This window comes from Schistocerca gregaria, chromosome 4 (assembly GCF_023897955.1).
Source record: "Schistocerca gregaria isolate iqSchGreg1 chromosome 4, iqSchGreg1.2, whole genome shotgun sequence".
Lineage (NCBI taxonomy): Eukaryota > Metazoa > Arthropoda > Insecta > Orthoptera > Acrididae > Schistocerca > Schistocerca gregaria.
In genome coordinates, this window is record NC_064923.1 from 395463668 (window position 1) to 395535756 (window position 72089).

General features: G+C 39.9%; 1 protein-coding gene across 2 annotated transcripts; it reads right to left on the reverse strand.

Annotated features, from left to right (window-relative positions):
* Positions 1-915: 915 nt before the first annotated feature.
* LOC126267105 (polyisoprenoid diphosphate/phosphate phosphohydrolase PLPP6) lies at positions 916-54944 on the reverse strand. Of its 2 annotated transcripts, none has more exons than XM_049972002.1 (4): positions 54757-54944; positions 34209-34357; positions 11720-11819; positions 916-2573 (listed from the first exon to the last, which is right to left on the reverse strand). In XM_049972002.1, the coding sequence occupies exons 2-4, from the start codon at positions 34344-34346 to the stop codon at positions 2170-2172; spliced, it is 642 nt and encodes a 213-aa protein (XP_049827959.1). In that variant the 5' UTR covers positions 34347-34357; positions 54757-54944; the 3' UTR covers positions 916-2169. The 2 variants fall into 2 exon arrangements, with proteins under 2 accessions (XP_049827959.1, XP_049827960.1); XM_049972003.1 differs by having other exon boundaries at positions 54741-54901.
* Between the last annotated feature and the right edge of the window lie 17145 nt (positions 54945-72089).

A 72089-nucleotide genomic window follows, 5' to 3' on the forward strand; every position in this document is an offset into this window, starting at 1 on the left:
CATCTGTTATCACGTAAATTCAAATCATATTACTCCCTCCCATTGGGTTTTGCTACTGCCAAGTAGTCATTTCTTCGCAGTAGTAATTTGATTTTAATTACATTTTAATTTCCGTAGGCAGCAATTTAAATTTACATAAAATCAAACCTTTTCTAACTTGGAATGTTATTATTTCTTTGTAAGTTAGAATCATTTCTGTGCAAGCAAAGATGTCAATAGCATCTACATTATAGTTGATTAATGCTAGAGAGATGAAATGTCTGCAGCTGCCCTAAGCAGTGGGGAAGATCATCCAACAAAGAAACTTGGCCAACTGTTACTAAAAGTTGCAACAACATTTAGACTGTTTATATCATTTTGTAAGATTATGAAGTACGTGACAAAAATATTTACACAATTTTCTGAAATACACGCAATCCTAGCACTAGCTATTTTACATTTTGTTAAAAAAAGAGCTTTTTCATATCAAAATGTAAATACCTAATAAATTATGAGACAAAATAGCTGACCAGTACTTGCTTTCAGGTGATGAAATGTTTAGTGCTGAAAATAAGAGACATGACACTATCTTAGGGTCTGGAACTAAGAGTTTTTTCCTTCAGGAGGAGAGAGGGTTATGTTGGGGAAGGTTGAAAGTGAAAGGCAAGTCACTCAGACCCCAGGATGAGAGGGGCCGCTTTGTACTGAGGACATGGGTGGAGTGTACATGTCATCTAAATACATTCCTCATACATAGATCAGTTGCAATAAAAATGATTTGTTCTGAAAATCTGCATGTGTAAAATTCTCTTTTTACTACTGATCATTTCATTTCTGTCTGTTGGAACAGATGAAAAGACAAATTAAATTTTAAAAACTTAAATTTGAATGCTGTTGTTTTAAGCAAATTTCTCCTCTGTAATTGATGAGCTCATATGATAATAGCTGTAATTATTTATTAGGAACTGGTTTAAGCGTATTACACTGAAACATCACAGCACTTTCTTTTGAACATTTTTACATTGTTGCAAAAGTTCCACATTCTTTCATTTTAGTGACTACAGTACATAACAAAAGTATGTAACATATTATCATTTCTGTTGTTCTGTGTAGATAAATTATTGAAACACTTTGGTACTTGATTGCAAACCTGGTTTTCAAGTGTCAGTTTTATAATGAGATGACTTTTACAGTCTTATATTAAATATATATACATGCATTCATTGACAAAACCTTATTTACATCACACAATTAAAAAAAAATGCTATTTCTATCTACAAGAAGGGATGTTAATTGTAATTTGACAAAATATGCACGACCATTCATGTAATATATGAAACAATATCACATTATACGTTCAAGATTTTGGAAGATGACTTCTTTTCACCATATTTATACATACATACTTTGCTTTTATGACAAAGCAACTTTATAGTAAAATATCAACTCTGTCCAGGCAATCCTTGTTAGCTGCAGAACCTGAATTGGTACAAAGTGGACAGCACCTTATTATTAACTCTGAAAACTATATATTCCTTAATAATAAATGCAGTGCACCAACCCACCCACCCCCCATCCCCCCTCACACACACACATTTTTTTTATAGTTTTGCTATTTTTAGTTGTTTCTAACAAACAAAACTTGGTTATTGTGAAACTCATGCCTCAAACAACAACTGTTTTATCACTGTCTTGCTCAGTAGCTCCTACTTTTATAAACAATGAGCAGATGCTCCATTTTATCCCTGTCAACACAGAATATATGAGGAGCAGCAACTCCCATTTAACAATTATATGACATTGGTTGCAGTTTTTTGGAGTAATTTAACCTAATGGATTCAAGTATTTGTACCAAGCCACCTCTCACGGAAGCCCCTCATTAAAATAATGCATATAAAACAATGAGCGTGAGCAAATTATTTAAAAGTATACTGTCCACCTTTACTTAACCAATCAAATAAGAAAAATTGAAGCTCTCTAAAACAAGAATATACTAGCAATGCTCCTGATGTAATAAAAATAGATTTTCCATACAATTACTTAAATTATACCCTTTGTGTATTTCTGAAGTCAGTGTTGCTTATTACCTTCTAATAACAGAACGAGCTAATAGTTTAGATGCTAAATTCAGGACTGCACGCACTTACACACGCATATCCAGGCTCACGGACAGAAATTAGTAGCACCTGGCTAGACATGGTAGCTGCCTCCATCTGTTCGCTCATCTGAAAGCCACGAGACTGCCCAAGTGGCAGACTCCTGTGACAACCAGACAATATTGTAAATGAACCAAGTCTCAAACACACCCAGCAGCACACCAGCTGTTACATCCAAAATGTGATGTCGCTGCAACAGCAACCTTGACAGGCAGACACTGCCTGCCCATGCTAGAATAGGTCCCTGGAAAAGGAAATGCACAGGCCACACCCACAGGAAGAAACACGCAACCATTGTAGCTCGGGATGCATGTCCAGATGGAAATGAAAATTTATCTGGTCCAACTACTCCAAACATGTCCGATTTATTGGCCACAGGACGTCTTCGGCGTGTCACAGCTTTTAACACAGCTACCAACACTATGTCCAACAGCAGTCCTACAAAATTAAACAACAAATTAGTGATAAACTAGGAAATAACTTTTCAAATCAGCATATTTGAACTACAATACTTTCTCCCCAGACACACAGAGTAACAAAATGCTACTGAGTCTTTTTATTAATGTCTAAAGCTGTACTGTCAAGACAGCATATCTGTTCAACATTGTCACTTTGAAATGATAAGTGATACATTCTGTATGAAGAACTGTCACCATATGCATGTGGTTATTTACAGAAACTGAATGCATAATAGAGAAAATGTATCCCATCGAGGACCATCACAGGTAGAATGGCCACCTGTTTTGCGAAGCAACTATTTACTTGGGACTGTTGGAAACAATAGAGTATGATATTACTATGGATTGTGTTAACATTGTCTGTCATTTATTTGTGAAAACTATACAACATTACTTTAGTTGTGATGTTGCCACCAGGCTAAGATGACAGTAATAAAGTCTGTTTAGTAAGACAATCTGCTATATGGGAATGATTAGTGACTGGAAATTTGAAGGCAGTTTATTTTGGCTCAAACTATATAAATTTCTGAAGATCATCAAAGCAAAATGGAATATGGTAATCTCCAGGGAACAACAAAACAACAGGATGAGCTGCCCAGATGTTGGATGGAAGGGAAAGTAACCAAATCATGGAACAGGAAGACTAATTTAGAAACTGTATATGAAGCAGCCAAGGATTCTCAATTGAACTGTATATAAGTCACTTCAGTGCACAAAGAATGAAATATACAATAAGACAGGACAATAGTATAGTGGGTCAACTGTTATCCTTAAGGATGCCTGTCCTTGTTTATATATAGTTTTCAAGTGGCAAAAGTAGGTATGGAACATGTGGTACAACTTTTCAAGATAAACAACCACAGACAAACTGTTACATCTGCATTACTTGCCCTTTTACTGGTCATACAACAATATAACAACAGAGACCTGGGTCTTCCTTCATCTCATTCTGAACATCTCTTCTGAACTTCAGTGGCAGGCATTGGATTTCAAACAAAACTACTTGTTACACTTAACATTCATTAAAATAATTTTCGCCTTTGCTCTTTTCCATCTCTGTGATAGTCTTCTGGTCCCCTCTTTCCTATTTGAAGTTCTGCACCAATTCTTCATTTTCCCTTGCATTTGTGTGGTTCCTTCCACTTTACATACAAACTTTTAGTTTTGCCCTCATCTGTGACCTATTAATTACCTATGGGTAACTAGCAAGCTTACTGCCAGTTCTGTGTATGACCAAGTTCTGGTATACAGTTTCAAGCCAAAGATACATGTGATAGCAATGTCTAGTATGTGTTATTTTCAGTTTCAACAATGAGAGTAATGATGCCCAGTTTCCACCAACACTGTGCACTATTATTCACAGTATGATGGAAGAGATTTGCTAGGTATCAGGGTATTGAATTTTTGCCATCTAGGATAACAATAACACACTGATAACTAAGTGCATTAAAACATTCATTCCATGACACTAGGTCCTAGACCTAATTCCCCTTGAGGATTAATGATGGAGGATGGTTTGCCGCGCAGCCTGGATGTTGCTTCTAGTAAGTTTTACACGTCCATGCCTCAGCAACACAATGTGTAAACATTCTGAGAAAAAGATGATGTATTTGACCATGCAGATACACTACATGCAGACAGAAGGGGGTACACAGATTACTTCCACCCAGGGGAATAGTTGGCAGAAGCTTTAAAATATCTATGGGAGTGGCAACCTAATGATGATAATAGCCTGTATATGGGTATGGTTGATTTTCTGTGAAATTGGAGGAACATTATAGCAGTTCTGACCCAGCATTAGATGGATAAGAGCATCAGAAAGGAAGGAAGTGGTACCAACAATTCACATTATCACCTGAAAATATGAGAGGGGCTCTGTTATAAAATACTGTGAAGTTTCAGTTCCACCATTCAGTGCAACATTGTTAAGCCTTAGTGACATTTAATATCTTGTTTAGTGATACTTAATATGTTGTTTAAAGTGTTGTGTATGGGAAGAGCATAATTCTGCTGTAGTAAAATACTGTATGAAGCTATGAAATAAAGTGTGTTTTGCAAAACTTTAGTGAACTGGTGCTCTCAATTTGATCAAAACACAAAGACTGAACAACAGTCACATCTGATGACACACTTGCAAAACTTTATGTAATGGGCCCATGGGTGGGCACTCTTACACCATTGATTACAGTAATATCAAATGGCATGCACAACCAGACCCAACTAATGACATGCCAAATGATATTGTGCTGTCAAAAATGTACAAAATGTAGCATGTAATAACAGTTGACCTCTGCTGCAGCAGATAAACTTAACTTCAATTATGCCACCAATAAGAATTAGCTAATGGCCCAACTCTGCAAATTAAAAGAGTACTATAACGGTCAGATATTTACATTAGAAGATACATTTTTTTATATGGTGTTTTACAAATTCTTTTACTAAGATGCACAGATTTAGTCTTCTGGCCAGTAGTATAGTTTGCTGATCACTGGATTCTGGCAACTACTGAGTATGATAAAATATCTACATGAATAGGTTACTATTTTACCAAACAGAGAAAAGGATGAGCAATGGACAGGAACATCATCCATCAACTCCAACTGTTGTACTTGTAATGACAAGTTCACATGGTCAAAATTATTGTGGCACAAAGTACCAGAGATATCACTCACTGATGTTTTTTCTGTACGCTATGCTCATTAAATGTTGATAGTAAATATCTTGTTATATGAGCCAACACTATTTTGTTCGTATTAATCCTAATGTCCTCCTATCATATCCCCAGCGGCCCTACAGAAATGCTATCCACATCCTCTGTGTATACCTACATGGTACTCCACGCCACAGTCTCATCTGTCACCCTATCCTCTGCTTTTGTTAATTAAACTACTCTGCCATGTCCCAGCCAATCATCATCACCACCACCACCACCACCAAATGAAGACAATGAACATAGGCACTGTTTAAGTAATCTGAAGTTTCACTGTCAACATGTAAAGCAACAGCTGGTATTCTTGGCAACATTTGCTTCATCAGTAAAGGCTTAAGCAACAAAATTCAGTCTTCATAAACAGTGCATATTACATTTGTCTCTTTGTTCATTTACAAATGCCAAAAATCAACCACAGCTGCTATTTTAGGTGTATTGAAGAAGCCAACAATGGTTTCATTTTACACAAATATCCTTAGGTGATAAAGGTGATGTCCTGTACCCAATGCATAATGCTGGCTGTGTTTATACGAAGTACAATCAACGAATTCACATTGTACTTTTATTCCAACAAGTATCTTTGAATGTTTCACTGGGCGATTGTGCATATTAAATCATGGCAATGGTACATTCTGCCATTTTGTCACCTGAAGAGTTTCATATAGAATGAAATCTGCTATGGAAGCACAACATGATCAAGATTATTTCGGCCATTTACATTTTATCATTGGCTTTACATGCTACTTTGATTTCATTTACACAATGATTTTGAAGAATGACAACCTTTGAACGTATAATGGCACAAATATAGTGTTAAAATTAAAATACATTCAACACTATTCATGCTTACATATTTCTTTTAAGCATTAATTGCACTGTATCACCTAAAATCCTTATTTAGGTAGTACAAATGTTTCATTTTTATAAGCACTTTCTATGCCCTAGTTGGTAAACACAAAGTATATGCCAGAAGTGGTGTAGGTGATACAAATAAAGTAAACATACAAAATTTAAGCTTTTTAAAAATCAGAAATGAGTGGTGTTGTACTGGTTATTTATTATGTGGGTGATTTTCAAAAGAAAGTGAACTTTCAAATCGAAAACATTACCACAAATGTAGATAACAATCATACATACCAGCCCTTTTGCCTAAAAACCACATTTAAGTGCTCCACACTGGAAAATACAGGGTGATTCAAAAGGATACCACAAATTTAAAAATGTGTATTTAATGAAAGAAACATAATATAACCTTCTGTTATACATCATTACAAAGAGTATTTAAAAACTTTTTTTTTCACTCAAAAACAAGTTCAGAGATGTTCAATATGGCCCCCTCCAGACACTCGAGCAATATCAACCCGATACTCCAACTCGTTCCACACACTCTGTAGCATATCAGGCATAACAGTTTGGATAGCTGCTGTTATTTCTCGTTTCAAATCATAAATGGTGGCTGGGAGAGGTGGCCGAAACACCATATCCATAACATACCCCCATAAGAAAAAATCGCAGGGGGTAAGATCAGGGCTTCTTGGAGGCCAGTGATGAAGTGCTCTGTCACAGGCTGCCTGGCGGCCGATCCATCGCTCGGGTAGTTGACGTTCAGGTAGTTACGGACAGATAAGTGCCAATGTGGTGGCGCTACATCCTGCTGAAATATGAATTGTTGTGCTTCTTGTTCGAGCTGAGGGAACAGCCAATTCTCTAACATCTCCAGATACTGTAGTCCAGTTACAGTAGCACCTTCGAAGAAAAAGGGACCAAAAACTTTATTGGCTGAAATGGCACAGAAAACTTTCACCTCAGGCGAGTCACGTTCATACTGAGTTGTTTCCCGCGGATTCTCAGTGCCCCATATACAGACATTGTGACGGTTGACTTTCCCGTTAGTGTGGAAAGTTGCTTCATTACTAAACACAATCTTTGAAACGAAAGATTCATCTGTTTCCATTTGAGCAAGGATAAAATCACAGAAATCGATTCTTTTAATCTTATCAGCTGCAGACAGTGCTTGAACCAATTTCAGACGATAAGGTTTCATAACTAACCTTTTTCGTAGGACTCTCCATACAGTTGATTGTGGAATTTGCAGCTCTCTGCTAGCTCTGCGAGTCGATTTTCCTGGACTGCGAACAAATGCTTGCTGGATGCGTGCTACATTTTCATCACTCGTTCTCGGCCGTCCAGAACTTTTCTCTTTGCACAAACATCCATTCTCTGTAAACTGTTTATACCAACGTTTAATACACCACCTATCAGGAGGTTTAACACCATACTTCGTTCGAAATGCACGCTGAACAACTGTCGTCGATTCATTTCTGCCATACTCAATAACACAAAAAGCTTTCTGTTGAGTGGTCGCCATCTTAGCATCAACTGACGCTGACGCCTAGTCAACAGCGCCTCAAGCAAACAAATGTACAACTAAATGAAACTTTATAGCTCCCTTAATTCGCCGACAGATAGTGCTTAGCTCTGCCTTTTGTCGTTGCAGAGTTTTAAATTTCTAAAGTTGTGGTATTCTTTTTGAATCAACCTGTATATTTTATAAAAGGAAAGTGTTATTAACCTGATGAGTCTTTTATCACAGAGTGAGAAGCATGGTGGTGACTGACATAGAAATCCTACTGCAACAGAGACTGAAGAATTGTTTATACATCTTACATCAAAACATGGCTGGGAATGGCTGAAAAATTGGTGTACCCTTCAGTTACTTTTGAATCACCAGTATAGGGTGAGCAAAATAAAACTGGCCCCAAAAATATTTACAATAAGATTGACAAGGGATTGACCCTTGATGAACATCACAGAAAATGCTGGAAATGGCCACAATTGACATTAATGCAATGCTTTGCTTGATTTATCAAACTACGAGAAATGTAGCAGCTCTTCCTGAAGGATAGCAGCAATAACATTTTCGATGTTGTTCTACAGCTCTTCCAGTGTGTGTGGGGTATTTGAGTACAGCTGATCCTTCAACTCACCATGTCGAAAAGTGACAAGTTTAAACAGTTTCTGTGCATACAGGTTAGCGTTAACAGTTTGGTGGAAGAATCATGCCATAATGTGGACAACAGATATTGTGCACCAAACACAAATCTTAAGATTATGCAATGGCTCTTCAGAGTACTAATGGGTATTTTCTGATGCACAATGGCACATGTTCATTGAGTCTTCATACCATAACAAACTGAACCAAGGCTCCTCTGAAGAAATAAAAAACTTGGGATCCAAAAGCCCTGGACCCAATTAAGACAAAAACTGCCAGCAGAATACAACATGTGATAGTTCATCTGGATGTGATCAGGAAATGTACATGATGGACAGTTCTCCTGTGCATTAACAAGTGTCAATTCTGCATCAGTCTTATAAATATTTTCCAGACAAATTTTATTTTGCCCACCCTATGCAAATGTATTACTTACTAATAAGCCTAATTCAGCAACATACAAGGTCTTAATTGGGGCAGTACATTGTAATTGTAGGGCATGGTACAGAGCCCAGTTAATACTGTATTCGATTGCCAGAAGCTCTTATCAACTTTTCCACTGATGTAGAGCTAGGTAGTTAAATGGTAGTATAAAATAAATAAATAAATAAATAAATAAATAATAATAATAATAATAATAATAATAATAATAATAATAATAATATCCTAGCTACACTATGGTTTTACACCTAAGATACTTAACTACCACATTTCAGACTAACCATTAACCCCTCAACATAATGATTATATTAGGTTACCCCACATCAAGTAACCCAGGGGCCCCATCTCTATCATCATCAGTTTCAGTGAAATTGGTGTAGAATGAACATAAAAGCAAAATACATGAACTTCAGCTTCATTTGTAGCTTTGCGTGGGTACTAGAACTGTTTGCACAAGAGCACATTCTCAGAACCGGTTTCATGCATAAAAAAATCCAAGTGTTGGAAGCCATTGTTCCTGACCTAATAAAGTTAGGATCCTGCAACTTGGCATCCTGACAGCTTTGTGTGTACAACAATAAAACAACAAATTATAATTGCACATCAATGCTTATAGCACAATCTCTCTTTAACCTTGATGAACAATTTTGTCATGGCAATTTTTTTCCTAATTTAACAAGGAATAGGGAACTGATAAAAGGCACTGTGAACCCAAGTAATTTGTCCGTCAGAAAATTAGTGAATTATGAACTTTCCTAGAAATGAATTCACTTTGCTAGCAGCCCCTGAAATTACTGAATTTTGCCCATTTTTTTTATGCAATCTATCTTAAAATGACATAAGACTTTATACTTATTTACACCACCAAAAGGAGCACATTTAAGCAAAGTCTGTCAGGGGTAAGTATCTTTAGTGCAATTTCCTAAGCCTAAATATGGATATATTAGAGTTGCCTAGTACCTATTGGGTTTCCATCTTATTTCCAAGCCATGGATTTACCACTTGCTTTCAATTTTTTTAGCAATTTGATATACATGGAATCAAGACAGAGCATAAGGTGCTATTTAATGATCATTGCAACACCACCTTGATCCTCTTTTCCTTTTTCTACCTTTGGTATGGAACTCAATTACTCTACACATAAATCCTTATTGAAGTTGTATCTTTGTGTAGATGCAAACTGCCTCTGGTTGCTGAGTCCTCAGCAGTCAGAAACAATGGCCATGCGGGTGAGAGTTGTGCTTGCATGAAGGCCTTTTTGCTGAAAGCTAAAATGTATAAAAGTCTTTCTGTTGTGTGTCTGCCTCTCAGTGTCTCCTCTACATAGTGAGTAGCAGTCTATCCTTTTCATAATACTCTCATCGTAACAGCAATAAACTGTGTAATTTGTTGCTGATCATGTCGCTCCAATGAGAAAATGTTTGTTTTTAGCGTAACTGCTTGCTAGTCTCTTTGACAATGTCTCAATGAATATCATCAATGGACTGATTGACATATTTATTGTTGACTAATTAGTTGCCAGAACATGACCCATTAAGATAAAAAAATCTGATTTGTACTGAATTCATATTTTTAATGCATCAAAATTGACGAAGGCTATGTTAAACTCCCACAGATCCTTTTTATCAGTGCTTGTTTTTCAACAGAACAAATAAATGCATTCCACAAAGCAAGTCAGACAAGAAAGAAATATATTTTCTTTTAATATATGTTTTTCCCTCTTTAGTAAATTTATGGGCAGTTTGCTAGCTGTTTACCTACTTTGTCCATACCACTCATAGCATCACAATATGTCACAACTGCCCTAATTTTAAAAGCTCTCCACATCATCTACTCACAATTATCATTCAGAGTTTGTGAATAGTGGTCAAATATATCTTTCCTACATTTTCTTTGAATTGATGTAATACACTTTTTAGTTCAGCTTCTTTACAATGCTTTGAAGTAACACAACAGCAATAAACAATGGAATACACATTATGGAATAACTACAATATTATGAAAAGAATAGATTGTTACTTGCCACATGGAGGAGACACCGAGTCCCAGACAAGCACAACAAAAAGACTGTTATACATTTAAGCTTTGAGACAAAAGATCTCCTTCTAAAGTAGGAAACACACACACACACACACACACACACACACACACACACACACACGGAGAGAGTGTCTCTAGTTGCTGAGCCCTCGCCAGTCACAGACAGTGGTCATGCAAGTGAGAGTTGTGCTTGTGCGAAAGCCTTCTTGTTGAAAGCTAAAATGTATAACAGTCTTTTTGTTGTGCATGTCTGTGATATAATATCCCCTCTACATAGTGAACAGCCACCTATCCTTTTCCTAATACTGTCATTATACCAGCAATAAATTTTATAATATGTTACTGATCATGTCTTTACAATGAGAAAATGTTTGTTTTTTTGTGCAACTGCTTGCTAGTCTCTTTGACAATATCTCAATGAATATCATCAATAAACTGATTAACGTATTTAATCAGATAATCTTCATAGTTGAACATATTATTTAGAAGGGGAAGCTTGGAAGGACTGACAGTAATACAGCAGATATACCTATTTCATACAAATGGAGAGCATTTTCCACGCAGTCTTATGATGAACACTCATAATTTTCACTCTCCAAAGATGGTACACTTCATAAACCACTAAATTCAAAATTAACCTCTTCCTCACTATCCATTCTTGAACACACTATGTAATCAACAGTACAAGACTGAGAAACTACTTTTTACTGTTGACTTCCAAAGGGTGATGGTTAGTAGCAACAACCGAAACGTAGCAAACAAGCAAGTGAAGTACAAACATGGTTTCTTGCCTAAATTCTCATCTAAATGCATTCAATAAGTGGAGTTTTAGTTTTAAGGGGTCTTTTTACATGAGTGAGACTGTGATATTAAATCTTGGTTAAATAAGAAACAGGAGGTAACTCATGACACCATGATAAAAACTTAAAATACAACAACATACCAATGAGAAAGTTCATCTGCATTTGGTAGAGTGATGGATGATCCCACAGCCAAATAAAGGCTAGCCATGCTGCTATCCATGGTACACCATGGCACGATACCTGCAAATCATATATACCGTATATCTTCTGTAGTTGGCAGGGAATGTGAAATGTATAATTTTATGACGTCAGTACAACATGTGAAAAATGAGGCACAAAGCTGTGACCTTTTTGTGTAGGTTCTCTCCCTCACTAGTTAATTGTAATAGTAGCTTACATGTAGTCATTGCATGTCTGCATATTTAGGACCACATATACTCAATATGAAACTGAAATATAACAACAAATAATATAAAATTGTGGGTCTTACTTGTAAGGAAAGCAGCAACTCCAATGAAAACATCAAACAAAAATCTTTAAATCAGCTGACTAATTTTTGAAATAACACAAAAAGAAACACAGGGAAAGATGGGGGCAACTATGACTCAAGAGGTCATAGAAGTTACCCAAAAATTTGCTGAACATAATGTAAAGACAACAGAGGAATCTTAAAAAATTTATTGTCAAGACTGTCAGGAAATTTTGTTGTATTTGCTTTGTACCTAGCATGTGAAGAGTTATTTCTGCTTTTCACAAATTTATTCCTTTTGTTTCAATTGCTGCTCATTGTATATTCACTAAAGATGTGAGTAGTTTTAGTATCACTGATATGTTCCAAATTATTTAAAGTAAGACACTCCTGAATCATCTTTCCAATATCTAATCACTGAAGTAAGTTTTGTAGTACCTCCTGTAATCAAATAATTCAGCTTTAATTTCTTTACAACATTTCAGATACAGTCTATAACATAAAAAATGATGCTTGAAATACTGGAGGTCTGGGTAGTATAACGAATTACTGTTTTACTTGAGTATGCTACAAATCATGTCCAGAGACGATGAGTGGGCCTATAATGATTTTAAAATACATGCTGGTCATATGCTCTGTCACTAAAGTCAACATTTTTCCAAATTTATTCAACACACGCTAACCAGTGAAGATACAAGATCAGTTATAAAAGCTTTCCACCTGACTGATTTTTTGTAACAACTGAATCCCTGAACACCATAATCACATGATTTTACTTTGTGTGGCATTAAATGTGTTGGTCTGCATGCTAGACCTTGAATTGAACCATGTCCTTGCCTTCTGCATGTCATACTCTTGCCAAATGAGCCACATTGACATGACTCACGACCGCTTCCAAAGCTTCCATTCCGACTTTCAAAAACTTGCACAAGCCCCAGAACATTTTGCTAAACAGGAAGTGCAAAGTGAAATGATTTTCTGGTGAGATGTCTTACAAGGAGCAGCCCAAATCCTGTGAATAATCAATTTAGTCAAGTTTCTGCCTACTGATTGGAGTTTGCTTGACAGTAACTTTGCTTAAAGGGCTTAGGTTCCTACACTTTCATTTTTGAAAGAAAAAAAAAATGTTTCGACACTCATTGCACTCTGAAGTACAGTATTAACAGTGTTACACATTTTAGTCAGCACTACTTTACTTTCTTGAAAACTAGCGCTGAAAGAATTTCTGCTAGCAGTTCCAACATTTCAGTGTTACAAAAATTATATGCTGATAGAAACGTGTAACAACACATGTTTTGAGGTTTCAAAATCCAGTAAATTTCAAAATACATTTTACAAGTTGTATCTCCAACATGCTTTGAAACCTGTTGTCAGAGACTTACTAGTGTACTCATGGGGAGAGCATACTACCATAGCTCAGTTATGAATTAGCAACACTGTTGCACACTTCTTGAAACTCACTGAGAACAGCATTATCAAGCTGATGCAATAAATATCTATACCTTCATAAATTATCTGTTGTCAGCCTGTCCTCCTGTTATAAATGTGTGCACTTCCCACAGCAGAGAGGGCAAACTGAAATCTTTCCTTCTCAGTATGGCATGATTGTATAATTTTCAAAGCTTTCTATGAAGCATTCTACCACACTGCTACTTGATGTAGGTGGCTGATGAAAAGATATAGTTAATATTTTAGGATTGGTTTTGATGATCATGTTCACACAGATCATTTCAGTTATTATGGAGTTTCCTTATGGCAACAAACATGCTGCTATAATTGGTGTCCAAGTAATCCTTATAGCGTGTATTCCATTCAGAATTTATTATTTTGCTGTTATTTATGTATGGATTAAAAAAACTTTCTGTACCAAGTCTCATATGTACACTGTCACCATTAATAATAAGTAAGAGGAATTTTGAGATCTTACTCTGGACATTTCTGTCATTAATTACAGTAGCTTTAATTTTTTTTTTACCCTCTATAATACAGGGCGATTCTGAAAGGACTTAACAATTTCATTTATACACAGAATTTTACTGAGATGACGTAGACATATGATTAAGGTACAATCTTTTAGCAAAATTTCATTCATCTGCTATCATAGTACTGAATTCTGCCATTAGGAATGACAAAGTTGAAAATCAAAATTGCAGACTTCGCGTGACCTTAACATGCTAATTGTGTTGAATGAAAGAAACATCAGCAACAACAAGGGTTCTTGGAGCTCCTCAATCAACTGTCTGTCTGTCTGGAGAGAATTACAGCTGAGACCATACAAATTGGCACTGCGGAAGTGACACTGGATATTCTGAATAAAGTGTGGCAAGAAACTGACTTGAGATGGAACATTTCCTATATGACCAATGTCAGTCACATTCAGCTAAAGTGAAAGTAGAACTGAAAGTAATTGCATGGGACGAAACTTGCAGTATTTTGCTGTGGCACCTCAACTACCTGTATATGTCTTTCTCAATAAAATTTCGTATGTACATAAAGTTGTAAAGGCCTTTTGGACCACCCTATATTTACAATGGAAATGCTCATGGCTCACAGATGTACAACATCTATCTGCACTTCCAGTAAACAAACCCTCATGTGCATGGCACACATACTCTGCTATCACAGTAGCTCCTGCTGGAGTGTAGTACGCATTATGACAGTGGAAGAGTGCCCTACAATTCTTAATTTGATAATACAGGTCAAGAAATCTACACAGATTTGATAGAACCTCAGGGCTAAACTGCCCACCTGGAAAGTGCCATTGTCAGTTCTGAGGCCTGTGCTACACATTATTTTGAATTGTGCTTTCACCCCATAAGTGAAGTTAGCAATCTGCACAACTTCAGACAACTGCGAAAAAACCCTGAGAAGGTCCTCTCAATACAGGTGACAGGCATCTTAGATGCTGGCATGAGCCAACATTTGCAGCTGGCTTCAACAAATGTGACTGGCAGTTTATATCAGAGCTTATTCCAAAGTTCTAGTGAGAACTCCAGCAAGATTTTTTTTTTTTTTTTTTGTAGTCTTCAGTTTAAAGACTGATATGATGCAGCCTTCCATGCTAATCTATCCAGTGTAACCCTCTTCATCCTTGAATAACACTTGCAACCTACATTAACTTAAACCTGCTTACTGAATTCATGCTTAGGTCTTTCTCTACCAAGTCTATATTTGACTTGTGATTCTTCAGTTTCTCCCAGTGTATTTCTTGCTTGAACAGTCCACAGGTGTACTGCTGGTCCATAGTGTCCAACTGGCACACTATTTTGGCAATCAGGCATGTCGCCATCATCAGGTGTGCTGACAAACTGAGCTCCTGAGGGCGGGCGGCCATCTTAAATCCCATCCCCCTCTCTCCGTGGTCCGCGCTCATGGCTGCACCTCGGCACTCGCTGAGAAACTGGCGTCAGTGTCTGGTACGTTGGTAGTCAATTTCGTGATTTTTGGATGAACATTGTTCCGTGACCGCTGACTTGCTGGGGTATCTAAGTCAAGTGTGCCTCTGGTGTTCTCGGCAACGATCTTCGATGGTGCGCACTGTTTGTCCAATATAAGTTTTCCCACACTGACACGGATCTGGTATATGTCGGCCTTCTGTAAACAGACATCATCTGGCACTTCCTAATAATGCTTGTGTTTCTTTGGGCGGGCAAAAGACAGTTCGTATTTGGTGTTTCCTGAATATTCGCCCCATTTTCTCCAATAGCGCACCAGTATATGGTATATAGGCAGTGGCTCTCTCTTCATCCTTGACTTCTTCCATCTCCACACACTGTACTGTAAAGGTGGGGCAGAGAGTGCGTCTGATCTGCCATCCAGAGTTTTGGATGAATACAGGTTTGAGGTGTTCCACCTCCTGGGGCAGACACGCTGCGTCAGAGATGGTGTGCGCCCTATGAACCAGTGTTTTTAGCACCCCATTCCTCTGCAAAGGGTGGTGGCACCTATCTGCATGCAAATACAGGTTGGTGTGCGTTTTCTTCCTGTACACCCCATGGTCCATGGTGCCATCCACTCTTCTTTCAACCATGACGTCCAGGAATGGTAATTTTCCTTCTGCTTTGGTCTCCATAGTGAATTTGATGTTCGGATGTATGGAGTTCAATGTGCAAGGAAGTCTAGGAGCTTGTCCCTTCCATGGGGCCAGATCACGAATGTGTCATCCTCATAATAGAGAAAACAAGTACGTTTCCATTTGGATGACGCCAAAGCTTCTTCCTCGAATAAACTCCATATAGAAATTCGCAACCACAGGCGAGAGTGGGCTCCCCATTGGGACTCCTTCTGTTTGTTAATAGTATTCTCCATTTAAGAGAAAATATGTGGAGGTCAGAACGTGCCGGAAAAGGTCAGTTGTCTTCTCGTCAATTCCTGAGCAATAAGCTCAACTGACTCTTGAAGAGACACCCTGGTGAACAATGAAACAATGTCAAAACTCACCAGAATATCAGAGTCTTTCAGCTTTAAGTTGTCCAGACATTTTACGAAATCCACAGAATTACAAATGTGATGAGGGCATTTATCCACATAAGGGCTTAGTAATTCTGCCAGGTATTTGGCCAGCAAATATTTAGGTGCCCTAATGGTGCTGACAATTGGGCGTAACAGTACCCCTTCTTTGTGGACTTTAGGGAGTCCATAAAGTCTTGGCGGTACAGGTCCTTGAGGTGTCAATTTCTTGGCAACACCCTCTGGTAAATCTGTGTCTTTGAGAAGAGCCCTAGTCTTGTTCTCCACCCTCTTTGTGGGGTCAGAGTTGATCTTCCTGTAAGATTCGTCATTTAGCACGCTCTGCATCTTCTCAGTGTAGTCCTTATGGGAACTAACAACTGTAGCATTGCCTTTGTCAGCTGGTAAGACAACAATCTCAGGGCTCAAATGGCTGCCCTCTCTCTGCTGGTAATATTCTACTTGACTGGTTTAGTTCTCGTCAGAGCACGGCAGGTTTCCTGGCATACTTCTTCAGCTGCTTCAGGTGGTAGTCATGCAGCAACCTATTCAACTGCACTGATAATGTCTGCTACCGGCGTGCACCTAGGTGTGGGAGCAAAATTAAGTCCCTACTCCAGAGGGGATTTAAGATGGCCAACCGCCCTCAGGAGCTCAGTTCATCTGCGCACCTGACGATGGCATCATGTCTGATTGCCGAAATATTGTGCCCATTGGACACTGTGGACTTTCAGTACACTCGTGGACTGTTTGACTACATTGGACTTATTTCCCTAAGAGGAGGGGGAGGGGGATGGGGGGCAAGGGGTGAGGGGCTCCAAATTACAGGTTTTTTTGATTATCATTATCTTTACAAGCTGACAACATTTTAAATTTCTATTACATGCACATTCATATGCACATTCCGAATGAAAGTCGATAAAAATTCATTTAAATCAGTGTGTCTCAAGCAATTAATTTGTCGCATGTGAAAATCAAATCAGGTTTTTTGATGTTATTCTTGATCTGTTACCTGATTAGTGAATGGTGGAAACTGTCATGTTCAAATATGCCCTAAAATATTTTTCACTGGAAAATGAAATTACTGATATACACTGTCAGTTTATTTGTTAAAACACACTGAAATGATCTTTTTTAAACATTGTTCAGCTTTTGCTATATGCAGAACTACTACTAACATTGGTCTCTACAGCCTTTCCTTGCTAATGGTAATGACAACAAATAACATTTGAGTAGGATGCAGAGCAGGCCTTACTGTAGGGGTAAACAGATATTTCAAATGGTTCAAATGGCTCTGAGCACTATGAGACTTAACATCTGACGTCATCAGTCCCCTAGGCTTAGAAGAACTTAAACCTAAGTAACCTAAGCACATCACACACATCCATGCCCAAGGCAGGATTTGAACCTGCGACCATAGCAGCCGCATGGTTCTGGACTGAAGCACCTAGAACCGCTTGGCCACAGTGGCCGGCAGATAATTTTTCACTTCTTAAGATTTTGTTATAATGCACATGTGTGTATGTATTTTTATAATAATTCCTTTCAAGAACATATATGTGTTTGGTTAACCTTTTTCTCTTAAGAATAATTTACGAGCATAAAATAATGCCCAGGGTTGTGCGCAGAAAACTATTATAAATACACAGTTTTACAATTAATCTAGCTCATCTAGAAAGACAGCATTCACTAAAACATGCAACCTCAAATTGATAGACAGTATTTTAAAAATGCAGTTACATACTTGATGGTACTTATTAGTGAAACCTGAAATGATATAGCCAATATATAAAAACACCACTGTATGAAAATATGTAGTTGCAATCTCTGGAAATATTGTATTTAAAGGGGCAGCTATAGAATTGTAATAAAAACTATGTACGAGCTATGTCAGTATCCTTCTTGTAAGTGCTGTAGGGAATAACTAATGAGGACTCAACCATTTCATAGTATCTTTGTTCCATACAATTCAAGGAAGAATATGAACAAATTACTGTAAATAGTGGCAGCTGACATTTAGTAAGAGGTAAGTGTGTGCAATATACATGATACTCTGAACATATGAAACTGAACTGGTAAGGCAATTCGGCAATTCTACAAGGTGCATTCAAGTTCAAAGGCCTCCAATTTTTTTTCTCCAGACTGGAAAGTGATAGAAACATGCGCATTGTTTTAAAATGAGGCCACGTTCATTGTCAATATGTCCCAGAGATGGCAGCACCGTATGGCAGATGGAATTTTACCACCAGCGGCGAGAATGAGATCTGTTTTTACTTGAACAGCATGCAATCATTCGTTTTCTGAATTTGCGTGGTGTGAAACCAATTGAAATTCATCGACAGTTGAAGGAGACGTGTGGTGATGGAGTTATGGATATGTCGAAAGGGCGTTCGTGGGTGCGACAGTTTAATGAAGGCAGAACATCGTGTGACAACAAACCGAAACAACCATGGGCTCGCACAATCCGGTCTGACGACATGATCGAGAAAGAGGAGAGAATTGTTTTGGGGGATCGCCGAATGCCTGTTGAATAGATCGCCTCCAGAGTTGGCATTTCTGTGGGTTCTGTGCACACAATCCTGCATGATGACCTGAAAATGCAAAAAGTGTCATCCAGGTGGGTGCCACAAATGCTGACGGACGACCACATGGCTGCCTGTGTGGCATGTTGCCAAGCAATGTTGACGCACAATGACAGCATGAATGGGACTTTCTTTTCATCGGTTGTGAGAATGGATGAGACGTGGATGCCATTTTTCAATCCAGAAACAAAGCACCAGTCAGCTCAATGGAAGCACACATATTCACTGCCACCAAAAAAACTTCGGGTAACCGCCAGTGCTGAAAAAATGATGGTGTCCATGTTCTGGGACAGTGATGGCGTAATCCTTACCCATTGCGTTCCAAAGAGCACTACGGTAACAGGTGCATCCTACGAAAATGTTTTGAAGAACAAATTCCTTCCTGCACTGCAACAAAAACGTCCGGGAAGGGCTGCGCGTGTGCTGTTTCACAAAGACAACGCACCCGCACATCGAGCTAACGTTACGCAACAGTTTCTTCGTGATAACAACTTTGAAGTGATTGCTCATGCTCCCTACTCGCCTGACCTGGCTCCTAGTGACTTTTTCCAACAATGAGAGACACTCTCCGTGGCCGCACATTCACCAGCCATGCTGCTATTGCCTCAGCGATTTTCCAGAGGTCAAAAGCCGCTGCCATGGAATTATGGCGTCCGCGTTATGAAAAATGTGTACGTCTGCAGGGCGATTACGTCGAGAAGCAACACCAGTTTCATCGATTTCGGGTGAGTAGTTAATTACAAAAAAAAAAAAAAAAAAAAAAAAAAAAAAAAAAAAAAAAAAAAAAAAATTAAAATCGGAGGCCTTAGAACTTGAATGCACCTCATACTTACAAGGAAGCACTCCAGCAAAGAGAAGACAGGTAGTGTTTGCTAAATGTATTGTCATATTTCAACTAAAATCAAGACCAAATTCCATAGCAGAGTCGTCAATGAAGTAAAACACTTACAAGGAGAAGTCCCAAGTGGTGGGATCAACTCTTGGGAACCATCTATATGGTGATGTATGTTAAGGTCCCAGGTATCTCACCTGTAGCCATTCACACAGCCATTCACCCCTCATTGGGCCCTCTTTTATGAGTAATTAAAAAAAATGGAAGGAATTTCCCATGGTCCTCTACAGCTTTAAAAAAAGAAATGTTATACAGACTGGATATGTGGTGTAACGGTTAAGGTGCAGTCCTTGCAAGAAAAAGATTGCGGATTTGAATCTTGTCATACGTTTTAAAACTTTTTATTTTTAAATCTTTAATGAAATGGCTTTGATCATTATTTTTATTTACCTGATTGGTTTAAATATAATTTCTTAAATTTCTATTCCTCTGTCACATCATTTTAATCACTTGACAACTTTTTCAATTGCTCTCATTCTTTCTCCAATCACTCTTTCTCCACTTGGAATACTTGTTTATGTGATTTTATCTATTTGTATGTATTAACTTTGATTTAATTTCTTCTGTTTTATCATCCCATATTTTCATCTATGTTATTGCATTTATTATTTCTCTTCTCATTTTGCTTGAATTTTGTTTTACTATAATCTCTGTCGTTTAAATCTTCATCTGTACTATCTTGTCCATACTACAATAAGAATTTATGTTTTAAAATTATATCTTTTAATGAAAAATACATTTTTGACACTAGCGCACAGTCAATATAAATAACTTTCTTGTATTTTTTTAACCAACAGATTGAAAATGCCAAACATTTTAATAAATGGGGCACATAAGTAATTCACATGCATAAGTGGAAAAAACGGTAGGACAAAATAAAAATGAACACTTGGAAAAGTTAACACAATGTTTAAAATGATGTGAAAAATACATTTACGTCAATTAATTGAAAAAAGTAATAATCAAAGTCATTCTGATAAAGTTATGAAAATGAAAAATTTCAAAGCATCTGATGATATTTGGAACCACAACCTATTGCAAGTACATTAACCATTATGCAATGTACCTAGTTAACACACACTTTTCAAAAAGACGTGGTGTTGTGCAAAATTCCTGAACTTTTTTTCGTCAATTTCTTGCAAACAGGATCTCACTGGGAAATATCTGGGATCAATCTACATCACTGTATAAGGGGGTGTTGCTTGGTAGCACTGGAAGCAAGTTTACTAGAAACACCAATGTAAAGCCAGAACAGAAGTGAACACCTGGCCAGATAGTGCTGCTAGTTACACATGCACAGAAAAATTCAGAATGTTCAAAAAATACATACATACGACATTTTGAGAACCTTCCAGAAATGATAAATACTAAATAACAATTTCTGGTGGTCAGGCTTGAACTGGCAACCTGCAATTTGCAGCCTGCCAGCCAAGAATGTTAACCACCATGCCACACTGCATGCGCCACAACTCACAGCATTGCTCCCTCTTCTGTAGCAACAGCAACATGCTGTTTCAGGAGTTTGAAGTGGATCTGGCAACAGATGGTCCTCTCTATGGTCATGTTGTCATCTTCCCTTCACTATGATGAGCATTGGAGGTAAACCCTTTTGTCAAAGTTCAGTGACTCTCACGTGTGTCTTTTTCCTAGAACAAGAAGCTCTTGTCAATTTATACTTCAGGACCATAGCGAGGCTTCACAGAGAGGACATGGATAACATCTCTGCACTTTTCTCTTCTTGATGAAGTTTCACAGTCCTTGACTTCGTATATGACATCCAACGTGTGATGAACAATAGGATGTAAACCAAAGTAATGCTCTAGTAATGTTTCGAGAACACCATCCACACAGGTGTAAAAATCCTTACCAAGTTTCCCAGGTTGTATCTAACTCGCTGGTGCATGGCATTATAGCGCTCCTGTTCCTTCTTCTGAGCATCCAGCGTCTGTACGCGAGCAGCTGCCTTGTTTCTTTCGTCCTGATGATGAGATGTTTCATGTAGTCATCCTGAGTGCCATCTGGTTGAAATGGGAACATTGTATCCATTGTCATTTTTGCCTGGTGACCGTGGAGCGGAAAGAATGGTACGAAGCCTGTTGTGTCATGGTTCACTGTGTTATACACAAATATCACAACCGGCCGTGTTTTATCCCAATCTCTCTATTCAACATCAACGTATATCATGAGCAATCATCTAACATCTTGTTACGTAATCTGTGAGGTCATTCATCTGGGGGTGGTAGGCTGTTGTCATATTGTGGATGATGTCACAGTATGAAATTTCCTCCGATACTTGCCTCGACTGGAAAATTTTTCCATTATCATAGATCACATGGTGTGCTCCACACTTCAAAATAATAACTTTTTCAAACAAACAACAAACTTAGCAATTTATGCAGCTTGTCAGTCGGCACAGCTGTGGTGACAATGTAGCTTGTGAGGTAGTCCGTGTACACAACTATTCATCGATTCCCATTTCTCGACTTCATGAACCTTCCCATGAGGTAAATTACAGTTCAGTAGAATGGCCATAATGCTGGCAGAATGAGTACCAGATGCTCCGAAGTAATTACAGCATGTGTTTCCATTGCTGATATTCCTTACAATTGCTACACAGAGACTAATGGGTCGAAGAAGATCTGATGTCTGATTCTGCTGGAGTCTTCACTAATTCCAAGTGACTAGGGGTTGGGACATTGTGGAAAGACATCAGAGGATTCCTTGAAAGGCAGTTGGCATACTTGTGCTTGCATTTCCTTCTGTATACCATTGTAAATTGTACTCCTTAAGCCTCAGTGCACCCCCTAACCAGACAACTCTAGGGATCCTGCAGGCTAGTCTGTCGCTTAGAGATGATGGTTCATTACAACTGAACGGTTTGCCCAATAAATATGGCTGAAAACTGTCAAGGGCCCAAATAACTGTGATGCTCTCACTCCCAGGTTGTACAGCATGTCATTTCATTTCACAGAGTACTCTGGAAGCATAAGCCATAAGCTGTCAGCTTTTGCGCATCTTCTGAACTTGTACTAGAACTACATCTATACCATAATTGCTAGTGTTGGTGTGAAGTTCTGTGTGTGCATTATCATCATACAATGCTAGGACTTGAGAAGATGTTACTGCCGCCTTAAGGATAAGGAGAGATCTTTATTGCACCTTGTTCCAGGAAAATTTGGCATCTCCCTGTGGCTGTTCTTGCAAGGGACATGCCTTGGTACAAAAGTCCTTTACGAATCACAGTGGTACAAGCACATTCCAAGAAACCTTTTAACATCACGAATGTTCCGAGGAGTCAGAAAATCTGATTACTCTTATTTCTTCTGAATCAGGATAGCCTCTATCCACCATTCACTCCATGCCCCACAGTCTTAATTTCTTGGACAGCAGAAAGACGCTATCTGATTCAGGCAGAGGCCTGCAGTCTGAACACACTTCAACATGGTTATCAGGTGGCTTCAAAGTTCTTCAAATGTCTTAAAAAAATGTCAATGTCCTCCAGATAGTAAAGACACATCACCCGTTTAAGGCATTGAAGCAGGACCATATGCTTGAAGACAGCTGGATCGATACACAGTCCAAATGGCATAACTTCGGACTCACAGACACCATCAGGTGTTATGAAGGCAGTCTTTTTCATTTCAGCCTCGTCAACCTTGATTTGCCTGCGGCCAGTCTGCATATCCACAGCAGAGAAATACTTTACTCCTTTCAATCTGCCTAGAGTGTCATCAATTTGTAGCAATGGGTAAATTTTTTTGTGATTTTGTACAGTCATCGGTAGTCAATGCAGAAATGCCAAAGTCCTTCTTCCTCTTATTCAAAAAACCTCAGGAAAGGATGCAGGCCTCTCTGAGGGTTCAATGATGTGATCTTCCAGCACTTTTCCTGCTTCCTCCTGGATTATCCATCATTCAGCCAGTGATAGCCCACAGCAGCACTGGACAATTGATGGATGAAGCGCAGCGTGGATATGGTGATTTAGCATGGGCCACTTGGTCTGTTGTCTTTACAATTCAGAGCTGAAAGCACTTTAAAATTAGCGTAAAACAGCTACCACTCACAAAGTTGTTCCTTGGTCAGGTCAGAACCTATTAGTTTGATAGAACCTTTGTCCCCTGCATCGTCTGTAGTGGCAGCAGAGCATGACTGTTAATGCTCTAAGCTGCCCTCCCTGGACTGATCTGGCTGACCGGACGCACTTACTTTTAGGAATGAGTTGTGGTTGCTCATGTCTATTAGGGAACCAAAGTTCTCCTTGGCCACCTTGAAAGCTCATGACTGTACTGGCATGCAGATTTCTTTTGTGAGCCTTAGCACTTTTTTTTGCAGCTAACAAAAAGCTTCATGGTTTACCTGAGCATCTTGACTGATGATAAATTATTCTTGTTGATGACAGCCAAAGAAACTGGTATATGCATGCGTATTCAAATACAGGTATGCAAACAGACAGAATACGGTACTGCGATCGGCAACGGCTATATAAGCCAAGTGTCTGGTGCAGTTGTTACATTGGTTGCTGCTGCTAAAATGGCAGGTTATCAAGATTTAAGTGAGTTTGAATGTTGTGATATAGTTGGCACACGAGCGATGGGACGTAGCATCTCCGAGGTAACAATGAAGTGGGGATTTTCCCGTACAACCATTTCATTTCACGAGTGTACCGTGAATCTCAGGAATCCCATAAAACATAAAATTTCCAACATTGCTGTGGCTAGAGAAAGATCCTGCATGATCAAGACCAATGATGACTGAAGAGAATCGTTCAACATGACAGAAGTGCAACCCTTCCATAAATTGCTGCAGATTTCAATGTTGGGCCATCAACAAGTGGCAGCACGCGAACCATTCAACAAAACAACATCAATAGGTACTTTTGGAGCTGAAGGACCACTTGTGTACTCTTGATGAGTGCGCAACAAAAAGCTTTATGCCTCGCCTGGGCCCGTCAACACCGACCAGGCAACATGTTTCCAGTCATCAACAGTCCAATGTTGGACGATTCTCGTTTAAAATTGTATCAAGGGGATTGAAATGTATGGGTACGGAGACAACCTCATGAATCTGTGGACCCTGCATATCAGTAGGGGACTGTTCAAGCTGGTGGAGACTCTAATGGTGTAGGAAGTGTGCAGTTGGAGTGATTTGGGACCCCTGATATCTCAAAGTATGACTGGCGGGTGACTTGCACGTAAGAATCCTGTCCGATCACCTGCATCCATCCACGTCTATTGTGCATTCTGATGGACTTGGGCAATTCCAGTGGGACAATGAGACACTCCTCATGTCCAGAAATGCTACAGAGTGGCTCCAGCAACAATCTTCTGAGTTTAAACACTTTCACTGGCTACCAAACTGCCCAGACTGAACTTTATTGAGCATATTTGGGATGCCTTACAACATGCTGTTCAGAAGAGATCTCCACTCCCTTTTACTCTTACAGATTTATGGACAGTGCTACAGGATTCATGGTGTCAGTTCCCTCCAGCACTATTTCAGACATTAGTCGAGTCCAAGCCATGTCATACTGTGGCACTTCTGCATGCTTGTGGGGACCCTACACGATATTAGGCAGGTGTACCAGTTTCTTTGGCTGTTCCGTGTAGCTGCCCACAGCAATCTTTGTCATGTGTGCTTGTTGGAATAACTTCACCAATTTGGACCTCTGACCTTGCACAGTCCACGACTGCTTGTAATGCCTGAGCAGTTAGTACCTCTGCATGACCACGAGGAATAATTACAGTGTGTTGGAGTGTGATCTTGTCCAGGGCATGGCAATGGACTTTGTCACAGGTTGACTGTAATCCTATTGCAGTTGACTGGCATGAATATAACTGTTGTGACAGTTGATGTTTGGCAGCATAGTACTTGTCAAAAACTGACCTTTCTTTCTCTGCACTAATGTACAATGTGTTCTGAATATCCACAGAGGAAACATGCTGGTGTGTTGTCCTCTGGTTGGTTGGTTGGTTGATTGGGGTTGAAGGGACCAAACAGCAAGGTCATCAGACCCTTGTTACAAAAGGCGGTCAGTTCCGACAGAGGGACAGCTCAGAAGAGTCAAAAACGATAAAAGGTAAAAGGCTAAAAAAGTGCAGTTGTGTCGTCAATGATAAAAACACAAGGAGGGAAGTCAGTAAATGGGCAACCTCAAAAGAGGAAATATCCCACCTGTGATGCAGTACAAGCAAGACCACATGCTATTTAAAAGCGTTCAACCGCCAGAGTGTAAAAGGGCGGATTGTAAAAGGGATTAAACAAACCTAAAAGGCGACAAAAACAGTAAAAGGGAAAAAAGAAGGAACATGGCCAGGGAGGGGAGTCAGGAATCTCCAAGCACAGCCTACAGTGGGAGACATCCCAACCCTCACCGCCCTGCCCCTACTCCAGAGGGAGATGAAAATCCTTAAAACTGAGAATAAAAACCACTTTCACGGAGGAAACTGAGAACCAGTTCAACCATCCGGGAATCGTCTGCTAATATTAAGGGTAAAGTGCAGGGAAGTCTGTACTTAGTACGCAGAGCTAAAAGAAGGGGGCATTCCACCAAAATGTGGGCCACTGACTGGAAAGCTCCACAACCACAAAGTGGGGGTGGCTCACCACGCAAAAGAAAACCATGGGTCAGCCTGGTATGGCCGATGCGAAGACGACAGAGGGTGGTTGAGTCCTTTCGCGAGAGGCGTAAGGAAGAACACCATGGGACAGGTATCACCTTAATCGCACGAAGTTTATTAGACAAGGAGGTAGCCTCCCAGGATGTGGCCCATGATTGAGCAAAGTGGGATTTGAGATGAAGCCGTAAATCCGCCACAGGAGGGGTGACAGGGAATGGGGGGTAAGTGACTGCTCCCCCAGCCAAACGATCAGCAAGCTCATTTCCTTGGATGCCCACATGGCCAGGGACCCAAAGGAAGCTAACAGAACAAGCAGCATGGTGGAGATCAGCGAGATGGTCATGGATAGAGGAGACCAAGGGATGACGGGAGAAACACTGGTCAAGTGCCTGAAGGCCACTCATTGAGTCTGTACATAACAAAACGCGATTGAGCTTGGACTGTTTAATAAAGGCCAGGGCCCGGGAGACCGCCATCAATTCCGCAGTGAACACCCCACATGCATTTGGCAGGAGATGATTTCCATGCCTACAGAGGAGGTGAAGGCATAGCCCACACGATCAGCAGATTTAGAGCCATCAGTGTAAAAAACAACAGCATCCCGAAACTCAGATAAAATGCGGCGGAAAAAACAACGGAACACCATCGGGGGAACGGAATCTTTCGGACCTCGGCAGAGATCCATCCGAACTCGGGGCCGAGGAACTAACCAAGGAGGTGTGTTGGGGAGGGAACGTGGGATACAGGAAAAGGAAGGAAGCTGAAAATCATGGCGAAGAGACGCTAGGCGGAGCCCAACCGGTAAACCCGCCCGAGGGCGGGAGTCAGGTGGGCGACTTCCTTGGGCAGGGAACAGGATAGAATAGGAAGGATGAGTGGGAGAGGAACGGACAGCGATTGCATACGAAACCAGAAGCTGGGAGCGCCGAACGGAAAGGGGGGGATCCCAGCCTCAACCAGGAGACTATCAACAGGGCTAGTCGGGAAGGCACCGATGGCCAAACGGATACCACGATGGTGGACCGGATCCAAGAGGCGCAATGTAGAAGGGGCAGCTGAACCGTAAACTTGACAACCATAGTCCAAGCGAGACAACACTAAGGCCCGATAAAGGTGGAGGAGAGTGGAACGGTCAGCACCCCAAGAGGTGTGGGCAAGGAAACGAAGGACGTTTAGTTTACGGAAACATCCTATCTTCAGGCGTCTGATATGAGGCAGCCAAGTGAGCTTGTTGTCGAAAAGAAGGCCAAGGAAACGAAACTGTGGGACCACAGGTAATCGTTGTGCATTGAGATAGAGCTCTGGATCGGGGTGGACTGTCACACGGCGACAAAAGTGGACCACTCGCGATTTTAAAGGAGAAAACTGAAATCCGTGTGAGATGGTCCATGCAGAGGCACGCCGTATAGCACCCTGGAGCTGCCGCTCTGCAGCGGCCATCGAAGAGGAACTAACCCAAATGCAGAAATCATCCACATACAGAGCAGGAGTGACCAAAGGACCGACGGAGGCCACAAGTCCATCTATAGCAATGAGGAACAGAAGTACACTCAATACGGAACCCTGAGGGATGCCATTCTCCTGGGTTCGCGGAGAACTTAAAACTGTACCAACCCTAACCCTAAACGAACGATGAAACAAGAACTGGCGGATAAAAATCGGGAGTGGGCCCCGAAGACCCCACTCATGAAGTGTAAGTAAGATATGATGGCGCCAAGCCGTATCATAGGCCTTGCGAAGGTCGAAAAATACAGCAACCAAATGGCGGCGCTGGGAAAAGGCCTGCCGAACTGCGGATTCCAAGCGAAGTAAATGATCGATCGGAGACCGTCCCTCTCGGAAGCCACACTGGTAAGGGGACAACAGACGCCGAGATTCGAGGACCCAAGTGAGCCGACGGGCTACCATCCGTTCAAGTAACTTACAAACAACGTTCGTCAGACTAATTGGCCGATAGCTGTCGACGAACAGGGGGTTCTTACCGGGCTTAATGACGGGAACCATGATGCTATCCCTCCATTGAGAAGGGAAGTCACCCTGGAGCCAAATACAGTTAAATACCCGGAGAAGATGTCGCTGTTGTGGAGCACTGAGATGTTGAAGCAGTTGGTTATGAATGGAGTCTGGGCCAGGGGCCGTATCATGAGAAGAGGAGAGTGCGGAAAGAAGTTCCCATTCAGTAAAAGCGTCATTGTATGATTCTGACTGGCTGGGGGTAAAACATAAGGCGGAAGCTTCGGCCCGCTGTTTCTGGGGAAGGAAAGCAGCCGGATAGGAGGCTGATGCCGACGCTGTTGCAAAATGGGTCGCAAGGTGTTCCGCGAGAATCAACGGGTCCGTGCAAAGGCCATCCGGGAGGTGAAGACCCGGGAGGGTAGACTGCCGATGGCAACCTTGGAGAGAGCGAAGTGTAGCCCATACCCGCGACAGAGGGACAGCAGAACCGAGGGAAGAAACAAAGCGTTCCCAACACATCCGTTTGCTCCGTTTGATTAAGTAACGGGCTTTTGCGCGAAGGCGTTTAAAGGTAATAAGATTGGCAACGGATGGATGCCTCTTAAGGTGTTGCAAAGCTCGACGGCGATCACGGATGGCAACGGCAATGTCCGAACTCCACCAAGGGACCTGCCGGCGGCGAAATGGTCCAGATGAGCGCGGGATAGCAAGGCTAGCAGCGTGAACAATCGCGTCAGACATGTCACGTATGACATCATCAATACCATCCTACAATGAGGGAGAAAAAACGACCTGTGCAGTATACAGAGGCCAATTGGCACGTTGGAAGGACCAACGAGGTGATCTGTCCATGGGGGAGCGGGAAGGGAGCGAGAGAATCAACGGGAAGTGGTCACTATCGCAAAGGTCGTCGTGCGGTGACCATTGTAGGGAAGGGAGGAGGGAGGGAGAAGAGAGAGAAAGATCAATGGCAGAAAAGCTACCATGACCGGCACTGAAATGGGTAGGGGAGCCATCGTTAAGAAGGCACAAGTCGTGGTCGGTAATAAACTGCTCAATGAGATGACCCCTACTAGATGGAAATGCACTGCCCCACAAGGGATGATGTGCATTAAAATCGCCAAGTATAAGGAAGGGAGGAGGAAGTTGCTGAAGGAGGGGGCACTTAAGGAGGCAGGAGTAGGAGTTCTGTCAGGAGGGAGATACAGATTGCAAATTGTGACCCCAGAGTCCAGGTGGATCCTAACAGCAACTGCTTCCAATGTAGTTTGGAGAGGAATCCACGTGCTGGCAATGTCCGTTCGGACCAACGTGCAAACTCCGCCAGACGCCCGTAGGGGGCCGACCCGATTTCGACAGAAAGCACGGAAGCCACGGAGGGTTGGTGAGTGACCACCAGTAAAATGAGTTTCTTGTAGAACCACACAAGCCGCAGAGTAAAACGAAAGAAGGGATTGCAACTTCGGTAGGTGACGGTAATAGCCATTACAGTTCCATTGGATAGCCAAAGAACGATGAGTCAATTGGGGGGTGAACAGGCTAATGTCAGTCATGCCGGTGGGTCACCACCCGTCACCGACAAGGAGGGGGCGACATCCATGAATAACAGGTCAGAGTCAGGTTGTGAAGATGGGGACGAGACCTCTGGCGACACCAGAGACTCCTTGTCCCGGGACTTGTGCTTCTTCTTTCTTTCTGTTTGGGATCGTGGAGGGCTGTGCAACAAAATGGAGCCAGCCACAGCAAGATCGGGAACAGAAAGAGAGCGGGCGATCTGGGGGCCCGCAGACCGTGGTTCTCGTGGTGGCCGCGTGGCAGCAGACCTTTGGCCTGGAAGGTGCCGGGAAGGGGGATCCCGCGAGGGGCGCCCATGACCGGCAGACGCCGAAGAAGCAGGACACTTCTCCAGCCGGGGAGAGGAAGCGGTGCCCGGAGGGGATGGTGTGGGAACCGCAGGGGGAGGGGGGAGGAAAGGGGTTCGGGACTGGGTAAGGAATGAGGAGGAGGGGGTGGAGATACTGCTGAAGCATAACTAGTTGTCAGGGTCACTGGATGAAGGCGTGTATACTTTTTATGGGCCTCGGTATAGGTGAGACGATCAAGAGTCTTATACTCCTGTATCTTTTTCTCTCTCTGATACACTGGGCAATCCAGTGACCGTGAAGAATGATTCCCACGACAATTTACGCACACAGGAGGGGGAACACAGGAACTTCCCTCATGGAACGGATGTCCACAGTCACCACAGAGGGGGGCCTGCGAACAGCGCGAAGACATGTGGCCAAAACGCAAACACTTGAAACATCGCATAGGTGGTGGGATGTATGGCTTCACGTCACACCGATAGACCATAATCTTGACCTTCTCAGGGAGGGTGTCTCCTTCAAAGGCCAAGATAAAGGCACCAGTGTCAACGCGGTTGTCCTTCGGACCCCACTGAACCCGCCGAACAAAGTGAACCCCCCGCCGGCTTAGATTGTCCCGAAGTTCCTCATCAGATTGAAGGAGGAGGTCTCTATGGAAAATTACACCTTGCACCATGTTCAAGGACTGGTGTGGGGTAATTGACACAGGAATCGTACCAAGATGGGTACAGGCACGGAGAGCTGCAGACTGGGTAGCTGAAGCGGTTTTAATCAACAGCGACCCAGACCGCATCTTGCTGATAGAGTCCACCTCGCCAAACTTGTCTTCGATGTGTTCAACAAAAAACATAGGTTTCGTATGAGTAAAAGTATCCCCATCAGTTCTGGCGCAAACCAGATAGCGAGGGAAAGGTTTCGCCCCCAACCGACGAGCCTGGCCCTCCTCCCAGGGGGTAGCCACGGAAGGGAAGGCGGAAGGGGCAGAGGAAGCAGCACGTGAAGAATCTTTTCCAGTCAAAGAGACGGCCGGAGAACGGCCAGAGTTGTGGACTCTTATGCGTTTCATGAGCATAGTGTCCGCCCTGATACCACCCACTCCGATCAGGGGCTCTCCTCATGGGCGCCACCCAGCCACAGCAAGGGCCGTCTGGCACGGCGGCCATTGCTGGGAGTTCCGATGCTCCAGGACGACAAGCAACCATTCCTAGGCTTACATGAGGAGGTCACAGCTCAGGTATCAGACGTGTGATTCCTGTGTTTTCAGGGGGCTCAACCAAAAGGGTACATAGCGACCCCACCACACGGGCTGGCTACCGTGCTGGCTATGGACCCTAGCGTCAAACAACGACGTAAAGGAAACGATGGAATCAATGATGATGGCACATGCCGGGGACACTAGGTAAGGTGCTGTTCCCCAAATGGCTCACACTACGGAAGAAAATTTAGTGATGGAGGTCAAACCCCAGAGGGGACCAGAGAATACCAAAAGGATGAAGGAATTACAGAACAAGGCCGAATTGCAAGGTCAACAGAACCAGGAGAATAGCAGGGCCAACATAAGGAGGGACACCATAAGTAGGGACACCAAGAGAGGGAGAGGAGAGGTCGGAGGGAAGGATGAAGGACAGGAAAGGAGGGGAAGGGAAAGGAAATGCAGCCCGGAAAAAGAAGGAAGGCTGCAATAGCTCGGGGCCCCGTGCTCGCCACGCACGTACTCACGAAAGGACCGCGAGCCCCCTGGGAGGTGTTGTCCTCTGTCTCGCAACTGTGTGTTGTTCTGTGGGATATTAAACTTGGTGGAGGAGTTAGTTGAATTTGCATTGGTCAGGTGCAGGACTCATTTAACGGCTGCTGCACAAGTCCAAGCAGGCCAAGTCCATTCTTCCTGGTGTTTTCAACTGGTGACAGAGACTGATGCTAAAGAACAACACAACTCCCCTTCAACATTCTCTGTTACCTTCTACACATGAAATCAACATTCATTCATACTTACTAGCTCTTGCATACTGGTCCAACAGTTCTGGATGCCACAAAATGCTGTGCATCTCCTTTTACAACCTGGTGTATGACGGAGGAGAGGTTGCGTTAATCTTCCAAAGCTGCCATAGAGGCCACATTCAGGAGTTGGCTATACTTCTCTCTTCTCACTATTTTCTATTCCATTCTCTCGATGCACTGACAGCACTTCACAAATACCACAGTTTGTGACATCCATTGCCAGAAGAGCTTGGTACTTGTCTTCTGTAACCCTCTTTCATAAACTGTGAGATGTTTTGTCATATGTGTTCTCACAATGCGATGCCCACATTCTGTAATGTTGGACTGTGTCCTTTATCCGTGATGTGGGGCCCTACTCTTCAATTATTCTTCCACTAAATGGACTTGCTGCTGATTATACCAAATGATTCCTTAGTTTGGCCTGCAATTTATCCCAGCTTTTGAGCTTTTCATTTGCATCATACCACTGCTGGGCTCTGCCATCTAGTAAAAGTACACATTTGCCAAACATATCAGGTCATCCTACCTGTCATATTGCAACTTAGCCGACTCCTTTCAGCCATTCTGTCCAGTCCTAACCAGTATCTTTGGAAAACTCAAAGAGTTTATGTGCAGCTGACTACTACTTGTTTAAGAATACATTGGTATCCTGAATGTACGGACCTTCGGAACAATGCACTGCTTGTATTCTACTTCCTGTCTGTGTAGGCAACAGCTTTTACACTGCCTAGCTGGAGCCATGGTGATGTAGATGTTACGGTACACGTTGTACCCTCCAATTGTAATGTGATGATGTAAGCAGAATCAAGTCCAAATTCAAAAGCAGGCTCATAAATGACAGGGTAGAACCTTTTGCAAATGAAACCATGTTTGTTACAAACAGTCAAAATAGAACTGAACTACTGGCAAGAGAGTGCTGCTGTTTATACAAACAGAATGTTTCAGAATATAGAAACGTTACAAAAATAACAAAGATTGAGACCTTCCAGAAATAACAAATAATATACAACAAATAATTGGTGGTGGTCCTGTTTGGACTAATGCTCCGCTGCAGACCAGCCAGCAATATTAACCATCACAGCACACTCCATGCACCAAAGTTCATGGGAAAATTTTCAAGAACAAGGATGGACATCTCAATTACCAATTCAATTAATACCAGATCATGAAAGATCTTTCTAAATCTTGTCTGGAGTGTCCTGCTCTATGTAGATTTGGATAATAGAATGGAAAAGAAGAAAGTTTAACATAAGTGGATGCAGTGGGGTACTTCAAGACATACACACATTGTGGCTCCAATTAGGCAATATACAGCAACACTGAAATCAGTTGTGTCATTTTTTAAGGAACCATCCTGGCATCTGCCTTGAAACCTAAATCTATGTGGCTGGACATGGATTTGAACTGCTGTCCTCCCGAATATTAATCCAGTGACTTAACCACTGTGCCACTTTGACAGTACCTGGACAGTGACTAAAACCATGAAATTGAAATGATGAAAATTTGGGTATGGGAGAGAGTCATCCCAATGATTTTGGTGGAGACAAATATAAAGTGCATGCCCTACAAGAAACAGATGAGGAAAATCACAGAAAGGAGATTTTGATAAAACTTGCAAACCAGTACTGAGATGTAATAAAATGATGATAATTTTGGATATAAAATGCTGGGTAAAAGTATCTATGTAGAACCAATTTTTTTTTTTTTTAACTTCGTCAAGACACTAAGATACCAAAACTAGCAAGCAATTAAAAGTAAAATATAACTAAAATTAAATAATACTCTGTAACACAGTATTTACCTCAAGAAATTTGTAATGTATTCTCAGTGATTTAAGTGGTAAAAAGTGATTAGCCCAGATACAAAACTGATTAGTAAGATGAACATCTAAGGCCAGGAGCTTTTGCAGAGCCGGTGGGATCTCTCGCTTCTGGCCCATGTTTGTGAACTCTGAAAATACAAAGAACATAAAATTAGTTATAATATAAGAAACTTCTTATGAAGAAACAATATTACATCAAAATTATGGTCTCAGACAACAATGCCAACATTTATCTTTAGTGGTTTAGGGAAAATATGGAAATTTTTTATTTGGATGGCTGGAAAAGGTTTGAACTAGTCTTCCTGAACGCAAGTTTAGCATGTTACCTCTGCACCAATTCACATGGCATCATGATCCAATATTGCTGTTGTAAATGTTATAATATACATATCTTTAAACATGTTAATGAGTTGCTCGCATCAGAACAATAATATGCCAAGGTCTTTCATTTGTATTTGTTTAATGTTTAGTAATATCAGTAATTATTAGCTGGATATTGTGTGAATAATGTTTGCCTTTGTGCTGCAAGGACAACACCTCATGTTACTAGGAATGTGTACATTATTCATTACACTGTGGACACACTTAGGAAAAAAAACTGGAACAGATATTTTTTTTAATTTGTCTTCTGTGTGTCTAAAATTGTATACCTTTATTTTTGTTTGAGGAGATTCATAATTTGCTAGTGGACAATTATGAGTGCATGCTGAAAAGTAATGGCCCCTAATTAGTCAGCATCAGTTCGAGAACATTTTACCACACAACTCATAATATGCCATCCCCCCACTCCCCCCTCCCCTTTTCCCATCTCACGCTATCACCCATGTCAGTTTCTGCTACTAATTGTGATACATATTGTATATAAATCTTGCACTTGGTGCCCCTCTCAGTTTGGTGTCTCACGTGGCTGTTACTACCTACTACCTGTGATGTATCGTGTACCGAAATCTTGTGCCTGTGTTGCATCTAGCCTCCCCCTCCCCCCGTCTCCTCTATATCATCTGGTACTCCAAGCGGCAGCTGATTTCGGCATGGGCCATAAATCAGCCCTCATTACAGTACTTCATTTTGAGTTTTATCTTATTAATGTAAATAGTGAACTTTTTCTACAGTACAGTATTTCAAATATTTTCTTTTCTGGATATCCCACAGTTAAAATTCACTTTTAGAAAATAATAAGTTTCAGATGTACACAATAACAAAGTTTTTTCACAATTCCACAGGACAATAGCACTTTTCTTGAACAAAACTTTTGTCACTGGTACCAGCTTACTACTGATAACTCCTTTGCTTCAGTCACACTGCATATTCCTTCTTCATACAAAGAGAATTCTTTCTTTACTACTGTAACTGTCTTTCACAATGCTGACAAAGCACTCACTACTATTATCTATGATTGCAGTTTATCAATTTTGTCTAGGTTTGCTTTGTCTTTGCACCCTCACAGAGAAGACTATTAAAATCCTAATGATCAACTAGTGAAGCATTTACAACAAAGTCCCAGCATTTTAAGCATTCCTAAAAAGCAGTAGGACTTTCATAATACTAGGTACAGTGTGAGCACACCATACTCACATTAGCATTTAGTTACTGTTTTGTTTATTTTCTTTATTTAATTATAGCTGTATGTTAATGTTGGGCAGGAACAGTAGTGCACCAGCAAAACCAATAACCTGAGCAAATTGTTTTTACTAACAACGCAGGCCGTACAGGGTGAGAAAATGGTTGTCTGTCCCTATCTTGTGTACACTCATGATCACTATTGTGCACATAGAAGAAATTCTGATATCAAATGATTCCATATTGTGTATTAGTCAGTGATACTAATCAATTATAGTGTAGTGCACAGTATTTTCATTCATATGACATTTTATTAAAAGTGAACTTCATAGAAGTCCTTCATTTACTAAATCAACATGGTTAAGCTTAAATTTTGTTCATCATTTTATTAGGAACCTTTAGTTATCATTATTCAGAACCTCTAGCTTCAATTCATAATAACTAGTACAGTCAAATAATTTTGGTAATAAAAGTAACATTAGTTACAGTTATTAGGACACCAGAAAACAGACAGCTAGGTGACATGTGCTTCAGGATGCTATTCCAAGAAAATCTTTATGTCCCATCTGACAATCTTCACAGCAGCACAGGGTGAGCTTCAACAGAGCTTACAGCATGTAGAGTTGGGTGAAGTGTGCTGGTGAACTGTAGAAGATTGTGTGGATTGAGCTTTCCTATTGTGGTACACTAGTGCTGATATGAAACTTCCTGGCAGATTAAAACTGTGTGCCTGACCGAGACTCGAACTCGCTGCAGAGTGAAAATCTCATTCCGATTATTAGTGCTTGTTATTTTCAACTGCCGTATGCCAATGAAAATAATAGTGTGTTTGAGGATGTAAGACCGGTTGTGGAAAAGGTTGTGAACTTTGACACTAGTAACAATTTTGAAGTCAAAGCAATGAACTTTCAGAACTATTTCAAATCGCAAAGCCAGTACCAAGCTCAACACTGGAGATTGCAACACCACTGTCTAGAGGTTCAGCAGCAACTAATAATGACATATTTTATTTTCTGTAAGAAGTAGATTTTTGGTTGTGTTATAGGGCGCAAAAAACAACTGAGTTCATAAGCGTCCATGTCATAACCTTACAACACTAATAAATAAAAGAAGTTAAAAGCAAATACATGTAAAGCTCAACTGTCAGAAGGTTGGTTGGTTGGTTGGTTGATTTGAGGGAGGCGACCAAACAGAGGTGTCCTCGGTCCCATAGGATTATGGAATGATGGGAAAGGAAGTCGGCCACGCCCTTTCAAAGAAACTTTCCCACCACTTGCCTGAAGCAATTTAGGGAAATCACAGGAAACCTAAATCAGGATGGCCAGATGTGGGTTTGAACCATCATCCTCCCGAATGCAAGTCCAGTGTGCTGACCACTACACCACCTTGCTCTGTCAACAAAAGGAAACAGCTAAGTCCAAGGACTTCTCCTTGGAGGAAAGTCCACAAAATATGCCATAAAGACAGCGGAGGTCCTGAGCCAAAAATTAAGTGTACTCTGCATATTGCTACAATGGACAAATAGTAAAACATGGCCAACAGCCTGCACATTGTTCGCTAAAATGGCTGATAACTCAGACAGCAAACATTAACTGAATTGTAAGTACTTAAATAGAAAGGACATTCAGTCAGGAAATGGCAAACAGTCAAAGGTTCATGACAATGAGCATGAAGTGGTAGCGCATCACCACTTAACAAAGGCAATAGCTAAAAAGACAGTGTCCAATTGGCAATCTAGTTAAAATGACTTCATGACGAGAGGGCTGAGAGGAGGTCAGCCATGCCACTGGGAGAGGTTTAATTACCTGCAACCTGTTCCTGTAAGAGAGGACCAGTGGTGATGCCAAAGTGACACTGTATACTGATAGACAGCAACATGGAGATCATCCAAAGGAATTGAAGAGCTAGCAAGCCGAGGCAGGACGACTGTAGCCTTGGCAACAGCTTCATTTCCTGTCAGATTGACAGGTCCAGGAAGCCACATGAACGTCAAGGTGGTTCACTCAACAACAAGCAAGGGAAGCTTTCTTGGACCCACTGCACTAAGGGATGGACTTTGTACTGCTCACAGAGGTTCTGAAGGGCACTGAGAGAATCTGAATATATGGCAATTAAACAGTATGAGTTGCTGGACATAATGGGTGGCCTTGGTACTGTCCAATTCCAGTGGGTTCTTACTGGTTTCAGTAGGCTACCGGAACCATTGCACTTTCTCACCACTGAGATGGGGACTCATTCTTGTTCCAGATGCAATTAGAGAGAGCTAGAATGTAACACTGGCAATTCACTGAGAGATGTTTCAGCATTTGGTTGTGTATGTGGTCTGGTCCTCAGGCTGTATCAGTGCAATGAGCTAGGGCACTGGAGAGTTCCCACTCACTGAATGAAGCATTGTATGGCTCCAGGTAGCGGGTAGTAAAAGATACATGCAATCACTCCACCAACTGTTTATGAGGTGAAAGTTCTCAAATGCAAATGCATGAACAAAATGCTCTGCAAAATGTTGGCGACAGTGTCTGGATCAGTACAATGGCACCATCTAAGGAAATACTTGGGAAAACTGCAGGGGACTGAAAGCCACAGACATGGAAAGCTATGTGATCCAACAGTGGAAACATACCATATCTAGGATTCTTGCTCTTATGAAACGTACGGTTCCTAGGATTCTTGCTCTTATCATTTTATGAGGCACCAGATGTGGGCATGGATCCATTTAAAGATAATGAAATGCTCAAGTGAAGGGTGCCACTTACTGTGTTAGAGAGCCTCTCTACGATCTCTAATGGCTGCAGCAATCTCTGTAGTCCACCAGCGTATGGACTTTTGACCAGAGGGGAGGGGGCAGGGGGAGGGGAGGGAAGGGGGAGTATATTGAGGAGGAGGAGGAGGAGGAGGAGGAGGAGGAGGAGGAGGGGGTGTCTTGGTTGGCTGCCAAAGGAATGGCTGCTGTTTTATGCTGAACAGTCGCATCAATACTGCCTTGTAATTGGGAGCTAAGGAGGACACCACAGGTAAACCAATCCCAGTCAGCTTTATGGAGAATCCATCTGGGTTGCTGTCCAGGAAAGCAATGCTGATGAAGGGACAGGATGATTCTGAAGTTGTCACCACCACACAGGTCATCATGGACTCTCCAGTGGATAGATGGCAGAAGATCAGGGCTGTAAAAGGAAAGATCAAAGGCTGAATAAGTTCTGTGCCACATTGAAGTATTTGGGGGGCACCAGAGTTTAAGAGGCAAACATCGAGCTGTGACAGTAAAGTTTCTTTGCCTTTACCATGGAAAGTTATGAATGTGGGGAACTGCCGAAGACTAGGAACGGTGGGGGGAACCTTGGTAGCCGCAAAGGGCAGAAGCACAAATCGCTGGAAACTATGTTTCTTGGATGGCAATACATAACACATGATAACTGCTTAAAAGTTGCTGCAACTGAGCCAGGTGGTGGAAAAATTCATTACAATTCCACTGCTGGAACGAACTGACTGAATACTGTGCTGCCACCAGTTGAGATGTCAGGGGATCCACTGACTTCCTCGGGGCCAACTGAATCTCCATCTTGGGCACAGAAGGAGCACATGTAGAGGAGGAGTACACGGGGGTGGGGGCACCAGAGTTTCCTCTGACTTAGACATCTTTCTTTCATCCTCCTTGTCCTGCTCCACAGAAGACGAGAACTGGGAAGGTTTTCCTGAATTGGTTTCAGGGACAGAGGAAGAACAATAATTCTGATGCCCAGTGGGCTGTGGTTCCTCCAGCCATCGGCTGATGTCTGGAAGTGGACAAGCAAGAACCATGGAAGTGAGGGTCTCACAGGACCTCTTCCTAGCTAGGGAAGCCGGAGGAGAACGGGGCACCTCTGGCTGGGCATGGGGACTAGTGTCCCTGGAAGAATGCTCCTGAAGTGAGTGTGGTGGAAGCACGGGACAGAGGTTATCAGGCAGCTCTGAGGGACCACTGTCAGAGGCACAGCAGAGAAAAGAACTGTCAAGCGAGAAGGTGCCGACATTGGAGCTGTAACATAAAACTGTGATGTATGAGATTAAGATGCTCATACTTTTTTCTGGCCTCCTGATATGTGGACTTGTCCCAAGTATTGTACGCCTGGATTTTCTCCTCAAGCTTAAAAATGGAGCAATCTGGTGAGCAGGGAGAATCGAGATCACTGCAGTTTACATACATGGAATGTTCGCGTGCAAAGTATGTTCACAATTTCTGCAGACAGGGTAGTGGTCCAGTGTGAAGGTTTATGTCCAAACTTCACAAACTTGAAACATTTCAAAGGAGGAGGAACATTGGGTTCCACATCACTAGTAGACGATCGCCTTGACCACCTCAGGCAACATGTCACCCTATAAAACCAAGATGAGGGCCCCAGTGGCAATTCTGTTTTACTTTGGTCCCCCATAGGCACGGCAGATGAAGTGCACATCCTGTCTCTCTAAGTTGGTCCATAACACATTGTCAGATTCCAAAAGAAGATAATGGTGAAAGATGATGCCCTGGACCATATTGAGACTGTTGTGGGGCATGACAGTCACAGGAAAGTCACTCAACTTTTAACAAGAGGGCAGACACTATGACTGGGCAGGAGATGACATTTTAATCAGGAGGGAACTGGTCTTCACCTTAGAGATGGCTGCAACTTCTCCAATTTCCTTTCAATGTGTCTGACTAAAAATAAAGTTCTTGTGGACAGGAAGGTGTCCCATTGGTCCTGGTTCAGGCCAGGTAAAGGTGAGGGGGATTATTTCTCTCCTTTTATTCTAGTCCTACATTCCTCCCACAGCAAGGCATGGGAAAGGAACACACTAGGATCATACTTCGTTGCATCACACAAGGCCTTTCCATTAGATACTGCTGGGGCCATGTGACCAACAGCAGGAGAAAGTAAAATTTGCTTCATGTGTGAATATCTGCTGTGGTGTCGCCTATTCTGAAAGGGGGCTCTTGCCATGAGTGCCACCCAGCGTCCGAAATGGCTACCTGGCCAGTACTCTGTTGCTGGGAGTCCCCCTGCCCCAGTCATGACGCAATAACTCCCTGGTTTACATGGACAAGAGATCCCCCCGCCCTCAACAAGATGGTTACTGTGCTGGGTTTCGGGCATACTACGACAACAGGAAGGAAGCGTGCCACAGTGGAAGGGCACAGAGGTGGAGCATACATCACAGTGGGCGACCTCCCCTGCACAACACATACTTCCTTAAAATGAAAAAGATGGCATGTCAAATCCAATAATGGAGACCATATAATTGTTAATGGAAGGTGAAGATAATGCCAGGAGTGAAACTGGAAATCAACACCATAATCGTGAACCAAGTCCAAGTGGGGTCTATACAAAAAGGACCATCCAATAGAAAGGCAGAGGAAGTAAGAGATAATCGAAGTGTAAGTTTGCAGTACAGAAAGAGGAAGTAGTGCTGCGAAGGCTGGGGCCCCGTGTTAGCCAGATGCTACTCACCAAAGAGTGGTGAGCCCCCTAGGTAGCATGGTTATAGTGTTGACACTGGTAGCAATGCATCGGGTTTGGAATTTATGGTTGGACCACGATGACTTCACAGTCTGCTTTAATTTTCAATGGAAGAACTAATCAATCAAATGTGAAAAAAAGAGTGCAAGTAGGCACTATGTTTGCATCAACCTTTTTCATTGCCCGATAACTGCAGTGATGCCCTGATCAGAGAGATAAGTTTGGATTTCTCCCTTGGTCAGACAATCATGCAGCCAAGTGTATATAACTGCATGCGAAGAATTCAGTATACAATAGGCCTCGACATGAACAGGATAAACATGGAGGAGTGATGCAGTAAGCAGTAAGCAGTTGCTGGGTTTGAAAATAACAGTCTCTAGAAGCAAAGACCCAGTACGTAAGGGAGAGCAGGATTTCACAGCGCCTGCAAATGCATCAGTACCTTTCTGAATAATAAATGGCTTAACCGTAGCAAAGGACTGATCTCTTTCGGTATGCAATATCATGAGGAACCAAGGTGCAGCTGAGAGAGTCTTGGATTCTGTAGCCTCATTCTATTTATATTTAGTAGATGCAGACTGAGATGGTGATTGGCTCATTGTGAAAAAATTTGCACGATTGTCAGTTCTTTGATGGTGTGCTGCTTTCAACTGGAGACCCTCTTAGAGGGGGGGCTCACCTGCCTTAAGTGACTGTTCACACTTCCTGAACTCCTGACAGAGACCAATTGGCAGCTGGGAAGGTAACAGTTCAGGCAATCACCGATGTATGTGCCTGGCCTGTGCCAGAGGGTACTTGCAAATCCCACCATTGACCTGGTGCTGGGAATTAAGTGTTACCCCGTCACCTGCTACACAACAAATGCATGGGCCGGCCTTCTGGAGTGCACAGGGAGGAAGAAGAAAAAAGAGAAAAATCAATCACCGAAGTGGGAGAAGTGGAGGATATGGAGAACAAAGAAAAAACAAATGAGGGACTGTTCTAATGCCAGGCTATTGAAACTTCAGAATACATTCCTGAAACTACCCAGGACACGTTCCCCAAGAGAGGAGGAAAAGAACAGCAGGAGGATAGGCACACGGCACGGAAGGGAAAGAGGTTCTGCAAAAGTTGGGGCCCCGTGACAGCCAAGTATGAACTCACCGAAGAGTGGTGAGCCCCCCTTCCTGGGGAAGGGGGCCTACAAGAAGTGAACAATAACATCAGCACCATGGATAAGAAGTTTGAACAAAGCTATAATGAATTAAGGAGCATGATTAGTGGTGTTCAAAAAGGAAGTCAATAATTTAATTAATTCAAAACAAAGGGTACTGCGCTCAGAATTTCAGACCGAACAAAACACTTAACTCTAGGTGGTTCAAATCCCCTTCGCATGGGTATAAAATTTTGAACAATACTGAAAACTGGCAGAGCTTCAATAAACCACCAAAATGGAATCTACACAAGACATGTGTTACAAGCAAAGTGTTGCAACTGAATTCTTGGTTGCAGAAAAAGAAAGCTTTGTGTACATCCATAAATTTTTGTGTGCAGTGTTTGGTAATGATGCAGTTGACAGGAGTATTGTTCGGTGATGGGTAGAAAGTTAAAGTATCAGGAAGTGAAGAAACTGAGCTCTATGATCGGCCACATACAGGACATCTCGTCTTAACCACTGCTCCCAAAATGGTGAATTATGTGGACGTCTTAGTTCACGCAGACCAGCAGATCACAACTCTGCCATTGGTGCTACAGCTATTGATGAGCATTGGAAGCACATGTGCGATGATGGACACTCTTGGGTATTCAGAAATGTGCTCAAGGTGGGATCCATGAATGCTCACAACAGACCACAAGATTTAAAGACAATCCATTTCATCTGAACTGCTGGAACAGTTTGATGCTAATAGAGTGTGTTTCTTCAGGAAATCATTACAACTGACAAAACATGGGAGATCACTTTCAGCCAGAAAGAAAAAGGCAGTTACTGGATTGGTAGCACTGGCAATAACAAAAAAAGAAAAATTCAAGGCAGCTCCATCTGCTGACAAAGTAATGGAGGCAGACTTTCGGGACAATGTTAGTGTCACTCTCATGGATGTGTTGCCACAAGGTGGAACCACTAATTCAGAGGCATATGTGATGTGACTGAACAAGCTCTAGAACAATTTCCATCATGTTTGGTCTGATAAGAAACCAAAAGATGACAATGCATGCTGACACACAAGTCTCAGAACTCAAGAACACAGCACAGTTGATGACGAAATTTACTGAACGCTAAATAATACTATCACAGAATGTTCTGAGAGTGAATATTGTAATCTAGTTTGCGTTGTGGGCATGAAAGATGGATCTGTAAGAGCCGTAACTGAAGCGAGAGTCAAAGGTCATACTGTTTTGCTGCAAAGAGATCAACCCAAAAATTTAGTAAGCACCCACCAAAAATCTAAAAGGTTTGATTATCTTACATAAAGTTTTGGAGGGTCTCAGGAATTATGAGTTACTATAAATTTCTATAAGTTGGACTATTGTGTGCAAATAAGTGAAGTCTCTCGTGATATTAATCATCGAAGGTCACCAAGAAAGATCCTGCGAAAAACAAAACTGAACCAGATACTGCAAAGAACATAATCAAACAAGAAGCTCTTGCTATTGTCTGGGACATTGAGAAACTGCAGTTTCGTCAGTTTGGTTGGCACCCCATAGGAAGGATTGACCAGAACACCATATTGTTTCTATTGCAATGCAAGGCTAATGCACAATCTAATACAAGGCAGGCTCTAGCAATGCAAGGCTATGATTTCCAAATTAAATATATAATACTATCCAATAAAGTGATTTCATATGCTTTAAGTCCATCAGGAAAACTTTAAAATCAAAATTTTTGACAATCAATAACCAAAGACATAAAAATTATTTTTTAAAGAGGTATTGAACATAAATAGCAATATCGTCCTAAGTTGTCAATTTAGTGTTACTCCTTAATTCACTACATGCGTTTGTGTATAATCAAACTGAACACAGGCCGTTTTAATGAAAACTGATTTTTCATTTTGTATTGTTTTACAAAGTTCTGCATTACATATATTTTTCTTTTAGAAGTTACCAGAACATGGTCCTGTGGAGATTTGCATGAGACCTTGTGTGCAAAACTTTCAACAATAGGTCTATGGTAGTACGGAAATTTTAACGCAACATGTCTGAGTCGTTTGATGATAGCAGCGTTCAGTGTTTTTGGGTTTAAATGTTGGAAACATTATTCAGTTGCTGTGGATGAATGTGTTACAACATGTTGTGTGTCTCAAACACTGAATGTGATTATTACATCCACCCTCATTCACTTTACAACTGGCCATGGTAAGAGTCACACTGCTGATGCATCATTTCCAATGCTTTGACAAGTCCCCTGCCATAGTGGAAAATGCTGTGACAAGTCCCCTGCCATAGTGGATCAAAATTATATCGTCCCTCCTCTCACTAGCTGCAGTGTTACACAGCTCTGTCTCTCTTATGTCAGAATGTAATTGTTCAACATGTCGAAAATTTCAATGTGACATAATTACAATTACATTCTGTGTACTCACAGACGTGATGCAAAGCAGAGCAATATTTCTTCCTTTTTTTCTCTCCAAAGTGTAATGATCAAACAGTGACATACGTGCTTAATTTCTTTTATCCCAGCTAGATTTTGTATCTTTCTGTCATCTCTCAATCAAAATATTACACAACAAGAGATTAAAGTGTATTCTTCTAGTAGATTGTAAGTAGTGTGCCATTTGCTTTGCTTATAAGGTTTGTCTTCCAACTGCTGTAAGTAAAACTATTTATATACAGTTATGGCATGCGCACGCACTCTCCCCCAATTACGCCAAAATTATCTTGCTAGTGAATAATGTGTTTGCAATATTAGTTCATTCTGATGTAAGTTCCATGATATAATAATGTTTACTATGTTAACTTCAGACATAATTTCTATGTTCTGAGCTGCTTTTAATTTATAATTACAATTTCTGAACAAAGAATCTTATAATACCACTGTTTAATATATTTCTGCAGTTGTTTATCTGTCATATATAATCAATCTTTAAGATTTTCTTGTGTTTCACATTATTTTGAGTAATGTACTGACGACTTTAACAGAATTTTGCTATGTCTCACATTTTACTTGGATTTATTATTTTCAATCACAACCAAAGACTTGTTTCCTTTGTCCAAGGATGACAGCATACCATGATCACAATTGCATGTATGTACAGGATTTGATTATTTCCATTATTAAATTATTGCTGCCATCTACTAATCTCACAAAGGAAAAAATTCCAGAACCAGATGTAATCATAAGTTTTAGAGTAACATCATCTCACTAGTAGATTACTTTATATGCAGAGGGCATGACAAAACATCCTGTGAAAATACTGAATGTTTTCTGTGAACTCTACGTAGAGCAGACCTGTCCCAAAAACGACCAACAGGGGACACTGAAGGATACAAAGAAGGGCAGCCCAAATGATCGCAGGTTTGTGCAGCCTAAGGGAGGCCGCCAAAGATGTTGTAGGGATTGAGCTAGCAGACACTTGAAGATAGTGTATGTCTATCATCCAAAAGTTCCTAGAACCAACTTTAAGTGGTCGATATAGGAATATATCATAAATCTCTACATATTGCTCCCATAGTGATCACGAAGACAAGATTAGACTAATTACAACACAGAGGCACTCAGTCATCCTTCCTGTGCTTCACAGTGGTCTGCAGAATATAGATGTAGATTTAGAATGGAAGCTCACTTATGCTGGAAAAAGACCTAACCTCATTGAGCATGTCCACTATGAAATTGGTTTACATGACAAAGAGACATTTGCAGCAACAATTATCATTGAAGTACAATGGGCAACTAAAACAAGCAGAAATATTTGCATGCTGCCCCATAAGCCAAATAAAGAGCCAGTGATGTCAAATCTTCAAGAGGAACTCTAAACATTTACCCTGGGCAAGAACATGTAGAGGAACTGTGGCTCACATCTAAAAGAATAACTGACCAAGCATTGTTTAGGTGTGTACCTCGTAGAATAGTTTACGATGAAACGAACAGTCCAGGGTATATAGTCTCTGTGAAGAAAATCCTAAGAACATTGTGACAACTGCATAAAAGATGTAAGACAAATCATAAGCCTGTGGATAGAAAGATGCTGTATGGAACATATTTTTGATTGTCGAAATAGCAATGAAAGAAGCTTTCAACAACAAGCATAGCTGAATCTTACTGAAGGATCTCTCCTAAAATCCAAGAAATTCTGGTCATACGATGAGCTAGTTGGTTGCATCAATGATGAAAACACTCAAGTAACAGGAACTGAAATTAAAGGCAGTAAAGCAAAAGCATTAAAACTGAACTCCATTTTCAACTTCCTTTCCTAAGATTCACGATTACTGCACCACTTTAATTGTCACACCACTGCAAAATGTGGGTTATAGATATTAGTTGATGATGACAGAATAGTGTTAGCAAATGACATCGAGGTCTTCAGGGCCTGTGCAAAAATATGATGGGACTGGTGTGGTTAAAATTGCTGAAGGTTAAAAAGAAACTAGAAACTATACTGGGGGAAAAAAATCTGGTAAGTTATTTTGTGACACACACACACACTCAAAAACAATTAAATCAATTTAAATATTCATGAACCAGACACACTGTGCCACACCAAATCCTCCATCTAAGACTTAGGTCGGAGTTCAGACAAATGGACAATTCTAAAAGCTTTGTGATACTCATCCCACCATTAGCTAAGACAGAGGACAGGTTCCCACTTACACTAGTCACTGCCCTCTGGTATGAATATGAAACACACATTATTAAAACTGGAATTATGGTCAGCTGTACACCACAGACTAGAAGATCATCTTGCTCATGTAAGAAGCCACGTGTTAATGAACAGTGTCCAATTTGGAGGTGGGTCAGGTTGGCTTCATCCCATCAGAATAAGTGGTTTGAGGTACAACACAGTCAAATAGTTGGCTTCACTGACCACAATTTATCATCTCTCATGCCTTGCCCTCCCCTCCCCCATCCTCCCACAGTTACATTGCTTTTTGACTAAACAGCACAGTGACAGCCTGCACAGGTGTGGCACATAGAATTACACTGAGTTCCCTGCAGGCCTCCATGGCTGCTCCATCTGGCAACATATATCTCAGAACTCCCACATGCTACACAGCATTCCTCTCTTCAGAGAAGTAGCAGTTTATCCTGTATTAATGAGATCACTGCCTCTACTGGAAACATTTGCTGCAATACTTGTAGGGTGCCAATGGAATCAGAACGGATTCTTGTTTCAGTTATATCTCCTGCTTCAGTGCTTTTAAGGTCGCATACAGATCAGCACTAAGAACTGTAATCTGACCAGGAGGTTGAAATCTCAAGACATCAGGGAAGACTACTGAGCAGCCATGGTTATTCCATTGTTTTGGACTGTCTTGTATATACTTCAGTAAAATTGGGATACTTGCCAAAAATGTTATCAAAAATAATTACTTACAAATGACACCTGAAGTGGAAGTATCAATGGCATGCACACAGAACAAAAATCACAAACTTAACAAGGCTTCACCATAGATCTCTCAAACAAAAATTTGTACCTAATAGTTGGAAGGAAGCAGAAGTCATATTTATCTACAAGAGTGGCAGTAGAAGTGATCACTAAAAGTACTGCCAAATATCCTTGGCATCATCTGCCATAGAATCCTACACCATAATTTGAACTCACAGGTAGTGAGATTTCCATGACAGAATTACCTTTCAAAAACATTGGTCACATGAAACCCAACTTGCACTTTTATGATACGACACTGAGTGTAACGGATCAATGAAAATTAACGCAATCATGTACATGCAGTATTTCTGGAAAGCTTTTGAGTCATTACCAAACCAACAATTATGAACATAACTAAAATCATATTGGACAGCAAATGAAGCTGTGGATTGGGGGATTTATTGGTAGGAAGAAAAAAGATTGTTATTTTGGATTGACAGATAACAACAGATAAAGTACCAATATGTTCCAAAACAACGTCACACAAAAATGTGAATTTTTAGGCAGTCATATTTCAGGTTTTATAGACAACAGAGGTAAGGGGTCAAGTGTTTTGGGTAGCCCTTGGCCTAGCAACCATTTGCATACCTATCAAAAGAATGTTTTGATGACATCCAACCTCCCAGTGAACTTTAACACACAGGCATAGGGCAGGGTGCATTTCGGAGTGGAATGTACAGGAAATTATAAGAGAAGGAGACAGTGGGAGAGAGACATATATATACACAGCGGCAGTGAGAGGGAAGTGCTGAGTATGAAGGCTTAGTTACAAAGCTAGACTGGATAAAAGGATTTAGAAAGTTCTGTATTAAAAGAGTGTGAATATGTTTCCGTATCAAAATTTTTGGTGAGGAAGGTTGAAAGAGGATTGGGCAAGCAGGTTCCCCACTTTTTGTCGGAGTCTCCTAAAGAGGAACATAGGCCTATTCGCCTTTTTTATGCTCCAAGATGAGCATTTTCTTTGCTGGTTAATATTAGCCTTATATCTCCTGCAAATGATGCAGTGGAGTCCCGTTAATCCAAACTAATTGGGACCAGACATTGTTCGGATTACCAATTTGTTTAGATTAGCCAGATTTACGGTGATGAGTTTCTAGAATGAAGTATACCAAGCAGATAACTAGGTACACCATGGTAACAAATAGAAACAAGTGTGGGAACAATGGCTCTCTCTCACTCCCTGCCCTTGTTATTGTGCATTGTTGAGACCTTTGTAGTGTCTGAGGTCAGTGCACGGCCAGTTGCCTTGCAAAGCGCATGGTTATGTTAGTTATTGATCGCTGGCATGTATAACAGTTGTATTGTATTTGTTCAGATGTAGTAGTGTATGTATTTTTGTCATGAGTAAATGGAAACATACAATGTTAACTCTCAAAGAAAAACTAAATGCTTTGAGGTGGGTAGACAATGGTGAGAATGTATCTAAACTGACAACGGAACTAAGTGTTGGTAAAGCAACCATTTGTGATTGGGAGAAGAACCAAGTGAAGCCTGACCAGTTATGTGCAACGTCTTCAAGAAAACACTCGAAAATCAGCAGACTTTGAAACAGCCCCGAGTACAATAAAGAGGATGCAGCTCTTTTCCTATGGTTTATGCAGGAAAGAGAAAGGGGAACTCCTCTGAGTGGAGCACTGATTCAGGAGAAGGCTGTTTACCTGAACAAGTTAATGAACGATGATGGGTCTTTTAGTGTGAGTACGGGATGGTTGGACAGATTCAAAAAACATCATGGAATCTGTCACCTAACAATTACTGGAGAGCAGCTTTTTTATGACCGTGATGCAGTGAAGGATTACTTGGGTGAGTTTGGAAAAATGATGAGAGAAGGAAAGTATTCTCACCAACAAATTTATAACACTGATGAGACTGGCCTTAATTTTAGGGTGTTGTCAACAAAAAGCCTGGTATCAAAAGCAGAAGACCATGTTCCTGGTTTCAAAATGTGCAATGATTGTGTGACTACTAGCGTGCAGGAATTCTACTGGTAATCACAAGCTGCCTTTAATGCTTATTGTCAAATCTGCTAGGCCCAGAGATTTTAAAAACTATAAACGAAGTCCCTGCCCGTATATTATTGTAACCAGAAAAATAACTATGGAGTGGTGGTAAGATGTTCAAAGAATGGTTTCACGGCCAGTTTGTTCCTTCTATTCAACGGTTTTCTAAGGAAAATCATTTGTCTCCCCATGCAATCCTTTTGATTGATAACGCACCATCTCACCCCAGCACTGGGGAATTATGTGATGGAGAAATTGTGGCGAAGTTTTTGCCACCGAATGTTACACCACTTCTACAGCCAATGGACCACGACGTACTGCAAAAATTAAAACTGATTTACAGTAAACAATTTTTAAGAATGCTGATCGAAGATTATAGCATTCCTTTAGTGGACAAAATAAGAGAGACAACGTGAAGGATGCTGTTTATTGGGCGGCTAAGGCATGGCAGATTATTTCAAAAAATTATGAGAAAATCATGGAGAAAACTGTGGACATCTCTTGAATTTCAGGGCAACCTAGCTGAAAATGAAGAGGAAAATCTACTACTAATGATACAGGCAATCCCTGGATGTGAAGAAGCTAGTGAAGGAGATCTAGATGAGTAGATGGCAGCGGATGTGGCATGTGTGGAGAACCTTACTGACGCTGATTTAGTTGATGCTGTGACAAGACCAGGAAGAAGTTGACTGCTGTGACAGAAGTGACAATGAGCCTGAAAGCGACAAAGGAGAGCTGGTGCCAGAGAGTGATGAAGCAGAAGCCCTTGACCTCGCACTATGTTATCTGGGGCAACAACCCACTGCTACACCTGCTGATTTGATGTGTATGAGACAATGGTGCAACTATGTGTCATATAATAGCTGTCTTCATTACACCAAAAAACAATGAGTTTTTGTCATCCAAAAGTAGGGATAACATGTCTGGTGTATTTTAGTAAGTTTGACAGCTTTTCTTTTATTGCTACGCAATGTTGAAACCTGATGTTTTCTTGCCAATTTTTCTAATATGTGTTTACTGTACTGTGTAAATTAAGATAGTGTGTATGTACAGCAGTTTACCGCACAGTTTTCCATACTTAGACTTACATTTTTCATGTTCGGACTAACTGATTGTTCGGATTAGTGGGACTCTGCTGTAATGTACTTTCTGAAAAAACTGTACAAATATTAAGTTAGATCTGGCAGTAATTTCCAAGACTGGCATCTTGTTTTATATTCCACAAGCGTAAAATCTGCACTTTACAAACTGCAGAAAAATAATATTCTATGACTACAACATCGATGAGCCACAACTGGAATTGGTCAGCTCACACCAATACTTAGATGTCACAATTTGTGGAATTATGGAATGATACGGAAACATAGGCTCAGTTTTGACTGAAACAGGTGTCAGAATTTGGGTCATTGGTAGGATACTGAGATAATGCAGTACACAAAGGAGACTGCTCGTGAAATACCTGTTGAGCCATACTAGAATGCTGTTCAAGTGTTTGGGATTATACCAAATAGGGCTGACAGTGGGCATTCAGTAAGGACAAAGAACGAAGCACAGCACGAATGCAGACAGGTTTGTTTGAATCTGGAGAACCAGTTTAAATGAGGGATCTTAGAATACACTACAGCCATTACATACTGCCCCCATAGTGTTCATGAAGGCCAGATTAGACTCTTTACAGTGCATACAATGCTTTCAAGAGAGCATTCTTCCCACTCTCCACATTTGAATGGACTTGGAAGAAAACCTAATATGTGATGCAATGGGATGTACCTTCTGTGACACACTTAAAAGTAGTTTACATTGAACAGACAGATCCTTTAAACACAGCATATTAGGTGTGCTGTCATTTCTTACTTTCCGAAGGAAAGCCTATCTTATTTCTGCATTACTTTGTTCATTTCAGCATTTTGTACAATTTAATGAACTTTACAGCATCAAAGACTTTATGAAGATACACAAAAAAATCAGCACCATTTATTTGGAATGTCTTCCATTTTTCTTTGCATATTCAGAATTTTATCACACAGGATGTGATCAGGATTGACTTTTTTCCAGCTAATATTAATAATAGATGGAGCATGCATGGTCTCTATGGGCAAGACATTGTTTCTCATGAGTAAGGAGACCCCAATTTATTTGCCTCAAAGCTTTTTCAGTGTGAAAATCATTCCTTAAGTGTCAGTAGATTAAGTACTACAGTTGAGAGTCTAGATGTAGCAAACCACCAAGCAGTAGTGTGTCTGCAGTTTTTACATGGAATTGAAGAATTCCACTACAGTGACTTCTGATGTGTTCTTCAACTATATCATGAGATGGATATCTGATATCAACTTGAAAAGATGAAATTATGACCAAAGTGCACGAACTTTTTCACTGTGCTCAACGGTTAAGTTTAACAGCATAAAAATTATACTTATGAAATCAATTGTAAATTCCATTTTGACTGATGATTTGCAAATGTGACTGCTGCGTGCAAAGCTAGTGCTGAAGATATGACAAAAACTGCAGAAGGAACACCATGTGACTATTTTCGTTGACAGCTGAGCTATTCACAATCAATAATGTAGTTCTTGGTTTAGTACAGAGCAAAATGAAGCTGAAAAACATTTCATGATCATTGAGCTGGTTCTAGCAACATTCCTAGAAGCATCTGACCGGCCTTGTGCTTGCCAGCTTACAGAAGAAATAAGTGCTGGCAGTAATGCAGATTTTGAAGAATATTAACTCTATGTTGATGTATCTTGGATAACTATCATTTTTATGACTTCATCCCAATGCTGGTTGAACAAACGCCGTAGTCTTCAATTAGTAAGTGTAAGATGTTAGACTCATCATTCTATAAGTTTTCATATATCTGTTCATGCATTTTGGCAGCTCAATGAAAATATTTTTTAAATTCTGATGGTAAGTCTACTCTCGCATACATTTTTGACACCAGCTCAAACAATCTGCAAGTTCCTACACCTCCGACTGGGATCAACTCGGGCATTTGTTTCCAACTGTCTGCTTTGTTCTGTGATATAACTGTGCTGGGTGACGTCATGGTGGAGCAGTGTACTTGAAATGTACCCTGTTTGCAGATGTGTTGGAGTATGTGGTAGCACATTCTAGTATGGGATGTTTGTTTCTAAATTGTTTATGAGTGTTGTTAGTGATATTGGACTCTGAGTGCTGCTTGTGATAAAAATACTGGAAGACTTTTATTGGTTGGCAGTTATGGGCAACAGATTCATTTCTGGTTTGGAAGTATTATTGCCATATGTTGTTTATGGTTCTAGATTTAATTTTGTATCTAGTTCTTTGTTACAGATAAGACAACAATGTTCACCAAGGGGCAACATGTTGAGCACAATTATACTCCTATTTTTCTTTGATTTAAGTGCCCAGGAAGTGAAATGTTCTGTTTGTGAGAAGGTACCAGACTGCATCCTGGACCAGGGATCACTATATGTGGCATCATCGGGGGTAACATATGACATTCTATCTGGAGAGGTATCTGGTTTGAGAAGTCTTGGCTTGCTATTTGATGATATATTTTCTCTGTCACTAGATTTGTGTGTGATACTACTTTGATCGGTACAAATATTTTCACTTTTTTAAAACTGTAGTATGTATGACGTGCATTTCTTGTCTACTGAAACTGGTATTCATTAAGTTATTTTACTAACTATTTTGTTGTATTGTTGGTAATTGTCTGGGACTGTGAGTGGTACGAATTGTGGCGTTTGATGTACCTACATTAATGAGATTGGGTTTCCAGTGTTAGTTATGTTTCTGTGGTACCCTGAACGGGTCAATTGACAATGGTGGTGATTTGTTTTGTTGGTCTTCACGATTTTTTTGCTATGTGTATTGGCGTTGCTTTCCGCTCTTTAGTGTGATTTGGTTTGTGGCGTTTTTATTGGTATTTCGTGTTCAGCTATAGTGCTCAACTGATATTGTCGATACCAGCTCTTGTTGGTGTGTTGGTTTTCATTTTATATGGTGCGATCTGTTTCAGTATTTTTGTGGTGGTGCCACTCTCTCAGGCTGAGGTACAGGGTGTTCGGAAATTTCCAAACTTGCAGAGGGAGTGAGTACATAATATCTTGAATAGGAACCACGCCCGGAAATGTACCATTTCCGCCCTACGACGGTTTCAGTTCAGATGTTTAACTCATCCACTTCTGCTTGATGAACTGAATTAAGCGTAACGCAGAACAATTATTTGGTAACAATTTGAAAGGAAACATCCTGTAACCATGGTCAATGAAACACGTAACGAACTTATATAGTTCCAAATCAAAAAGTAACCCAACATGCTGTACGTACGGAAGTAATGTCGCACGAACAAGATATATACAAACTACTGCAATACTTTCGAAATCAAACAATACCAGATTTAAACTACCTTCCAGAAAAATTAACATAATAGTGAATGGGGAGTTCTACTTCAATTCCTAGAACGAAAAAAATTAACAAACGGGATTCTAAATTAACTGCGCCAAACGTAAAAGTATGACTGCAACTTGACCTCATAATCTTGTCGCGTTTTCTAGACTGATTCGCAAACAGAAGTGATACATTTAATAGCACGCTCACGTAATGGCACTAACACACGTACTATGTGCTCGCCATTGGATTCCAATTATGTTTTGGGGCGTTGACAGGCACATACAAGTACGACTACAATTTGTAACTACAGTCCTGTGTCAACATTTCAATCGCTGATCCCTGGAATATGATGCAATATTCATTACGTCACATTCGTCTCTTTACTGTCAGCATTCTTCGCTGGCACAATGGAATGAATCTATTTGAGACACTTTTATTCATGATTTATTTCATCGAAATATATCTTATTACTAAAATAAACATTGACCGGAACGGCAATGTCGCAAAAATTGCACCCGAAACTATGATTACTTAACTCACATTTGAGTATATGTACCTGTAGTTAAATCACTGTCTAGCTGAATCTCTTATCTTCGCTTTTTCCAGATGCTTTATCTATTCGCATAATCTCTATAAACAGACGTCAGTCACACGTACACGATACTACCAAAGATGACTATCGACTGTATTTATTTTTAAAAACCGAAGATATGACAAAATGTTTTCTTGTTCTTGACAACAAAGAAGTTAGAATATAGAATCTAAGCACCACGGTTGAGAACAAAGCTAGAAAATACGGTTGGTCTTTGGAAAAGACGTTTTCAAAGCCTTTCCTCTGCAAATAAGGCCATGGATCAGCAAAAAAATGAGACTCCTATAAAATATTTGTGTTGGAAAGTGATTTTTATAATTTACTTCTTAATAAGCCAGTTGTTATTTAATATTATACAAAATTAATACAATCAAATAATATATGATTTTAAAATTATTTACGATAGTCTAGTTATGAAAAATCTCATTTATCTCTATCTGGTTCTCTGTATGGTTGTAAAGCGTCTCTCAAAAAATAAATTCAGTACCGATATGAATTCAGATGTACTATAAATGTTACACCATTGTGAAAGGAATTGTACTCTGCATATAAAAAAAAATGACTCGTTCCATATCTTTGTAAGTGCAATGTAGCAGGGCCTACGATACATGTAGTTAGTTAGTTCATTAGTTAGTTAAGAGTCACGACCTATGGATCATTTTGCACTATAAATTGTAATGATGTTGAAAGAGTCATTTTACATTCACATTGCAAATTAATTTGTAAATATGGCTACATGCTGAACATTTACAAGATTTTTAAAATTTTTAATTTTATTAATTTTTTAAATGTACAGATATGAGTTAGTGATTCCTACCCACCACCCTTTGATAATTACAATAATAGAATTCTTCAGTGAAACAGAAGGACTCATCAAGGAGAAACTTTCTCAGTTTGTTATAAAGTATTACTTTCCTATATGTCACATTTTGTGTCACTGGGTAAATGATCAAAAATTTTTGTTGCAGCACTGTGCACCCCTATTTGTTGAAAGGAAAATCTTAATGTGAACTAATGAATCTCGTTTTCCTTGTGGTATTGTAATTATGGACATCATTGCTCCTCCTGAACCATAGAGGACTACTTACAAACAACTTCATTAGAGAATAAATATATTGTGAAGCTGTAGTCAGAGCACATAACTCTTTCAATGGATGCCTACAAGATGATCATGGGTGAGTATGACATATTATTCTTACAGCACATGATTGAGAAATGAAGATTTTCTTTCTTAAAGATGAGTACCCCAGAACATTATTCCATATGAGATTATTGAGTGAAAATATGCAAAGTATATCTACTAAGTGATTTGACTCATTCTAATATTTCCAGTTATTTTAAGTGCAAATGTTACTGAACGAGAGTTCAGTTCAGTTTTTTTTTTCAGTTTAAATTCTCTTCAATATTGATCTGCAATAACTTTTATGTTTCCTCTCTGTTTATTATTTCCTCAGCAGGCATCACACTTATCATTGGTGTAGTATCCCTAGATGTGGAGAACTGAATACATTGTGTCTTTTTGAAATTCAGGGCGAGAGCACTTGCAGGAAACGAGTCCACACTTTCAAGAACATTACTTACGATTTTCTCTGTGTTTTTATGTATGTGTAGATTGTTTACAGAACATCATTCACATGTGTGAGGAACAATAGTGGACCTAAGACTGAATGTTGGGAAACCCCATATATGATTCCTCCCTTGTCAGATTTATATCTCCAGATTATATTGGTTAATTTACTAAGAAGAACTGTCTGCATTCTTTTGTTTGGATTTTTAATTTAACTAGGAGAAAACAGTAATTCATACAATCAGCTGCCTTAGGTAGGTCTCAGAATATACCAAGAAGCACAACTTTATTATTTAATGTTTGTAAAAAAAAATGGTGGGTGAACATATAACAAGCATTGTCTTAGAGAAACTCTTCTGAAATCCAAACTGTGATTTACTAAGAATATTATTGTTGCTAAGGTTAGATGGTACTCTAGAATACATCACCATCTCAAAATTTTTGGAAAACTAAGTCAGCAACGAAACAGGTCAGTAGATATTGACATCACTACTATCATCTTTCTCATGAGTGGTTTCAGACTCTCAGGAAAAATGCCTTGAGTTAGTGATGTGTTACATATTCCAGACAGCCCATTCTTGTTATATAAGTACAAATCTTTGAAATTGTATTGGAAATATAATGAAAAGCAGATGACATTTTATTTTTGAGAGAATGTACAATTTTCTTAATTTAGTTGGTGATACATTCATATGATTGAATTTTATGAGAGCTACTCTTTCAACAGATTTCTGTGATTTTTCTCTTGAATTGTTGGTCTGTATACTTACTACTATATTTAACAAATGATCATTAGATATATATGCTACCTGTACTTCGTCATTTGCAGCTGTTTTATTCAGTTCAGTAGTGATGTTATCCCGTCCTGTGGCTGGTTGTCTCTTGTTCCATTACATTCAATAGCCGTGAGTCTGTTGTTGGAATAACTGATTTCTGACATGATGTGCCTGTTTCTTGACTTTTTAATAATGTTTCTTAGTAATTCGGGAGAATTTTTGAAGTGGTGATCTATATTTAATAAGTTTACTTTATAATTGTTATTGGAAAGATCGCCTTAACAATAACAGTCATTGTTCTACTAATACAGTTTTTGATAAGATTTTTTCATCTTTTTTAAATATGTTTGGACCAATCTTCCTCAGTACAGATGTAAAGTTAGTCCCAACACATGTGACACAAATGGCCATAGGCATCAGAAGGCATGATATACTTTTCAGCTAGCCAATATAAAAACATATTGTTGATGTATTAAAATTTTTATAGACTCCACAAAACAGGTATGGCTAAGCCAAGACATTTAAGAGCTCGAAAGGATTATAAATATGGATCAATGAGACTAAGAAACAACATAACTTATTGAGTATAAAGTCATCCAAAAGTAAATGCAACAAAGTATGGCAAGTAGAAACCTCAGTGGTCAAAGACAAAAAAAGAGGCTGTAGATGTATAAAGAGTTGAATTTAATAACTTTTCTATACAGTCAGTTAATGTAATTTGTGAAAGCACTGTTAGGCCTTATGAAACTGCATCTTGATACCATAAAATGTTATAATGTAAGCTATGCATTGAGAAACAGTTTTTTTTCTGAGAACTGACATCAGATGTTGTTTTAAGTATTGTAAGTAATTTTACACCTTCTGATAGTGTAGATGTATATGATCTTTATAATAATATATTAAAAAAGATAATTGGTTGTGTAACATTTCCCCTTTCTTATTATATAAATAAATGTTTCAATTAAGTTGTATTTCCAAAGGTGTTGAAATTATCTAAAATTGTGCACACTTATAAGAAAGGAGAGAGTAATAATTGCCCTCCAGTCATCGCCTAGTATCTCTGACACTATTTACATATAAAGTTGTAGAATTCATCGTCTCTTGCCAGTTATGTGATTATTTGGAACACAATAACGTTATTCCTGGGCTTTAGGAAGGCAAATCTACTGTCTTTTTAATTAAAGAAGTGATTAGTGCTTATAAGGAAAAGAACTTTACTCTGGCTACTTTTTGTGATAATAACAAGGTCTTTGACTATGTGAAGCATAATTCGCTTCTCAACAGATTAGTTTATTGTGGAATCATTAACAACAAAGTTGGTAACGTTTTTCAATCATTTCTCAAAACCATAACCAAACCATGTATATTGAAAAGGTGAGATCATAGGTAGCTGAAATTAATTGTTGTGTGCCACACGGTTCAGTTTTGGGACGTTTATAATTTATTCTAATGCTAAATGAGTTGCCATTTTATACAAATTCACTCCATTCCCTTTGCTGATGATACCACTCTCTTCCACGTCAGTTCCAACTTTGACCGCCTTCAAACTACAATTAAAGACACCCTATCACAAGTTTGAGGGCTATCCAGAAAGTAATAGACATTTTGAAATAAAAAATTAACAATATGGAGAAACCAAATTTTATTACATAAATTTTAAAAGTACACTCTTTAGCTATTTTTCTACATAATCGCCATTCAAACTGAGACATTTATCTTACTGTGGCACAAGTTTTTCAATATCATATCTGGAGAAATCTGCTGCCTGTGAAGGCAACCACTGATTTATACCAGGCTTGGTGCCAAATATGTGATCGTAAAACGACGATTGTCAAGTGTGTTTCTTCGTTGATTTTCATCACCAGTTCGTCAGTCACATGGCTAGGCCTACCACTGTGGTCCTCATCGTGAGCACTGGTATGAGTGTTTTGAAAAGGTGCACCATTGTCTCAGTCAGCTTTTATTCATGATTCCTTTTCTGTACACAACATTGAGGTCATGATAAATGTGAACTGGTTTGCAGTTTTAGCCACCAAAAGCCTAATTACAGAACTCACCACACAAGTGGTGGATTTTTCTATTGCAGCACACATTTTAACACACCACAGAAAGCAAAACAGAGACACTAATCACTGCTGGATATGTACTGAATGTAGGAACGTTATGGCGACAAGAAGGCGGCTGTAGCCCCAGATATACCGATAGACCAAGACTGTTACTTCATGGTTAGTCCTTGTATCAATCTGGTTTGGTTTTGAGCTAATGGATTTTTGCTCAATGAGAGTTAAACCCAGCAAACTGGATTTAGTTTAAGAAATTTGTCAGTAGAAGACTTTTTAGGTAGTGTTAAGTTTTCAGGTATTGTCATGAATAGTAAATTGTCCATGTATTTAATAAGTTAGTGCAAGGTTGGCTCGAGTGGTGTACATGTTAAGAAATTTTTTTAAAAAAACTTATGTATCTTTGCCTTCTATAAGATCAACTTGTTTTGCTTTTTTCCACAGTGCTATATGCTACAGGTTTTTTTCAGACAATATAACATATGTTCGTGATATTTTGATACTTCAAAAGAAACTCATTTATAAACTCAGGAAACCATACCTATTACAGACCATTGTTTATTGATCTAAAAATATCAACTGTAATAAACTTGCACATTTACACTGTTATCTTGTACTTGAAGAATAACTTATCAGAATGCTGACTTAGACAGGAGTTGCACTCTTATCGCGCCAGAAATAATAGGCAAACTGCCATATCTTAATGTAGACTTAGGCATACTGTAGTAGTAGTAGTAGTAGCTTTATTCATCTGTAGATCTCTTTTTACCAGAATATAGGATATGTCAAAGTATTTACAAATTTAGATCAATTTAAAATAAGCTAATTAGTACACACATGTATTTACAGACTAATTAGAGACAATCATTAATTTACTCCTGGTATACAATACTTTTTTTTACAAATAACTTATTAAATAATGTAATGCCACATTGGTCACTCATATCTCATTATCAGTCACTGCACACACTATACACACGTTGTTTCATAACACTTCACTCGCTACACACACACACACACACACACACACACACACACACACACACACACACACTCACTGTGATCTCTGGGCCGTTCTCTGTAATGCAACTTTCCATTTGCTATCCTGAAAAACTGAGTCAGCATCCCTCCATAATGAGTGATATGTTGAGCACAGACGGAGGAAGAGGTGTTAGTATTGTGCTGTGCATAGCTTGAGGGTAAGTATTTCTAAAAATGAAGTAAAGAAGGAAAAAACATAAAGTGAAGGTGTTATGTGGAATGTTGGCCATTTTATAATCATTATTTATATGTATAACATTTTTTATCAAACCTCTACTCTGTTTTACTGCCATATCTTAACGTATACTATCTAAATCAGTGCACAGCTATGAAGTTGTAAGTATAAAAATGATCACATGCTGCTTATAGAATGGGTAGAAGCTCAATTTGACTTATTTAAGTGTAGAATATGCAGTTGGTTTTCATTAATCATTTTTACTACATTAATGAATTTTAGGAATGTGAAAATGTGACAGCATAGTGATAATTCTTTGAGAGTGTACCATAAATTCTTGAACATTGTTAATGTATGACACTTGCTTCTAATTGTTGTAGCTTTACTATACTTTATTCGAAATGTTTTAAAATTTATTGCCACTTTAACTTTTGTAAATCGATCTATTTTGTGTATATACTGTATATTTATGTTCATTTGTAACTCAACATTATCTATAGCTTTAAAAGTTGAACAACACTAAAATAATAATTATTTATTTATTTATCCCATCCAGTCTATTTCACTTTGTATTTGACTAGATAACTAAACAAAAATTAGAGTTCTAATTTGGCGAATTCCACTACAATCTAATGTTTGGGAGTGGGGATATTCAGTATCTTGAATGGAAAAGGAGAGGTGGCTTGTCTATTGTATCCAGTGATTATGTTTATCTGTGTTCCGCAAAAGTCCATTTTTAGTGTAGAAAACTGTTTGAAAAAATTAATTACCGCAGCTTTTTGGGGCATAATGAATAATGTTATTCTTCATCTGAATCAACATTTTTCAAACAGTCCTCCCATTGATAATGACATTCATCTATTGAAAAAAGTTGTACTTGTTGAGTATTTTAAATTAAGGCTTCACCATGAAGTGAGACTCTGCAGTGAGTATCTAGAACAGGCTCTGATTACGAGTTTCAACAGGAAAATAGTTTTGTTTAACAACCAATGACTTTGTGTTGGTTTTGAAAATAGGATCATGTATACATGTGGTGGCAACTACAGCTGCATAAATCAAGTTACCTGCACCTGAGCTGAAGTTTTTGTGAAGTTTGTGTGTAATAAATTACTGAATCTGAGTGCTATTCTGTATCTTTCCTTAAACTCTGTTGCTGACAAGAAAGAAATTAATAACTTATATTTGTTTTATTATGTAACTCAGAAAATCAGTTTCCAAGATTACTATGTCTCAATACTGTGTTATCTTAACTTTTAAGACGACTGCCTAATATTTCCTTCTTCCTCCTCATACAGTGTTCCCACAGCAACAATAAATTGTATTAAATAAATTTGATTCTAAAAGATATGTGCTAAGTGGTACAATAATTAATTTTTCCACAATACAAGGATATAAATTCTGCATAAATGCTGGTTTTCAGTGACACCAATAATCGTAAATTAAATGCTTGTTCTTTCATTTTTCTGCCTTGTCCGCTTCTGACTTAAGAAATCTGTTGATATTTTTGGCACCAGGTCAGGAAGAGTAAAATTCCAGTCACCAGAAACCATCTACCCCTAACAAAGTACCAGAGAAGGCAGCAGCATTTATTCTGTAGCATATTCATATAGCCTATTGTAGATCCTAAAGAAGTTAGTGCATTTCTATGAAACTGATAATGATCCTGGTAAATACAGTCTGTGTAACTAGTAATGAATTATACTCTGAACCAGCACCAGAATTTAACAGAAAGATTATTGTGTCTAACATGCTTTTTAAGACCTTTGGAATTCTTCACTCAGATCGAAATACAAGTACTCATTTATGGTTCTTCTCAAAGCCAGCAAAAACAAGCTTCAGATGAACTGTGAAGCACATAATCACAATGCATGAGATACTACATAACTTTCATATGAACTTTGTCTTTTTGCCCAGTGTTGAGAGTGGAGTTATGGGTTCTGCTACGAAGGTATGGTATTCAACAAGCTCCTGTCTAATGTAAAGCAAGAAATTGGGAATTCCTACCAATTTAAAAGAAAAACTAACTTGAAACTTCCTGGCAGATTAAAACAGGAATTCACTGAAAACTGTAATACTGTAGCTTGAAAACAGAATTGTCAGTATGTTTCACCAGAACACATGTGTAAACGGTAATGCTGCATTCATATTAGGAATTTCGTGGAAATTATGTTAACCATTCTATTGCCTGTGTAACAGCAATACAAAGTATTGCTTTATTGTTAAAGCCAGTACTTGTTTTCAGCTGTAAATGTGGAAAACTATAACTGTCAGCTCTACTTCACATACATCTTAATGATGGAATTTCGGTTTTCTGCCCCAAATCATGTGACTTTGATGTTGGTTTTAAAACTAAACAGAGAAGAGATAGGGGCATGGCAGTTTATGTTATTTATGGTCTGTGCACACAACTGGTGGATCATTGACACGATGACATGTTATTTACACCAGTACTGAATAGCGACTTTAGGGCAAAGGAAATCATTCACGATACAAAAACTTGGAAAACTGTTCTAGAATTAAGAAAATAACAATGGTGAAGTTAGTTAATGATGACAGCAAATTTCATAACAAATGTTCTTCACAAAATTTTGTGTGGTAAATTGCTATTAAGTAAAATGGTAAGAAAAGTACCATGGAAATATTTCTAATCATCGACTTTTATTAGCTAGAGGAATCAGAAATGCAGATAACAATAATTAGTAGGTAGTACTTGGAGCTTTCTTTCTTATCTATTGTGTTTTTCTTTTCTAAAACGGTTAAAAAGAACTGTATTTTTCTCTTTTAACAGAGCTGATGTTTTTACTTTTCAAACAAAATTATTTAATAACAATTATTTCATCAATTTAACCCCCTATTTGAACATAAAGTAGGATTTTTAGGTCTAGGTATTAAAAAACCGAAATAATTTTTTGCTTTCAGGTATGTAGCCTCTTCTGCGCAAGCACACCCAAGAAAAAAATCCATGTCATTCTGGAGCCTTTTTAATGTGTCAGAAAACAATGTAAAGAATGAAATAAAGATCAGCAAGACACAAAAGCACATAATCTATTACCATAACATGATTGAGTGTGGAAAGTATAGGTTAACTTTTGATGATAGTGGATAATGCCAACATGCATCCCCCTCCTCTCAGCATCCTCCAGTCCTCCACCAATACCAGTGTCAAAACTCTTTTCTCCATAAACCTTAACGCTGACATCTCGTTCCTCCCTATTTCACTTTGACAAGTGAGAATGCTAGATGACATGACTGTCAAAGCTTAAAGGCCGTTTAATTTATTGGCTTCATGAACCTCTCCTCCCGAAACCATTACGCCAGCCGGAGTGGCCGTGCGGTTCTAGGCGCTTCAGTCTGGAACCGCGATACCGCTATGGTCGAAGGTTCGAATCCTGCCTCGGGCATGGATGAGTGTGATGTCCTAAGGTTAGTTAGATTTAAATAGTTTTAAGTTCTAGGGGACTTATGACCTCAGAAGTTGAGTCCCATAGTGCTCAGAGCCATTTGAACTCAAACCATTACCATCTAAGAGCTTCAAAAACAGCCGCTAGGTAGGTCTACATTTGCATTTTTGTTAATTCATGAATGGTTAGTATTATGACCAAAATGAACTTTGTATTCACCTATGTAAATAAATAGTTTGTAAAGTCACAAAATGGTATTAAAATGTGTGATAGGTCTCTTATTCTAGATTTCAACAACTCCCTTTAATCACAGAGTAGTACTAAAGTAATGTAACTTCATTTGCAGCAATAAAGCATATTCAAAAAAGTATTGTAATTTACAGTGTAAACTTGCTGTTGGAATGTTAATATATTAAAGGCAATCTGATATTACTTTAATGATAATAAATTTTTGCTTTAGTCACTGAGTGTAAATATTACATTCAAGAGATTTGGAGCTGCTTTTGATCTAAAGTCCATACAAATATAACAGTGTTCTTAGTGGCCACAATCAATGACTGATAACTACGAGGTGCATTCAAGTTCTAAGGCCTCCGATTTTTTTTCTAATTAACTACTCACCTGAAATCGATGAACCTGGCGTTACTTCTCAACGTAATCGCCCTGCAGACGTACACATTTTTCACAATGGTGACGCCATGATTCCATGGCACCGGCGAAGACTTCTTTTGGAGTCTGTTTTGACCACTGGAAAATCGCTGAGGCAATAGTAGCACGGCTGGTGAATGTGCGGCCACGGAGAGTGTCTTTGATTGTTGGAAAAATCCAAAAGTCACTAGGAGCCAGGTCAGGTGAGTAGGGAGTATGAGCAATCACTTCAAAGTTGTTATCACGAAGAAACTGTTGCATAACGTTAGCTCGATGTGCGGGTGCGTTGGTGAAACAGCACACGAGCAGCCGTTCCCGGACGTTTTTGTTGCAGTGCAGGAAGGAATTTGTTCTTCAAAACATTTTCGTAGGATGCACCTGTTACCGTAGTGCCTTTTGGAACGCAATGGGTAAGGATTACGCCCTTGCTGTCCCAGAACATGGACACCATCATTTTTTCACCACTGGCGGTTACCCGAACTTTTTTTGGTGGCGGTGAATCTGTGTGCTTCCATTGAGCTGACTGGCGCTTTGTTTCTGGATTGAAAAATGGCATCCACGTCTCATCCACTGTCACAACCGACGAAAAGAAAGTCCCATTCATGCTGTCATTGCACGTCAACATTGATTGGCAACATGCCACACGGGCAGCCATGTGGTCGTCCGTCAGCATTTGTGGCACCCACCTGGATGACACTTTTCGCATTTTCAGGTCGTCATGCAGGATTGTGTTCACAGAACCCACAGAAATGCCAACTCTGGAGGCGATCTGTTCAACAGTCATTCGGCGACCCCCCAAAACAATTCTCTCCACTTTCTCGATCATGTCGTCAGACTGGCTTGTGCGAGCCCGAGGTTGTTTTGGTTTGTTGTCACACAATGTTCTGCCTTCATTAAACTGTCGCACCCACGAACGCCCTTTCGACACATCCATAACTCCATCACCACATGTCTCCTTCAACTGTCGATGAATTTCAATTGGTTTCACACCACGCGAATTCAGAAAACGAATGATTGCATGCTGTTCAAGTAAGGAAAACGTCGCCATTTTAAGCAATTGAAACAGTTCTCATTCATTCCATCTGCCATATGGTGCTGCCATCTCTGGGACGTATTGACAATTAACGTGGCCTCATTTTAAAACAATGCCCATGTTTCTATCTCTTTTCAGCCCAGAGAAAAAAAATCGGAGGCCTTAGAACTTGAATGTATCTCGTTGTTCTGCGCCACAGTAAAAAGTTTGGTTACTAAATTAATTGTAGAAATAGTTACTTTTACAACATCACTGGCCACTGAGAACGCCGATTGATAGTAGAAACAGAACAGAAAAATTGAGATGAGAGCCTTACTTTAGGAAGTACCTTCACAGTATTGTAAACAGCCTTTATGAATGAAACAAGGATACAAAATGATAATTGCCACATATCTAGCTATTACTTTAAACTTAACACATCTTTTGTATAGAGAAATAAACACAAATTATTTTTCTCATTCAAAAATGATTTTCGACCATTGCTTCATTCCTCGCCAATAACTCTCTTTTAGCTTGTTTGAAACACACAAGTGATTTCTAAGAGGAATCTAGTTTTATATCCAAACTAATACATGATTTCTCTTTGTTGATATTCCTATAATCTCTCTAGCTAAAACCTGTACAACAACATTATTGCATCCAAAAATCGCTTCAGTTGACACTATCTTCAAAACTGTGCCTGGAGAAATTCTGAATGTGCAGATGGAAATACTTGCTGGCCTCTGAAGAAGATATTTGGGGATGCTTGTGCAAATTTCCTGTAGGAACATGGCTCTAAGCTACAGTTTTTAACAGTAGTGTTAGGATTGAAACCGATGTCTGTATTATAATCAAGTTCAAGATAGGTTCTCGAAAGGTTAAAGGGCTGAAGATTGCACTCTAAACATGTCCATAATTACAATGCTTTAGATATTGAGAGTAAAAATATACATACAACCCTACAGATTCAACAGGAATCTGACAGTACATGGCAGAAAATACAAGCTCAGGCTAAAGAATGAAAGATTAATAACGTCATGACACTCTTTTCATTAGATGGTAGTCATAGAAGAGGAATGGCAGTACTAGCACTGAACTCTCTTACTTATGACTACCAGGAAACCATTATTTTTAAAGCAAGTGAACACCTGCCAATGTCATCTGTTGTTAGAATTATATGGGGAAAGATACCAGGTACTGGTAAAGAAGACTGTCATGTGATTATTAGATTTGCAGATAGTAGTTCGAATTCCAACCTCAGTTATACAGCTGAGTTGTGTTATATTCTTTGAACAACTGATAGCAATGTTTACAAAACTGACCATCTCATATTTATAAAGGTATAAGACAACTTGTGTGTTACTTCAGATCACAAATTAAATGAAAGCAGCGATTAAAAATTATTGGCTACAATAGGTCTTGGGTAAGTTCCTGGTTTGAAAGATAAAACAAAAAAATAATGTATCCAATTTTGAATTGGCTATGGGTATGAAAAGTTTGGTAACAATGATGGTGTTTATGCCTGAAACGGTGTAGTGTTACCAAATTTAAGCTTACAGTGATTGGTGAGGGTGAATATAGAGAACTGAGGACTTGTTAATGCTGGTGATTGGTGACAAGATTATACTGACTGCAGGAGGAAAATTGGTTGTGCTGTGTACTGCAGTTTATATACATTGAGAAGGGAATAATGTCAGGGTTATAGAATATACCACCCTGGATACATTGTGGATTATCACACTCTATGCTGGATGAAGATATGAGAAGACATCACGTTGGATATAGAATTACTTTACTGTCAAAGAAAAATAACATGTAAACAGAAGCACATGAGAAAATTAACACATGAGAACAGAGACTGAAGTCAAATATCTAGCTCATCATAGGAATAGTTTGTTTGGTAATTGATAGTCATCACAGATGCCCCACCACTCCTCTCCCTCTGCCCTCCCCCTTGGCAGTGCATAGCATGGGGAAGAGGATGTACACATGGAATTGATGGGAAGGCATACAGAGGCATTGAATGCTCAGATGACATTAATAGGACCACTGTGCAATGTTGCATGATGAGCTGTGTCATGGCCAATCCTTGAGGGAGGCATAACTGAACCACTTCTTGGAGAGTGGGTGAAGTTGGAGATGTGGGTGTTAGCTACCATGAAGTAATGTAGCCAACAAGGAGAGGTGCAGGCATCGAAATTTGTAGGGAAGAGAGACCTCTTGTGAGTGTGCTTAGCAGCACTGGAATGGAAGTAGTGTGACAGTAGTAGACATGCTGCCATCCTCATTGGCAGTGTCTGTAAGTTGTCCTCATCGGTGTCACCCAGTATCTGAAAGGCATGATTAAGGATAACGTCGGTGGTAGACAAGTTGTCACAAGGCTGAACGGGAGGGGTTAACATGAAGATTGTGCTATTGTGGAGGTGGACAGAGATGAGAGATTTCTGTGACGCTGAAATCCGAGAGGCTGGCTGTGAAGGCCAGGAGGACACAGGGGAATCATGTAGCCTGATTTATCTCTGCCATATTTGTGTTGCATTGTGCAGTGGGAGGGGGTACAAGATTGGATAGAGTCATCATTGCTTGCAGCAAGAACCTCTTCATGTGTCTGTTCCTCAGTTGAATCTGTGGTTGTACGAGTGTACCCGTTCAGTGTCCGAGCTGGTTTCACTCTGTTGATAGAAACTGTTTTTTGTTTCCCTCTGGGAAGGATGTCCATTGCATTATTTGCTCAGCTGCTATGCAGACCGAAATACAGAGATTCGAATGCCGCATGGACCATATCATCATGTATCATGACAAACTCGTCATGTGCCAGATCACTATGTACGAACACCTGTGGCATGGTGTGAGGACATGGGGGGGCATGTATATAGTAGCGATGTGCAAGTGAATGTGCTTGACTAGAGTAGGAAGCTCTTCCTGACATGGGAGTTCAGTGTCCTCGACGAATTCTGCTAGTAGCACTAGAAGCTTGTGTCAGAGGATATCAGTGACGGAGGCATTCAGGTCGTCTTTGTGATCTCAGCAGATTTCCCACAGTAGAGCCTCTGACCAGGAGCCACTGTGGCATATGATAGTCGCTTTAAGTGTACAGTGTCAATGTTGAACAAGTCTGTTGGTCTGCCAGTGGTACACAGTTGTATGGAATTTGTCGACACTGCACAAGGCACATAATTCGGCGAACATATTTGGTATTGGTTCATTTGATTTGTTTGACTTTAGCAGTGTGAGTGTGTGCATCAAAGCAAAAGACAGTGTAGCTAGTTTGCTAAAAGAATTCCCCAAACTCTTTTCTGAAGGTTTAGGTAAGGCTAATAATTTTGTTGCACATATTACTCTCAAAGCCGAAATTTTGCCGGGCCAGATCTGTTCCCATTGCCTTACAGGTGAAAGTTGTGGCTGAACTTAAAGGCCCCTTACACACTGGTGATTTGGTCGCACGACTTGCCCACTAGGCGGAGTCGCGTCCGTCCTTTAACACGCAGTTCCCATAAGGCCTTTCACACTGGCGATTTGGCTGCTCACTCGCTGTGCGCCCGCCGGTCTCGCGGCTGATTGCGGCGATTCAGCCGCGTTTGACTCTTGCACACGTGGCGATCTGACAGCGTGGCTGCGCAGCTGTGTAGGGGGTAAACAGCTGACGCCCCGCCTCACCAGTGTGATTGTTGACTTAGGTGCTATTGTGCTATTTTTGCGACAAAAATGACTTTCGGTGTGTAACTTTTCATCATTGAAGTAGAACGTCGCCCTGTAATTTGGGATTCAAGAAAGAAGGATTACAGTAATAAGATCGAAAAAGTAATGCTTGGGAGGAGATGTGTAAGAAATTTGTTCCTGACTTCGAAAATAAAACAGTATCGGAGAAAAACGAAAGTGGTATGCATTATTCTGTTTATTTCTCATTAGAATACATCTTATATTTTTGGGAACATTTTGGGTAAACAGCGCTCTTTTCCTCTTAGATTTTTCATAAGAAACAGTCTAGAGAGCAAACTTTGTTTCGATTTTCATAAGCAGTAACAGCACCTTGAGGCATCCATAGCACCTGCTCCGCTCCACACCGGCTATGGTAATGGCAGAAAGATGATCCACCTATGAATTGAAACTAGTTGCTAATAAATTTCTAAAGTTTGCACTCTAGACTGTTTTATAAAAATTGGAATTCATTTTATATCTTGCTCATTTGCCAAGTAAGAGCATCTTCACTGCTGACAAAATAATCAGCAAATTTGTCTCGTACACTCATGGAATAGCGGCTTCTTACAGGCATGGTGCTCTGTACATCATCCAACCCAATTATTTCTAAAGTTTCATCCAGTTTGAACAAATCTCTTTTGCAAACAAAGTTGTGCAGAACGCAACATGCTTGAATTATTACTGCACAGAAGTTCTAATTCACATTTAAAGGGCCATGAAAAATTCGCCAAATCTTGGATAGGATTCCAAAAGTGTAACGTCGCACCCTTGATAACCTGTAATTATAAACCTTTCGTTTCTCTGTCAAATTTTTTCCACTGTACAGGCGTTGCATGTTTACTTCAAGTGCAAATGCTTCATCTCCAACAAAGCACAATGGAAGAGGCTCACCCGAGTCAGTCAAAAGTCGAGGCTCTGCCAAATTTAAATGATTGTCTTTCATTCTTTTGTAAAGCTCACTGTTTTTGTAAATTTGTGAGTTTCTACTTTTGCCATATGAAACTACGTCTATGAATGTAAAGTAATAATCAGGGTCACAAACTGCTAGTAACACTACCGAGAAAAAGTGTTTGTCGTTATGGTATAAAGAATCACTGTGTTCAGGTTTAACAAGTCTTACATGCTTTCCATCAGTTGCACCAAGACAGTTTGGAAAATCAGCATACACTGTAAATTTTTCTGCTATATTAAGCCAACCTTCTTCTGATGCAGGTGGCATGCATACACTTTGTAGGTTATCCCATATCTCCTGTCAAGTATCTTGCACGATTTTTGATATAGTTGAAATGCCACATTTGAAGGAAAAATGTAGCTGTGTAAATGTACAGCCTGTAGCAAGCTACCCAAAATCAGAGAGTTTTGTTTTTTGCAGCAACACAGTTACAGAAGAAGTGGACTGTTACACAATAGAACCCAATAAGAGAAAAGCCACAAAAATGGGTTCCTGCAGAAACCCACAAAAATATGTATATTTCGATATGCTTAATTTCCTATCACATGTAACTGCCACTAAACCAACAGAGTTGAAAGAAGCTGATGCACATGCTGATCAGGTAAATAACTCTGATATACAGGTTGGAGCTGCCTCCAATTCCTATAAGAGACAAAAGATGACAGACGAGGAGAAATTATTTCAGGTACTTGCAGCAAACATCAAGAAAAAAGAAAAAACACGTCAATGGCCGAAGCCGATGACCCTGACAAACATTTTCTACTATCATTATTAGATAATTTGCAATCTGTGCCACAACACTTGAAAATGGACGCTAAATTTGAAATAATGTCAGCTTTGAGGAAGTACAGCAGGTCTTACAGTTCACTAGACAACTATAATTTTCAGTTCACTTCACAAAGACCAAAGCCTGTATACTCAAATTCACCCATAACTGTACCTGCATACGATCCCAGCCCATGTACATCAAATCGAATTGCCACACTTTCACCTGTATCATCTGATTCATCAGTGGTCACTGATTTATTCTCTGGGTAGCAAAATATCACAGTTTTGGCTTACTGTATTTTAATATTATACATTGGAGCAAATTATTAAATTGGAGCAAATTAATATTTAAAAGTAAAGGTATATGTAAAAGAAGCAAATATGTAAAATAAGCAAATTATTAAATTGGAGCAATTTAATATTTAAAAATAAAGGTATATGTAAAATAAGCATTTTTTTCCTTAAAGTAATCATTATTCTTTCCTCTGGTGAAATACTGTTCCTCATCCGAGTATTTTGCTTTGTGAAATTTGGCCTGAGCATAGCACATAATTCATCAAAAGATGTCACAGACATTCTGAAATAGTTCATGAATTTTGCAGGGTTTTCTCTTAATTCACAATAAATTGTGAAAAAATGTCCGTGTTTCTTTGTAGTATTCAGCAGAGGATGAATCCAGTATTTTCTCTGACGTCGGCGGCGTCTGTATTTCCTTTACAACAACAGAGCGAAAAGCAACACTTCCTCGTCAGAATCCATTTCAGAACTGGCTGGCACAAGCACACAGACCGTTCCCACCACAGAGCTGCTGCCGCGCGGTTGAGCCGCATGCCTGGCGACTTCGTCGCATGGTTCAGCCGCGCGATAGTCGCGCATTACAGCGATTGAATCGCGCAGCTGAATCGCGGCGACGAAATCGCCAGTGTGAAAGCAGCTGAAGAATTGCAAGGTAGCGCAGTTATTACGCTCGTATCAGCTAGACAATGAGCAAGTCCACTAGTTTTGCCCCCCCCCCCCCCCAAACCTTCAGGTTGCATTAGCCTCTGTGTTGACTTTAAGTCTACAGTCAACCTGCAAACTGTGGTTGATACTTATCCATTGCCACACCCAGAGGATCTCATGGACAGATTAGGATCAAGACATTATTCTTCAAAAATTGATTTGTGTGATGAGTATCTTCAAATACCACTCAATGAAG

Bases quoted from the DNA above. Each gene is read 5' to 3' on its own strand.
- LOC126267105 (XM_049972002.1), bottom strand. From the start codon at position 34,346: ATGGGCCAGAAGCGAGAGATCCCACCGGCTCTGCAAAAGCTCCTGGCC. The intron at 11,820-34,208 runs GTAAATACTGTG...TATGATTTGCAG, and splicing joins TACATTACAAATTTCTTGAG to GTATCGTGCCATGGTGTACC. The intron at 2,574-11,719 runs GTATGTTGTTGT...TTAATTTTGTAG, and splicing joins GCAGATGAACTTTCTCATTG to GACTGCTGTTGGACATAGTG.